A 60,948-nucleotide genomic window follows, 5' to 3' on the forward strand; every position below is an offset into this window, starting at 1 on the left:
AAAGTGTCATAAAGGTGGTACCCTAATTCTGCATAAGACAGGCTTTAAATAGGCTTTGAAATTGCGATGTTGCGCTTAGCGCCAAACTCATGCTTAGCGTGAGTAAGTGAAATTGGGCTTAGCGCCAGTCTCGAGCTTAGCCTAGCTGAAGGCACCTTCTGCGCTTAGCACACTGATCTCGCGCTTAGCGCACAACTTTGATGCTAATGCTCTGCCAGATTCTCCTTTGTGCTAAGCGCGCTGAAGCTGCGCTTAGCGGTGGATATGCGTTTAGCCCAGCTGCTGAGCTTAGCCCAACTGCTACATTTTGCAATTCAAAACTTAGCCTCTTTTTCACCTGAAAATGCATAGATTTCATCATTAAATTCAATGGAAATGTTCTAGAGACAACGTTAACCATAAAACAAGATTTATTTACCAAATTTACTCTAAAATGACCATAAATTGGGGAACTATACAAGCTTTGGAAAATGATTTTTATACAAAAGTTAGTCGTATAAAGCGACTAACAACTCCCCCAAATTTACAGTTTTGCTTGTCCTCAAGCAAAGAAAGAACAGTTCACTTGTCCTCGAGTGACTAATACAGTGACCAATCAAAAGAAAATGGTGTTTGATTCATCAAGGACATCAACCATATGACCTGAATATCATGGAATGCTTAAATCAATCACTTCTCACAAGCATGCAGCTTTTCAAAGATAGGAGCACAAGTATTAGAGTCACAACTAAAATAAGCTAGTAAGCATGACAGAAATCAAGGGAGAATCATCAACCAAAACCTCACAGTCATTGTTTCACTCAACTCAAGTGTTTAGGCTTATTCCATCATAAACAACCAACACAAGTTCCAACCTTTGCATTTCATCTCCTATCATACAGAAATGAACACATAAAAATGAATCCGATGAACTTTCTAGGCTTGTAATGGGGTTAGGCTGCCAACAATTCATGGTTTTTCTAGGATTCAAAAGCTTAGGTTCTAGGAGAGCATTCATCCATAGAATAACCTTCACTTTTTCATTCATTCCTTCCCCATACTTGCCTTTTTTTCTTAGGTACTTAGCTTTCATACCTGAAATTATAGCATACACACTTATTAACTTTATTTATACTTACATTCTTTTTAACACAAAAATAGAAATAGTGTGTATATACTATTTTCTTTACCCATTTCAATCCTTACCCAGTGCCTCCCCCAAATTTGGGACAAATTTACCTTGATAATACCTCCCCCAAATTTGGTACAAATTCGCCTTGAACCATCTTCTGTGGATGATACTCTCCTACAACCTAAAATAAGGTAGCAGAAGATACAACTGAATAGGCTCGAGGTTCAATCAATCAATCAATTCATTCAGCTCAAACTGGGTGCAAGGGATAATTCATTCAATCACAAGGTTAGCTTTTTGGCTAAGTAGCTATTCATAATCAAACATGGCCTTCATCATTCTCAAGTTCATGCATCCAATCCATACTTCAGAGATTCACACAAAAATCAGCACTAAATGATGGTTGTTTCTCTCAAAATTTTAAAGATCACACTCTCACCGGGATACGGTTAATGCATTCCTTCACAATTAATCTGACAACCAACTAACATTTTCAGACATAAATCCAATCATAGGCTCATTCTCTTCTAATGACGACAAACTTGATCAAAACAATCATCCAATCATCCCAGTCCATTCGATTCATACATTTTCTCAATCAAATCATTTCCAAACACTCATTTCATACCAAACAATATCCACTGCATACAATGTTCAATCAATTCACTGTTCAATCAAGCTTTTTGTACAAGCACACAAACAACTATGCTACTGAAATTAAAATGCTGAAATTTAAATGACATAAAGCATAAAATAATTGAAATAAAACTAAAGTGTTCATAATGCAAAAAAAAAAATAAAAATTTAAACGTCCTGCTCCTCCTGTGGCTGGTCTTCATTAAGATCCAGTACTGATGATGGCTGAGTCTCCTCAAGAGCAGGTGTTGTGGGCTCCTTAGTCATAGGCTCCTAGGCTGTGGAGGCCCCACCCTCTCCAGAGGAAGAAGGCTGGTCTCCTGGCCAGGCCACCTGTGCGTTAAACTCCTCTATGCTCATAATAGAGGGTAAACCCAAGCCCTGAAGTCTCTGCATGATGATGGACTGCCTTCTATGGATGCTTTGGAGCATGGAATGAAGCATCTGAGGCATCTGAGGAGTGAAAATAAAATCTACTGGACTTGCAGAAAGAGGAGTTGGTAGTGGTATTTGTGAAGGTGCTGGAGGAATCACTGGAATATCTATGGAGGAAGAAGGAGGATGTGTAGAAGAAGAGGGTGCTGGTGCCTCTGATGGTGCTGTGGAAGGGGCCTCAGATCTCTTCCCTTTGGCCTTCCTGGGTCCTCTGAATGTGATGGTTAGATCATTGAGATTCCAACAGTTCTTCTTAATGTAAGCCAAATTAATGGCAGGACTCAGGCTCTCCAAGGATCTAGAGTCAGACTGAACTCCCCTAGCCTTACATAAAGTTGTAATCAAGGCCGGGAATCCAAATCTGGATGTATCATGCTAAGCAATGAGGGAGATCTAGTGGGAAATGAGGTACCCCACATTCATATCCATCTTCATAATAATGCCATAAATGAGTCTGGCCCTGTCAAGAGTGACATCAGAAGTATGGGAGGTGGGAATCAAGTTAAAGAAGGAAAGAACACTCCATATCTGAGCTAAGGTGGTCATGTTCTTCCTCAAAATCTTCAGGGGCTGCCCATCAGCATTAAGCTCGAATACCCTCCCCTGGATACAGAGCTTAGCAGCCAACTCCTGAGGATCAAGCCTCAAGAGTGCAAATCTGGAATAAGCACAGAGTGATTCCCCCTCTTCCACAATAACAGGGGTCTTCAAGAAAGCATTAAGCGTATCCTCATCAAATTTAATCAGATGACCTCTCACCCTCACCTGCTTAGGTGATTTTTCCTCGGGGTCATAGAGGTTGGCATAGAATTCCTTAACAATGGCAACATCAATGTTGCCATCCCCAAAGTCAGTCAACTCCTCGTCCTAGTGACGTCTTTCTAGTTCCTCCTTGAACTCATTTAACTTTGTATAATAGACCACCACGTTCCTCTCTAGCAAAAGCTTCCTAGGCACAATAATGTCTGTATATCTTTCCCAAGCCTCTTGGGAAGTAAATCTTGATTTGTTAAATCTAACTTGTGTGGGTGTAGATGATGCCTTTCTTTTCCTAGAAGTCATCTGCAAAATATAAGAAAAACACACAAGATTAGCACATGTTTATTCTAAAAAAAAATAGAAAAATAAAATTGAAAATAGGGCTGGGCGCTTAGCGCAGCATGCTGGCGCTTAGCGCACCTTATGAAATTAACACAAGCGCTAAGCGCAGCAAGCTGGCGCTTAGCTCGAAGACACAGAAAACATTTTTTCCTGCAGAATAGGCTTAGCGCACAGGGGCACTTAGCCTAAGTCTACAATTTTTAAAAACAGTAGAGGACTGGGGCTTAGCGCCACATGCTGGCGCTTAGCTCAGGCTCAACAGAGAGACACTGAGCCTTAGCGCACAGGCGTGCTTAGCCTTATTACAAAGGTTAAAGAAACAGAACTTAAGTGGTGCTTAGCTCAGCAAGCTGGGCTTAGCGCTTGAACTACACTGGGTATCTCAGTATACCATTGACGCTTAACGCACTGGCGTTCTTAGCGTTTGCATCGTTTTGGTTCAAGAGCTAAGATGAACGCGCTTATTGCGACATGGTCTGCTTAGCACGATCATCAAAAATCTGAAAAATTTTAACAGTTGCGATGAATCGGCTAAGCGCAGCAGGCGCGCTTAGCGCGTTCATCGTGAATCCCAGAAGATACTCAGGGGTTCCCCCCCCCCCCCCCTTTTTAACCACATTGCCCCTAATGGGCTTCTAAACTACCTAAGGTCCTCAAATACCTAACCCTAACTAAGTAACTTGACCTAACAACAATGCTAACTATCAAAGCATAAATCCTCTATCCCAAGGTGTGAAGAATGAAATACAAAGCAAAAGAAATCAAGAGACTTACTTGGATTGTGTAATGCAGAGTGTGAAGAAGCAAGGGATGCAGAGGGGCTGGTAAGCACACAGTAGAAACAGAAATATGCTCAGAGATGAGAGAGTGCAAAGGTTTGGGTGCCAAGGTAGCAACCCAAGTGCCTCTGCCTCTACTTTTCAAAAACTGAAATTCGTATGGCGCGCTTAGCGTGCCAACGTGACGTTTGAGTTTAAAACACTGGCGCTTAGCCTATCCTCGCGCTAAGCCCAACTTGAAGTTGTAACTTCCAGTAAGCATTTGGGGCTTAGCGCAGCATTGGCGCTTAGCGCTTTCTGCAACACCAAAAATCTTCCCGCAACATGTGCTTAGCCTGAAATGCGAGGCTTAACGTACATCAAGCTTCAACTTACAGTGAGTGATTCAGGCTTAGCGCCACTACCTGCGCTAAGTGCACTTCCAATGACTTTAAAATAGAATGATGTTGGCGCTTAGCGCATCCTTCCCCGCTAAGCCCAGCTTGAAAGCTCAACTTACAAAATGAATCTAGGGCTTAGCACAAGATGGCGCGCTTAGTGCAACTATAATAAATTTTCATAGAGAGAAAGTGCGCTTAGCTGAACCATTTAGCAATTCAATCAGGGGTCTTTGCGCTTTCACTCAAAGATTCATCGGGAAATTGATGAAAAGAAGAGATGGCAGCTTTGCCTTCTGCAGTCTTAAACTCAGGGAAATATTTCTTCAAAAATTTCTCCACTACTTCATCCCATGTCTTAAGACTATTACCTTTGAATGAATGAAGCCACCTCTTGGCTTCTCCTGATAAAGAAAATGAAAACAAGCTCAGACGGATTGCATCTTCAGGCACTCCAGCCAACCTAATAGTATTTCATATTTCTATGTAAGTGGCTAAGTGTGCATATGGGTCTTCATTTGGTAATCCACGAAACAAATTATTTTGAATCAACTGGATCAATGATGGTGGATAAGTAATGGTTTGTGCTTGAACTTCTAGTTGTGCAATGCTAGTGAAAAATTGTGGCACATTAGAACTTGAATAATCTTCCAGAGTAACTCTTCTTGGATCTTCAGCCATGATGTAGTCTTCAATAGGATCTAAATGAGGATGTTCTATAATAGGAAAACTAGAAGATGCCTCAGAAGATTGAGGTTCTTCCTCTGGAATTGTTGCTGCCTCTAAGTCCTGCAAAAATTTGCTAATTCTCTCTTGATTACGCCTTCTACAAGTGGCATTAATCTCCAAATCAATGGGAATCAAATCACCTACAGAAGATCTTCTTCGCATATAAGAGCAGTACAACAATTATCCAGTTCAAAAGAATAATGAATGTACTAAACTACTATGTTAGTCAAAAGAATAAAAAAAATTGAAAATGCAAAATTAAAACAATGTTGCAAACTGAACTAAACTCTATTAACAGTTTAGTTCCCTGGCAACAGTGCCATAAATACTTTGATGCCTCCCCACTGCAGTTACTTTTTGTGCATTTATGTCTCAAGGAAATTTTTAATGGGGAGTTTTCTCACTGGAAAGCGCACCGAGTCGTCAAGTATTTAAAATTAAAACGGATGAATCCGAGTATTGAACACAGGGAACTAATGTTAGCCTAAATTAAGTTCAGAATCAAAGCATTGTTGAGAGAACATGAATAAGCGATAATTTCAAATAGAATTTAAACTAAACTTGTATGCTAAAACCTATAAAATGCAAGGTAAATAAAATGACAGCAGTAGGTAGATATGTTGGGTCTTTCTAACAAACAAGTTGATGCATATAAATATATTTCTCTAATCAATCGTGCTCTTGTTTTCTATGCTGTAGCCTAAATTACTAAACCCTTGGTCCCTCGTCAGACTGAATATCCAAGCTTCGTCCACAGATCCCTCATTTAAGACTACACCTAATTTAGACAGCCCTCTTAGGTTTAGACTAACTTAAACTGAGTTTCATCCGCAGATCCCTCATGTAAGAGTAGACTCAGCTCAAGTAGCTTACTAAAGTTTAGCCTAATTTAGCCTATGCTTCGTCCACAGATCCCTCATGTAAGACTAGGCTTAAACTAAACAACATTATTGTAACAGCATAATTAAAACCAAAACTTAACCCGCAGATCCCTCATGTAAGGCTAAGTTCCAATCCTACTTCAATCAAGTTCTAAGGCAACAGTACATTTTTCGATGCTAAAGTCACCTAACTATGCATATAAATGGGTGATCAGACCAAAAGCATACAAACATTAAGCATTGAAGGAAGCATTGAACACAGAAAACATAATCAATTAGATATTAGGTATTTTCATCAACTGTTCATTTGAAATCCCCAACTAGGGTGTTTAGCCAGCCATTACAAAGAAACCCTAATAATAAATGAGATTAAAAGTAGAGCATGATATTTCCTTACATAAGAAAGGGGATTCCTCCTCCTTTTCTCAGCATCTCACACTCATTCTCTACTCAATAATCTCTCTCAAATGACAAAACCTAGGCTTCAATGCACAAGCTGCTCCTCTTTTCTACTTCTAGGGCTCCTTTCCCCCAAATAGGCCTGTGGCTACTCTGGAATTTTGTGCCCTGGCCGTCTGTAGAAGTTGTCATAAAAGTGTCATAAAGGTGGTACCCTAATTCTGCACAAGACTTGCTTTAAATAGGCTCTAAAATCACGATGTTGCGCTTAGCGCCACCCTCGCGCTCAGCGCACGTAAGTGAAATTGGACTTAGCGCCAGTCTCGAGCTTAGCCCAGCTGCTGAGCTTAGCCCAACTGCTACATTTTGCAATTCAAAAATTAGCCTCTTTTTCACATGAAAATGCACATATTTCACCATAAAACAAGATTTATTTACTAAATTTACTCCAAAATGACCATAAATTGGGGAACTATACATGCTTTGGAAAATGATTTCTATACAAAAGTTAGTCGTATAAAGCAACTAACATTCTACATTAGCCAGCAAAAAAATGAAGAGAAAGCGTCTAACAATGAGAGAGTGGTTCGCTTATAGACTTCAGTCCAGGCCAAATGAAGCACACACTTTATTGATTTCGAGGAAACTATTTCATCAATTCATTGTTGAAGGATATACCATGATTGAATCGGAAAGACTTAGCTACATCAGAAATAATCAAAAGAAACTTAGAGTTGATAAGTATTGCAGCTTACAAAGTTCATTGGATGTTGGAACAAGCAAAGGCTTAACTAAAGGGAAAAGAGTCATTTTACCTTCAACCTTTTTTGGGAGCCCACGCTACATGGATCAACTTTATTTTGATGGTATGACAATATGCAGTCATGTTGGTTTCCCAAATCTTTTTATTACTCTAACATGTAATCCAAATTAGCCTGAAATTCGTAGATTACTTTCACCTTTGAATCTGAAAGCAATAGACAGGCCAGACAAAGTCTCACGAATTTTCAGATTGAAGTACGAACAAATGCTTTCAGACTTAACAAAGGATCACCTGGTTGGAAAATTTGTTGCATGTAAGTTTACTATTATTTTTGTTGTTAAAGTTAGACATCAGTTTATTATTTCCCCACTTTTGCTTATGCTATAATATAAACGTTAAATTTTTATATGTTACTGTTTGTCTAAGGTTGCTATTATTTTTGTTGTTAAACTTACACAATAGTTAACTACTTTCTAGTTTTGCTTATCATGCAATACAAAGTTTAAATATTTATATGTTATTGTTTGGCTATTAATACTATCATTTACCAATGCCAGATATGCATACAATAGAATTTCAAAAGCGAGGACTTGCTCACGTCCATTTATTGTTATTTTTACACCAAGACAATAAATATCCATCTTCAGATGACATTGACCAAATAATATCAGCAGAAATACCTTCCCATGAAGATGACCCAGAACTGTATACATTGGTGCAAAATCATATGGTACATGGCCCATGTGGAATTCTACAATCTCAGTCTCCATGTACGAAAGAAGGCAAGTGCAGTCGTTTTTATCCTAAAATATTTCAGCCTCAGACTCTTTTGGATTCAAATAGTCATCTAGTCTATCGCAGAAGAAATGATGGTCGTACAATTTCAAAAAATGGTGTTATCATTGATAATGGATACATAGTACCTTACAATCCAAAATTACTCAGAAAATATCAAGCACATGTAAATATTGAATGGTGTAACCAAAGCACTTCAATCAAATATTTATTTAAATACATAAACAAAGGGTATGACAAAGTGACTACTGTTATGGTTTATGATGGCAACGATGCAGTTCAGAATCCTAGCATTCAAAATGACGAGCTTAAATAATATGTAGACTGCAAGTAATATTATCTTAACCTGCATAATTCATTTGTTGATTATTACTTTTATTAATCAATCTTTATGCCAAATACATTTCTCCCTGTGAAGTTGCTTGGAGAATCTTTGCTTTTCCAATACATGGGAGAAAACTTGTCGTTGAGAGATTGCATTTCCTTCTTCCAGGCCAACACATTGTTCTTTACGAAGATCATGATGATATAGATGATGTCCTATCGAAGAGAAGCATTTTAGATTCAAAATTTCTAGCTTGGATGAACACCAATAAATGTTTTCACGAAGGCAGAACTCTTACTTATTCACAATTTGTCTCAAGATTTGTATATAATCAAAAAAATAGATCATGGCAGCTCAGAAAAAAAAGGATATACCATTGGAAGACTAATATGGGTCCCAACAACCACAGGAGAATTGTTTTATTTAAGAATGATGCTTAGTACCTGCAAAGGACCTACTTCATTTGAGAATATTAGAACTATTGCAAATATTCAATATGCTACATATAGAGAAGTTTGTTTTGCCATGGGTTTTTTACAAGATGATAGAGAATATGTTGAAGCAATCAAAGAGGCTAAAGGACTAGGGCACCGCTAATTATTTAAGTAAATTATTTGTGTTAATGCTATTAACAAGTGCCATCAGTAAACCTGAAGAAGTTTGGAACCAATGTTGGCATTGGTTAGCTGATGACATTCATATCAATATAGAAAATCAACAATGAACACAGGTTACTTTTAACTATTTTTTATGTTGAATACCATCATTTATAATCATTGTTTAACAACTTCCTTTTTATTTCTAAGAATTACACATTGATGATCATGCTCTTAGGAATTTGACATTGTTTGAAATTGAACAACTATTCCACACAAACCAAAGATCACTAAAAGACTATCCTGCAATGCCATATCTTGAGAATATCAATTTGACATCATGTCTAGCCAACAACTTGATATTACCAGAGCTTGATTACAACAATGATGAAATCATATCAGAATTTGACCATCTTTTTGCGTCCATGACAAGTAATTTACCTATTCATATATTATAAATTCTATCCCTGGCAATAAACTTCTCACTAAAATACATAGAGTATAATCGCCATCTGCTTCTTTCAATCAAGAATTAAATTATTGTTCATTTGTATATAACGGTAACTTATCCATAATTGTAGATGAACAAAGATCAATTTACAACCGAATTATGCAAGCTGTCAACAACAACGAGGGTGGCATGTTTTTCCTATACGGGTTTGGAGGTACAGGAAAAACATTCATATAGAGAACATTGGCTAGTTCATTGAGAGCAAAGAATCAAATTGTTATTATGGTTGCTTCTAGCGGCATAGCTTCTCTATTGCTTCTAGGAGGCAGGACTACACATTCCAAATTTAAGATTCTTGTACCAATTTTTGAAGACTCAACATGCAACATACATCAAGGGAATCAATTAGTAGAATTGCTAAATCAGACAAGTCTAATTATTTGGGATGAAGCACCAATGGCTCACAAATTTTGCTTTGAAGCATTTGATCAAATCTTAAGAGACATTATTACAAATAAATCAAGCTCTAATCAAATCTTTGGAGGTAAAGTTATCGTATTCGGTGGAGATTTCCGATAAATACTACCAGTCATTCCAAGAGGAAGTCGCTCATACATTATAAATGCAACAATCAATTCATCGTATCTATGGCATTCCTGTGAAATATTAAGGCTAACAAGAAACATGCATTTACAAAGCAATGTACAAGCAGTTGATGAACAAGAAACTGCCTAATTTGCTAAATGGATTCTAGACATTGGAGATGGAATTATTGGTCACGAAAATGATGGTTATGCTACAGTTGAAATTCTTAGGCACCTGCTCATAATTGAATATGATGATCCAATCCATGCTATAGTCAACTCAACATTCCCAAACTTATATCAGCACCATAATAATCCTCAATTCTTCAAATTCAGGGCAATATTAGCTTCAACCAATGAAATAGTCGAACAGGTCAATGATTATATACTATCGTTGATTCCAAGTAATCATCCCATCACTTATGTAATTGGCATTACTTCAGTTTAAAGTATGACTGCTCAAATTGTAATTTTACAAATTTACTCTCTATTTAGTATTTCTACTCTTACTAACTGAAAAAAATATCATAGGTGAGCACATGGAATACCTAAGCTCTGATTCTTTTGACAAATCAGAAACCATCGAAGGTTGCTATTTCCAATCAATTACTATTGAATTCCTTAATTCATTGACCACATCTGGTTTGCCAAATCATTCTATAAAACTTAAAATTGGAAGTCCTATAATGCTCTTAAGAAACCTAGACCAAACTCAAGGGCTCTGTAATGGTACTAGATTAGTAGTTACAAGGCTAGAAAAACATGTTATTGCAGCTGAAATTATTTCTGGCAAAAATCCTGGCCACAGTGTTTATATTCCAAGAATGTCAATGTCCCCTTCACAATCACCATGGCCTTTTAAGCTTTTGAGAAGACAATTTCCAATTACGCTCTCTTATGCAATGACAATTAACAAGTCGCAGGGACAATCACTATCTATGGTTGGACTTTATTTGCCAAAACCTATTTTTAGTCATGGTCAATTATATGTTGCATTATAAAGGGTCAACTCAACAAAAGGATTAAAAATTTTGATTCATGATAAATACCAGAAAAATATGACTTCTACTACCAATGTAGTTTTCAAAGAGGTCTTAAAAAATGTAAGAAGGTAAATTTAACTTCTGCAAAAGCCCAATTATTATCATTTATTTGCCGTTTTACTAAACTGATAACTTACTCATATGTATTCAAATATGTATTCTAATATGCAGCTAAATAGAAGATCATATGAGCCACAGTTAAATTTTCTATTGTGAGGTACATAATGTCATTTGCTATATTAAAATCTTCCAATTGAAATTTATAATACTCTCTTGGCCTTATAAATTGCATCTATTTCAGTTGATTTTGGAGGTTAAGATTTGACCAATGATATTCTGATTATCACACTATTAACTGCTTTACAAAAATATCCACAGCTTATGAATGTTTAGCAGTCAATCGCATCTTAATCTACTACTATATGCTTTTTTTGAATATTGTCTGCTTAATCAAATATGACCAACTTCATAAATACCGAAAACTGCTAGTATTCAATTGCCCTGATTTGCATCAAAAGCACAGATTTACCCTATTTTATCTAAAAACACTACCTGAACCCGAGAATAACTATATATTTAGTAGCCCTGTCGCGATAAAATTTCTCTCTATTTCATTCATTGGTTCTTATATAGTAATTATTTTGTTTACCATAGGAAATGTATAATCTCCATTACCCCATTTATCTTAGCTATCTATTCACATAGCAATCCCACAGGTATACCAAAATATGTTACACCTACTCCATCGGACGAAATCCTTGCATTATATGCTATTGTCGTAATATTTTTTTACCAACACATTTGTCATAATGGTATAACTTTATTCAGACATATTTTGGTCATTTTCAGAAGGTAAACAAAAGATAGCAAATAACTTGCTCTAAATTTCCCCAAAATACTCAATTTTAAACCATTGAATCATCGAACATAATTTTCCGGCTGTATGGAAACTGCTCTCCATCCATGTATAGCAAAAACTCAAATTTTGTTTTTTAATCTTTTTGTTACATTCCTTCCCGGCAATTATTTTATACAATGCTCTTACCCTCTATTCACCTTTCCTACACAGGCACACTCCAGCACGTACACAAAACACAATTGGTGTTTATACTTCATCACTCTCCTAGTATAATTAAATTTAATCTACATTTGACATCTATACTTAATAATTTGTTGCCATGTCCAACAAAATAAAAAATTGCATGCTAGTAGCTTACAAATGCAAACGAATAACTTTGCATACCCACAAATATTAAAATTCGAATAAAACAAGTGTCAATTGTGATCTTATACTATGCCAAACCAGTCATTATAAATAACATTGACACCCACAGTAATATATATATATATATATATATATATATATATATATATATATATATATATATATATATATATATATATATATATATATATATATATATATATATATATATGTACTTTTCTAAAATAACTTCAAATATCATGTGATTATTAACAAAATAATCATCAATAAATTCAATTTCCAATTACATTCTTTACATGGAAATTCCACCGAAAAAATTATATTATGCTATTATCCTTTACACTTAATTTTTAACAAAACAATCATCATATTACAATTATAATATTCTATATTGGGTTTCTTATTCCTTTTGCTGTCAAATCACTAATTATACCCTTACTACTTATGAATCTTTTTTTTATCAAACTAATCCATTAACCCAAATAGCTCATGGCAGAAAATTGAGTCATTTGCAGCTGAGAAGATTCCATGCTTTTATTACATTCCTACATCACTTATCATATACACGTGATAATCATCAACCTCTATCACTAAAGTGCAATCATACAAAACATCATAATATTAACCATTCACAAAAAACCTCCCACTTGCTTGCGCACCTATTCATCTTCACAACCACTGATATACCCACTAATTTTGGCGCTTCAGAGGCAACAATTCAGGTTGCAGCATTCCCAACAAGCCATCTTCCGCCACTTACACCATTGGGAACATGCATCAATTAAGTATATGCACCCTACTACTAAAGCATCATGCACCACACTATACCCTACGTTTCCCTGCAAACTTCATTTCACTTTCCTTTCGCCATACCTTCACCTTTAGAGCATCAACAAAATGAGCAGCACATCGTCCACTACCTAAAGTATAGTAAGCCACATCTTGTGCCCTCTCTATAAAAGTTGATTTCTTCCTATCAATCTTTTTTCTCTTACCTTCAACCACAACACTTCATCGTCTAAATTTTTAATGCCTGGCTTACTGTAGATGACATACCCAATTATGAGCCCACCCTTGATCATGCAATTTAAGGCAGCCTTCCACAATGATAAAGTTATATTTTACTATGCTTTCATTTACATATTTTTTCCCTCACTATTACCATACAATATATGACCTACGAGTCTACTGCGATCAACTTCTTTGCCTGCGATCATAACTGCATCTTCGATCTACACTTCATTCCTGCACTAGATCAATAGACATGTGCCTGACCACACCTTACATCGAGGCAACACATCTGGACTATTGAAATAACTCAATGCATACTCGGTGTCCCTCAACCCCTGGTAAGTGACCATTACATAAATTTACATTCTTATTACAATTTTAATTCCATGATTAATTTGTTTTTTTAAATCTGCAAGAAATTCCAACCTTTGTAGCAAGACATATCAATGAATCTGGTAATCATATGACAATTTTAAGGAAATTTGGGCCTCTTTTACAATGGAAGGTCATTACCCTCGACGCTGGCATTGGTGATAGGAGTGTTCTTCAACCATGGTATGACTTTCTCATCGAGAGCGACTTCGATCATGGAGATGAAGTGTCATTCTATTATCGGCGTCATGAAAAAATTTGGGAAATTATGATTAGAAGACAGAAGGACTGGCAGGATAACAATACCGATTAAACTTCATTTTGTATTTTGTGAATTTTGGCCCAGATGTTTTGTTAATTTTGTTGTCTGAACAATTGCTCTCTTATGAATATTAAACTTTATCATGCTTCATGGTTCATCTATGTATTTAATCTTATATGTACATTAAACTTTGCAATCTTTGGTTAAATTTATATGCATATTAACCTTTGCAATAGCGCTTACCAAGCGACCTGGGTCGCAATCTTTGGTTAAATTGTCACTGTTGAGTATTGCTTTTTTAGATGGTTCGAGACTCTTTTTTTTTTCCAAATATTTATCTATATAAGATTGTTTTGTAAGAGATACTTGTGGTCTAAACCCAAAAAATGTATATAGGTCATCTATGGCATACCTATGGATAATCTTCTCTATGTAAATCAAAAGCATGTATATTTACTTCCTCAAATAGGAGGAAGGATATGCTTGCATGCTCATGGGTCATTCATGACCCATAGGATCTTATCATGATATTTTTTAAAAAAAAATTGTAGCTTCATGTTTTAATGCAATTTAAAGATTATGCTTGCATGGTTCAAATATTTGGTGTAGGCTTTATTTTAAATTCTTAAAATTAATGTATGTGAGTATACATAAAATTAAATTGAAAATATGATCATATAGTCAATTTAGAAGGTTATATTAAAAGTTAAAAAATAATCATAATTAATGGATTGAACTGTTAAACAAATATTGTATCATGAATAATATAATAAATAAATAATAAATACTTAAGAATCTAAGTTATATATTTAAAAGGTTAAAAAAAACATTTTATAAAATAATTATTACTAATATAATAGTTATCTATTTTGTAGTCAATATATTAATATTATTAAATAATGTTTGGTCCAAGTTTTTTTTTTGGGTGGAGGATGCTTCTATTTTCTTTAAAAAGAAAACGTAAATCGAAATTCATTTTTTAAAATCTCTTAATATTTAAATTTAATGTATTTAATGTTTATATGAATAATGTTTAATTTTTTATATTAATAAATTCATATTTTTTTTATAACTCGATAGTATAAAATTTATAATTTATAAACTAATATATATTCTATTTATATCACACTAATCCATACTTGTATCCATGTATTGCGAGACTAAAAGAATTTCCATTTGCGATCTCTACCAAAGCTTCTAAAGTAGTGGACTGGTGTATGCAGATCAAGTGGCTATGGCAAAAGAAGATCAAGATGTTGATGATAATGCCAACTTAGTGTACCCATGTGGTCCTCATGAAGAGCTCAACAACATGAAGATTCAAGAATTTCTTGTAGTTTTTAATTCCCTTTCAAAGTAATTGTAATGCAAAATTTAATATTATGTTCATATCTTTAGTATGACTTTTGTTCAAAATGGGCTCACAAGTTACTTTTAGCTTATCACATGAATGAAATGAATTATGCATATTTTAGTTTATTCTTTCTATTTCTAGTCCCTTCTCCCCTAAGTCTTACCTTTTATTTATTTTCTTTTATTTCGTGTTAACGCTAAATTGCAAATCTGAAAATGATCATTTTAAGAATAATAGTGTTAGTATCGCCTGCTACAATTTTGATCATCCTATGTATCAAGCTGACGAGGGTGATGATGATTTAGAAACTCCGCTCGAGTTGAAGAGGTTGGTGGAGAAAGATGACCAAATCATTTAACCCCATGAGGAGGAAATTGAGATGATCAATCTAGGGAATGAAAATTATAAAAAGGAAGTCAAAGTTGGCATTGTCATAAAAGAGGATATAAAGGACCAATTGCTCAAACTCTTGTCTAGCTATATTGACATCTTTGCATGGTCATATCAAGATATGCCTAGGCTAGATCCTAGCATAGTTGAACAAAGACTTCCTTTGAAGCCAGAGTGCCCACCAGTCAAGCAAAAGTTGAGACGAATGAAGCCAGAGGTGTCCTTAAAGGTCAAGGAGGAGGTTAAGAAGCAACTTGATGTAGGATTCCTCGAAGTGGAAAATATAGTACATGTTCCAAAGAAAGATGAAAAGGTCAGAATGTGTGTTGATTATTGTGATCTGAATAAAGTTAGCCTCATGGATGATTTCCCATTGCCTCACATAGATATGTTGGTAGATAACACAACCCATCATTCCTTATTTTCCTTCATGGATGGGTTCTCCATATACAATTAAATTAAGATAGTGCCTGAAGGCATGGAAAAGACCAAATTCGTCACGTTGTGGGGAACTTTTTGCTATAGAGTAGTGTATTTCGGATTGGAAAATGTTAGGGAAACATATTAGAGGGCAATGGTAACTTTATTGCATGACATTATGCATAAGGAGATTGAAGTGTATGTGGATTATATTATCACTAAGTCTAGAACAAAGGTAGACACATGTTGTTGACCTGCGAAAGTTGTTTGATCATTTAAGAAAATACAAGCTTCAATTGAATTCTGCTAAGTGCACCTTCGGCGTAAAGTCAAGCAAACTGTTGGGTCTCAAAGTCAGTGAGAAAGACATAGAGGTTGATCCTGATAAAGTGCAAGCAATCTTGGAGATGCCAACCCCTAGTATAGAAAAGAAAGTTCATGGGTTCTTGGGAAGGTTGAAATACATTGTTAGGTTCATATCCCATTTAACTGCTACTTGGTTTGCTCGTAGGCTCAAGCAATATATGTTGTCTCACACCACTTGGTCTCCAAAATGGATTCAATCAAGTATATATTCGAGAAGCCTACTTTCACCGGTCAAATTGATTGCTGCCAAATGTTACTATTAGAGTATGGTATTGTTTACGTCACCCAAAAAGTTGTAAAAGGTAGCAACCTAGCAGAATACTTGGCTCATCATCCTATAGAAGACTACGAATAGATGCAATTTGAGTTCCCAGAAGAAGACATAATGGCATTATTTGAATACGGAGAACCTGGGGATGGAGAAAAATGGATTATGTTATTTGATGGAATTCCAATGAACTGGGGTAAGAAATTAGGGCAATGTTAATTTCTCTGATGAATCAATTCACATCGTTCGTGGTAGGCTGGGTTTTGATTATACCAATAATGTGGCAGAATATAAAGCTTGTGTGATGGGGGTTAGAGCTACTATTGAATTCAAAGCTAGGATTTTGGAGGTGTTTGGAGACTTAACCTCAGTTATTCATCAACTCAAAGGTGAATGGGAGGTTTGAGATGCAAAATTAATCTCATACCACTCTTACATTAAGGTAATGCTGGAACAGTTCGATGAAATTACTTTCCATCACATCCCTTGTGAGAATAACCAGTTGGCTGATGTTCTAGCTTCTTTATCTTCAATATTCATGATAAGTCAAGAAGAAGAAGTACCACTAATAAATATTCAGAATTGGGTTCAGCCAGTTTACTGCTAAGCAATAAAAGAAGAATTAGACGGGAAGCCATGGTTTTATGATATCAAGCATTATATGAAAGATAAAGAATATCCTCCCAACACTTTAGAAAATGATAAAAAGACCTTAAGGAGATTGACAATGAGATTCTTCTTCAACGATGATGTGCTTTATAAAAGGAATCAGGACATGGTACTGCTCAGATGTGTTGATGTGATCGAGGCCAAAAAATAATGGAAGAAGTCCATGAAGGCTCATTTGGAACACATGCAAACGAACCTATGATGTCAAGAAAGAATCTTAAGGCCGACTACTACTGGTCGAAAATGAAAGTTGATTATTGCAACCATGTGAGGAAATGCCATAAATGTTAGACATATGCTGATAATATCCATGCACCATCAACATCTTTGAATGTCTTGGCTGCACTACGATCATTCTCGATGTGGGGAATAAATATGATTGGTCCAATTGAGCCTAAGGCATCGAATTAGCATCATTTTATCCTAGTTGTCATTGATTATTTCACTAAATGGGTTGAAGCAGCATCATATGCCAATGTAACAAGGAATGTAGTGGTCAAATTCATCAAAAACAATTTAATTGTCAATATGGTTTGCCAAGCCACATTATTACTGGCAATGAGACCAATTTGAATAACAAAATGATGAAAGGGTTGTGATAACTACAAGATTCAACACCATAATTCCTCTTCGTATCGCCCAAAGATGAATGGAGCAGTGGAAGTAGCAAATAAGAATATCAACAAGATTGTCCAAAAGATGGTGGTAACAAAGAAGGATTGGCATGACATGCTCCCTTTTGCATTGCATGGTTATTTACCTCTATCCGCACCTCAATAAGGTCAACTCCTTATTCTTTAATGTATGGAATGGAAGTTGTGCTCCCAATTGAAGTAGAAATCCCTTTGTTGAGAGTGTTAATGGAAACTGGACTTGAGGAGGCTAAATGGGTCCAAGTTTGTTATGACCATGTGAACCTCATTGAAGAAAAAAGATTGATTGCCTTATGCCATGGTCAACTATATCAAAAAAGGATGAAAAGAGCTAATGACAAGAATGTTCATCCTTGAGAATTCCAAGAAGGAGAACTAGTACTCAAGAAGATCTTGCCAACCCAAATTATGAAGGACCTTATGTGATGAGGAAGGCTTTTTTAGGGGGAACATTAATTCTTACCAATATGGATGGCAAAGACCTGTCCCTTCCTATAAACTATAATGCAGTCAAGAAGTATTATACTTGAAAGATAGAGAAATGAATAAAAGAAAAAGAAAAAGCTCGCTAGGCTAAAAACCCAAAAAGGGGACCTCGACAAAAGATAGAGCAAAAGACTTGGGGTCGAGGAAAGTTGTCGTCCAGAGATGAGGAATGATGCGTGCTTCAAAGTACTTAAAAGTGGGTTACACCTTGAAGGTTAAGGCACAAAAAAAACTTGAAAGTATTGGGTTTAACAAAACATTTGATGCCCTTAAAAGCTAATGGATGAGATTCTTAAAGTTGTACACATGGAAATTAACATTGTTATTTTGTTCTATCTGCCACTTCTTTTGATCAGTTTTTTGTTGGATCTATCATTTTGCTCTAGCGAAAATTTGCTTTTGTACTTGCAATTTCATCCCCAAAGAAATAAAATACTTTCATCCTATCTTATTATTCATTGTTTCACCGTAGTATTACATTATGTGATACGTTAAGAATGAAACATGCAATAAAACTTAAAAAAGCATTACAATTATAATGAACACACTAAAAAATATGGAAAGTATGGTGAATCTTTGACCAATTCCTACATGGGTAGTGGCCAATTAATAGTTCAAATGTTGGAAGAAGTTTCCCAATTGTTCTAAAAAATAGGGATTCCTCTATGAATGTTGAGGCACTTAAAGCCTAAAGGGATTAAAGGTTGGAAAAATGGATAAAATAAAATGCACATCAGTAAATAGCATTTCACATTGCATAACATGCATACATGTCATCATCAACATATACCTCCATTTTCTAAGAGCTTGTTTTGGGTCCCTACACCCACTACGTTTTACATTTTAGGTCTCCACACCCGTTGCATTTTACATTTTGGGTTCCCGAATCCACTAGCTTTTACATTGCGGGTCCCCGTGCCCACTGCATTTTACATTTTTGGGTCCCCGAACCCGCTATTTTTACATTTTGGGTCCTCGTGCCCATTACCTTTTACATTTTATGTCCCGATGCCCGTTGCATTTTACATTTTGGGTCCTCAAACCCATTGCTTTTACATATCAAGTCCACGTGCCCATTACCTTTTATATTTTGGGTCCCTACACCCACTGCATTTTACATTTTGGGTCCTCGCGCCCATTATTTTTACATTTCGGGTCCCTGCGCCCATCGCCTTTTACATTTTGGGTCCCCGCGCCCATTGATTTTGCATTTTGGATCCCCGCGCCCATTGATTTTACATTTTGGGTCACCACAACTGATTTTACATTTCAATTCCTCATGTTCACTGCTTTTATATTTTGGGTCCCCATGCCTACAACCTTTTCATTTTGGGTCCCTACGTCCATTTCATATTACATTTTGGGTCCATGCATCCACTAATTTTACATTTCGAGTCCTTGAGCCCACTGCTTTTACATTTTGGGTCCCCATGCCTACTAATTTACATTTCGGATTCTTGTGCCCTTGTATTTTTCATTTCAAGCCCCTGCGCTAATTGTTTCTATTTTTTAGGTCCTCGCACCCATTACTTTTTTTATCTTGAGTCTCTATGTTTGTTGCTCTTAACTCTTGAACAAAATTGGTGTTCATATCTTTACTTATCTTTTACTATGATAATATCGAAACACTATGTCATTCGTTACCTAGTAAAATCTAAGTAAAGAGGGGCAACTATGAACACCCAATTTTGTCTGTCTTTTTATCATTTTATTTTAAAAGCTTCAACTTTCTTGTTTTCTCTCTCTATTTTTCCCTTTCTTTTATCACTTTGTAAATAGACTGGGTAGTTGTCCCAATAACTTAATTTTGTTTTTTTAGCACAATTGATGAAAAGGTAGCAAGTAAAAAAACAAAAAATGATAAAAAAAAAAATGCTACCCTATCAACTCTTAGCCACTCTACTGCATTCGCATGTTCCCCATCTCTTTTTTACAAAATCTCATCTCTTGTTCAAACTAATGATGCAAACCAGTTTGATGGCTTTTGCAATCATCTGAGGCCCTTAATCAAAGATAAAAGAAATAATAGTGCTAATTGCTTCTACAAGTAATCATATTGTTCTAGTGATCTCAAGCAACCTTAAAACATATGAGTCTATAAATACCATGACAACAGACAAGATACGGAGGTATGAAATATAAGAGAAAAAGAGCTAAAAAAAAGGGAAAATTTTTAAAATCTGAAACTAGAGTGAAGGAGAGAGTTGGCAGCCAGAGAGAAGAAGTCAATGCTAGAGGCAAAGAAAATCAAAGCAATTGAGACTCCATAATTTGGTATATAATTTTTGCTCTTCTATTATTTGATTTCTTTGGGGTGTATGCTTAACCATCTAGTACCCGGATCTGCTTACACATCAAACAGAAAACAAAGCAACAAATACTATCACTAAAAGAAATAAAATAAAACAACATAAAAAAGGAAAAGAAAGCTCTGCACCACAATATTTTGTTGCACACAACCATCGGAGATGAATCTCGGTGGCAGCATCTCCCTTTGTTATTCTTCCTTCTTTCTCTCTCATCTTCTCCCCGCTTCTCTCCAATTTTTGGTCGTACCGTGAACCTCCATCACATGCGCTAATCTGACCAATACGACATCAGAGGCATCTCTCTTGGCCATATCATTCGTTATCGGTGTTGGCTTGAGCGTCACCTTTGTTGGTGTAAGCATCATTGTCATCGTCGTGTTCTTCCCCTGCCCTCATGATTTCCCTTTTTGCAGTGAATAAGGGTAAGAAACAAAAATTAGGCTCGAGCGTTGTTGTCATTGGTGTAAACGCCAGTTAAGTGATGACATGTTTGTTAAATATTTCATAACGTGATTTGTGGTGGCTTAAAAACCGCCAATATTTGTTTCAAAATAAAATTTAAATTTTCTAGTGATTAAAAACCGCTAGAATCAATTAAAGTAAAATAAATAAATAAATCAAGCAATAAGAACCCTCTTTCAAGTCATTCACTAACCCTTCATCTACCTTTTTCTCCCTTTCAACCTTCATGTTCCAAAACCGATCTCAATTTTTTTTATAAAAAAAATAGATCTCGAAGGAACATCAACAATAAACCTAGCCTAATTTAAATACTATCATGCAAACAAACCTTAATTTCCATGGAGGAACATGTCAAGCTACACCATCATAGGGTGAGGGATTTTCCAAGGCATGAAGAGAGGGTCCAAAATCTGTAGAATCTCGAAGGATTCCCCCACTACTGTCGACCTCATCAGTGATCTCGAGAATGGGGTTCAAAAACCTTAACCGGTCAACAATTTCCATGGTTTGTGCTTTGAGGATGTTTTCGCGGCTTCCATCTCAACATACGCTTCCTCATTCACTGATTTGATCTTCGAGCATCTTTTTCTTCTTCATTCACAATTGCCATGCGAACTTGCAGTTCGACTCCATCCACTTCCTCTTTCTCTTGTTCATCGCCATCAGATCTCCTCTTCCCTCCAACGATCCCAGACTTGCTTGATCTCTAGCTTCTGCTTTGAATTTTTGGGTTTTGTTAGGGTTAGAGAAATTAGGATTTTGCATATCTTATTAATTAAAAAATGGGGAAATTGAAGGGGTTAGGTAGGGGATTGAGAGGGAGTTAGTTCATGAGAAGACGTAGAACCAGTAGAGGAAGACAATGGAGAAGGAATGAAGGAGACATATTTGTTTTAAATTTGGTTAAGGAGTGGAGGAGACGACAGAGAGAGGCGAAAAAGAAGGGGGAATAGAAGAGAGAAAGAAATTTATTTTAAATTTGATTTTGAAACAAATACTGGTGGTTTTTGAGCCGCCACAAATCGCGTTATCAAATATTTAATAGACATGTCATCACTTAACTGGTGACAGGGATCTAAAACAAAACTTTTCAAATATGAGGAAGTAGATGCGAAGGAAAAATTTCTCAGAGATCAAACACAAAAGTCGAGTATATATCAGGGATAAAAAATATATTTAAGTCTTCCAATAATAAGGATATTAGAATGAAACAATGAGTAAAATATCAAATAATAATAATAGATAAATGATGAAAGATGACTAGAAAATAAGTTAAGCTCCATTTTGTTAGTTAATTATCTTATAATAGTTAATTATTTTGTAACTATAGTAATTAAAAAAATATATTTTCTTAAGAAGAATAATAATAGTTTTAATAATAACTACTTTGGATGTGCTTCGGACTTGGTTGTTATTAGAGCTATAAAAGTTTAATGGTAATCACTTTGGATGTACTTCTAATTTGATTATCATGAAAGTTTTTTTTAATATATAAAAAACTAAAAAGAACTAAAACAATAAAAATATTAGCATGCAAATGTTTCCTACCAAAGAACTACGTAACTTTGATTCTCCATTGCACTTGGAGATACATAGGAGCAAGAAATCACTATTGTTGAGCTAAAAAAAATATAAATTTAGAAAAATAAAATACAATAATAATCCTCTTTTTCATAAAATTAATTTTATTTTAATAATAAAAATTCTCATAAAAAAATTGAATATCTAAAAATATTCTTCTTTTGTTTTGAGGGATAAAATAAATAAATTTAAAGTTATAATAATTTTTCACATTTAATTAAAGGTAATTGTCGTTATGACAGACATCATAAGGTGCTAATACTTTCCGTATATGTAATCGACCCCATACTCAAATTTGGTTCCAAAGACTACACTTTTGTTAAAAAAGGTTTTTCTGATGTTTTCCTTAATAAATATTGGTGACAACTTCTTAGTTTTTTAAACATCTTACTTTTTTCACCGTCCCACCGTGACCCTAGTTGCAACAAAGATTATGTAAAAATTTCATGATTTTTCCTAATTTTAGACATGGTAGATGATAAAACTAGATCTTGTGGTCAACATCGAAGTTGTAGATTGTCTTAGCTTTTAAACAAGATAAAGACCAACTTGATTGGGTTAGTATAACTCTAGATAATATTATTACACTCAAATAAGGACATATTACATAAGGAAAATATGCCAATATGTAATAGAAATCATAATGGTTATGTATGATCTAAATTGTCAATATATATACATACATACATATATATATATATATATATATATATATATATATATATATATATATATGTATGTATGTATGCATGCATGCATGTATTATGCGTGTGTGTGTATATGTGTTAAGACTTGTTATAATTTATGGTATGCAAATATGATGAATGATCCATGTGACCATTCAAATACTATAATAAAATGTTGTAAGTGTCAATCATGGAAACTTGTGTTATGGATTTAAGATTCCCATGAAGCATGATGCCTAGGAGTATGAGATATGGATAAAGTGATGTCATGGTACATAAGTAAGATTTGAAATGTTAAGCGAACCTAGTCCATGAGGGATAGGATTTTGCAAGTAATGTGTTAGGTAAAGCAATGTGCATCCTATGTGACCACATTTCATGAATATACATATGTGTTTTTCTCGAAGGATGTTATTGAGCTTAATTGGGGAGGCAATAAATGAGTTGAAGTATGACTTTGGTCTTAGGGTGTTATCTAGTTTAGAATCTTCGTGTAACTCATGTTAATCTAATGGGTTGGAGTATCCTAACAAGACTGGGTAACTCTAGCGCACTATCATTAGTCTCATCTCGATTGAGAGTGTTAGTGTCAAATTAAGTGAGTTCATTAATTGCATGCCCTCCCAAGCTTCTTTCATGAATATTTTGAATATTACCACATGCATACGAGAATAGCAGTTAGACAATATTACATTATTCCTTGTTGTGAATATGTTTGACCCAAATGGTTGTGATGACAATGCTACATGGCTATGTGTGTATGTGTATTCCATTAACGACTGATGTTTTGCTATATCTAAATGCAAGCGCTGATATTGTGATATTAATGTTAATGATGTGTGGACGGTTACACTTAGAACAATGTTATGTGATCAATCCCAGATAGGAAGAGTGTAAATGTGAGGATTATTATATTAAGAAATGTGAGTTAACAAGATGAAGTATTGACAAGGGTAGTAAAATGAGAACAAGATCCTTAGATAATAAACAAAGTAATTAGCATTAATGATGTTGTGGGTTCACCCTACTCTTCTGCTTGGTTCAGTGGATCTCTAGATTACACTCCATCCTTTCCAATTCTCACTCAACAATGGGGATATCTTTTGCTTATGGACATTTACAACAATGATAAGGAAAAGGTTAGGTTAAGGTATTAAGAACTACTCTATCAGGCCATGGGTTGAAACAATTGATGTTCATGTTGGTAGTTATCTCTTGATGTATTTATTTCATTTTTGCGTATTTTTGTTTCAATTGTAATCATTTCAGATGTGATGTACGAATGCTATGTTTCTTTGTTGTTGAAGTCTAAATTAATTCCACTTTTTGTTATTGATGTTATTGCACAACAAATTTCATAGGTTTTCATAAACAAAGTTAAATGAAGAATTTTATTAAAATTAAAATCAAAGGTGTTTTACATATTAATTGGGACAATATAATGAGGGGTGTTATAAGGAGAGCTAAAAACAAATGTGAAGAGAGCTAAATGTGATTCTACACAGGATGACAAATGCAACATATGTAGTCAATAACCTAAAAGTCAAATCCACCTCCTAACAAACTGCCATTTTGCTAGATTAATTTGGGATTTGCTATTAGATACACAAAAACATGACTTCTTTCAATTAAGAACTCTCTATTCTTAGTTACTGACAAATTCGAAGCCTCATAATAAAGTTAGCCAACATAACTCTTAGCATATTAAGTATGTTATTGTCCTATGGCTTTTATGGAAGAACATGAATCTTTTGGTTTTTGAAAATGTGACAACCACTCTGCAAGGAATTGTGGCTCAAGTTAGGAATTTAATGTAAGAGTTGACTCAGCCAAAATTCTTTACAAATTCACCAGAGAAGGAGTTTTCAACTTTTTGGCTTTTGGTTGGTCTCCACCACCGTTAGGGTGGTTAAAGCTTAATGTTGATGGATTTGTTCATCTTGGAGGGTATACAACTTTGTGGGGGATGCGGGAGTATTCCAAAATGATCACGGATATTGGGTTGGGTTGGTGGTTTCTCTATGAAAATTTGAGCTTGCAATGGGCTAATGGAAAAATTATGGGATATTCTATTAGCATTAGAGATTTATTTTTAGAGAAATGTATCAAGCAATAATGTGTTGAAAGTGACTCAAAGTTTTTGTTCAACTTTTTTCTAGACAATTTGACCATAATCATCGATATCCAACTAGTATTAGAAGGATACAACAATTGTTGTCAAGAGATTGGCAAGTTTGCATAACTCATACATATCGTGAGGGCAATGTTTTAACAGATTGGCTGGCTGTGATGGGCCATGACCTACCTGTGTGTTTGGTTTGGTTTGACCTACCACATTAAGGTTGTTGGAACCTATTATGGAGAGATTTTGTTGGGGTTTCATTCTTTAAAAGAGTTAGTATCTAGTTGTTGTTAAATCTCCCTTTGATAAAAAAAAAAGTGGAAAAAAGAGATATGTACAAAAAATGACACAAATATCCTAAAAAAAAGAAAACAGAACAAATTAAATATGTTTTTCTTTTAGAGTTTTTCGTATAGTTCCATAACTAAAAGTTATCGGTCTTGGTACTTAATTTATTCTTCCATTTAGTTTTCATCTTTATCATGATGCATCTCTATTAAACAACAATGTGACACTAGTTTTATTATTGTTTAATTACATTTTAAGGTAGTGAGACATAATGTCTCAATGAGTGCTCTAAGACTGTATGGCTGGGTTAAACTCTTATACCCAAACAATTCATCTATTGGTCGGGTTTCCTATGGATTTTCCCTCACTAGGTCTCTATCAAAATCTATCATTACTATAGTTGGGTCTACATCCATCAATCATAAACACTTTTTTCTAACACATCTCTCGTGCTTACTCTACTATGATGGTTCCCCTTTATCAATATCATAGGATTTATCCTTTAACTAGCAAGTTACTTCCATTACTCTCTCTAGCATTAACTTCATTTTTCATACTTGCATTCTACTCTTTAACACTCACTTTGCATCAATCTATTTCTCAATAAAATACATCATAGCCTATACTAACATAATGTCATTTTAGGTATACCTCTCTCTACGCCCTTTAAGAGTCATACCCCACCCCATTACTAGCCACCACAACAATTTAATATTTAGAAACATATATATTCACAAACATACTACCACTAGGGATATAATCATTAACACATCACATAAGTACAACACAAGGCATACATGACATCCACAACATAAGCCACACAAGGCAAACAAACTCATAATAATGCACTATGCAATTCGATGTTCCTTTCTTTTTTCTCACATATATATGGTACTAGTAAAATATTTGCACAAGAAGCTCGGAAGGATATGTAATAACGAACCCACATGATTCCTTTACCACACTATCCCCAAGATGAGACTATTGGCGATGCGTCAGGGTTACCTAATCTTGCAAGAATACTCCAACCTATAGAATTAGCATGAGTCACATGAAGATTCCAAATTGGATAACACCTCCAAGTACAACATCATACTTCAACTCATTCATGTCCTCCTTGGTTCAGCTCAACCACCTCCTACGTCTTAAAAACATATGCACATTTATGATGCATGTCTCTAACATTCATATACAAGTGGTTCCATTGAACCTTACATCAAACTAGTGAGCCTATTCTCGCCCCATATAGGTTAGGTCACTAGTCTCAATGGCATATTAACATGTAACCACAACTTATCATAACATGGTGGTCTCTGTTCCACATGACCTTGGGCCACATGTAAATCTTTTCAAAACATTGCCATGAAATCACTGTATTCACCAATGTACACATGAACATCATACATTGCAATTCACACTTAGAGATAATGTAAAACATTCAATGAATCCACTACACTCTAATCATCATTCAATCAATCATGTACCTAAAATACATCTTAACTCTATGCCACACATCAATTATAGCATCTACCCACTTTTTATTATGATTGGTATTACATAAATTATAGCATCTTAATCATCTTAGAAAGGATAAGGGAAAGCACACACCAAGGAAAGCATGGAGACAAGCTCTGACCAACCCTTATGAACCTTGTGGTGTCATCCACCATGACCCCTACAACAACTCTTACTATGGTTAAAACTTGGTGTGATTTAAAACATGATCCCTAAGCCCTGAGTTTGGAAACTCTAAGGGGAAGATAAAAATATTAACTATTAGGTTTTATGCGCTAGGGGTGGAAATAGGCCGAGTAGAGCTAGGCTTTGCTCGACCTGTACCTAGCTTGGGTTAAAAGCATATGGCATGAGCCTGACTTGTTTACTCGTAGAGGCTTTTTTAAGGGTTTGAGCTTGGCCTGGCCTACAAGTCTATTTTGAGGCCTAGTTTGTGATAATTTAGCACTATGATAGAGGTAAAAATATGTATGTGAAACTTTACAATAATCAAATCTAATTTATTTATATGATATAAGCATATTTTAAGGTTTAATATAGCATTCATGATCTTACTTAAAAATATATTTTGTAATAATACATTTAAATGACAAATTTATTTTTTTAATAAACTTATTTATACACTTTAACTTGACATTTTATGTAAACCAACATGATTAACATTTAAAAAGACAAATAAATGTAAGATTTTAATGAATTATAACATTTTAGTACAATAATAATACTAATAATGAATGATTATTTATGAATTTTTAAATAGGACAACTTGTTAGACCTAAAAGGCTTTTTGAATGGCGTAGGGCCTCACATGTTTACCTAAATAGGCTTTACTAAAAGCCTTGGCCTAGTCTAGTTTCTGAAAAGGCCTAGCCTGGTCTGGGCCTAATGTACGCTAGGCCATAAGCTTTTGTTGAGCAGCTTGGTCTATTTTCGTCCTACTCTACACATAACTATAAGTCCACTCTATTATTTTGTACTTCTAAAACTTGTAGGTCTCTTCTCTCTATATATAGGAAGGAAGAGATTTATGAGATTATTTTGTCCAATGTGAAACTTAAAGTGTTTTTCATGATCAAGTAGTCTACTTCATAGTCAATTTTCTCTATGATAGAAGCCTATTTTGGTTTCTATGATGTAGGGATGAAAAACCAAATAAAAGAATAGATTAGGAACCAAGACTAGTCAAATATAAGTTAAGGGATTAAAAACAAAAAACCGTAAAAGTTGAAGAATGATAAAAAATCAAACAAAACATTGATTAAAGATTAAGACTGATTAAATTATATTTTTTTGTGTTGACTCTATGTTTCATCACAGGAAAAAAATTCTAATTAAATTTTAATTTAAGGACTAAAAATTAAAACCTCTAAAAGTTGAAGGATTACAAACATATTTTGCACAAGAAAATATGTAATAAATAAGATTTTTTTTCTTATTTTCTTTTTCTCTAAATTGATAAGAAATATTTGAGTGAGTTCCACCATATTTTTTCTTTCCTCGTCTTTTTTTTTTTCATATCAAATGTGGGAAAACTTCACATTGATTCTTTCCCTTTTTCTTTCTCTTGTTTTCCTTCATTATCCAGAAATAAGACACTAATGTATCCCATTTACTATTGCTATTTATTATAGGTAGAAAAAAAATTAAAGGTGTTTTTGAAAAAACTAGTTAAATTTATCTTATTTAGGTGAAAGAATTTGTATTTGATGATTCTGATAAAAAATAGTTAAACTTATCATATTTTTTTATATATTTAAAGACCACATTTATTTTTTTATTCTTTCACGAAAATTCATCACTTATCATAATTTTGAAGAGGAATTTGATTATTGTTTTTTTAAAAAAGTAAAAAGCCCAAACTTTTATGCCTTTCCCTTGTCATCATTTTTGAAGGAGAAAAAAACAAATAAAAGAAGAAGAAAAAAAAAAGATACTGCGAGGTAAAACAGCAAGGAAGCAACGGAAGTGTGCATGACAGCCTTTGCCTTTGTGTGATTGTGACCCCGTTCGTTCCTCTTTCCCTCCGTCACCATCCCCCAAACCCCATACGGCGCCGTTTCCCTCTCTTCTGTCGTTTCTTTCGCCTCTTCCCTCCGATGCGCTTCTCCATCTCATTCCTCGTTGTCGTTTTCGTCGCGCTTTGCGATTCTTCGAGTCAACGCTCCCGTTTCGCTTCTCTTAATTGTCGTTTTGTCGATTCATCCGCATAAAAAAGCACCTTCTTCACACGCTTTCTTCGTCATTCTCTGAGTCTCAGGCACTCCCTTTCATTCCGAATTTCCTTTATCTCAATTCAAAGAAACCACAACTGCCACGTGGTGACGCGAAATCGTACACTGCTACTTATTTCGTTGAAGAAAAAAAAAACACGTATTCGATTTTATTTTATTTTTCTTTCTATTTTTAAATTGTTTAGGTTTTCAATTTTATCGCCGTGAAACGATTGTTATTATTATTTTCTTGTTCTGCAGGTTTTAATCGGTGTTTTTTTTATGCCTAAAAGTCACTTGCGGAAATTAGGTTAGGTAATGTTCCTTTCTCGCTTTCCACGCTACTGTATGCATTTTGTTTTGAGCAATTTGTTTAAAATTGCTTATAAAAAGAAAAAGGAAACAATTTTGTTGAAGATTTAAATTTAAATTGTTAACATATTGATACATATAGTGCAAGATGAGAACTATGTATGGTTTTGGAAGTAAATGTTGTTTTTTTAACAGAATACCAATGGAAGTAGCTGATTTTTCAGCATCCTGGTTTTGCTAGTGCTAAGGAATAGAGTTTATTTTCAGTCAATTTGTATTTAAAGGGGGTGTAAATATGTCTCTGTGTGTGTTTTTCTGGGTTAATCTTATGATCCCTTGGTGGTGGAGTTAGATGGATGTTATTGTTGTCTCACTCAATCTATGTCTTGAAGGTTCGAGCGGCACTTTGCCATTGTTGATGGAGCGGTCCGGGAGCTTAAACAGCAGTCAGCATGTTATAGAAATAGCTGGGAGCGCCGATGCTTCCACATCGTCTGCATCACATCATGATAGACATTTTAATGGCACAAATGTGACGCAGCATGAAGAAAGAATTAGCGGTGCAAGGATGCCTCTTTCTCAGCCTTCAGTTTCAGCAACTAGTGTATCTAATGGGTCAAATAGTCGAAACTCATCGTTCATAAGACGAGGGGATACTCGGCGGAATAGGAGTCCTGTGCATTCAGGGTTATGGATATCTATTGAGCTGGTCCTACTCCTGAGCCAGATTGTTGCATCTATAATTGTTTTGTCTTTGTCAAGGCATGAACATCCGCGTACCCCGTTGTTTCAATGGATCATTGGTTATGCTTCTGGATGTGCTGCTACCCTCCCTCTACTTTATTGGCGGTATTATCATCATAACCATATGCAAGAGCAAGAGTCATCTCAATCTAGGCAGACTTCTCCTCGGATTAATGATCCTTCAGGGACACTTCTTTTCAGTTCTAGAACTAATGGTGGAGAAGATGGTCAGTCTGCCGTTGCATCTTCCAGAAGCAATCAACCTTCATTATTGATGAATAGAAGGTAGTGAATTAGTTACTATTGTCAATTTTTTTTATACATTGTTAGAATGGCACCTTTTTTCTTTACTGTGAATTCATGAAAGTTCTGTTGTGAATTCCTCACAGGAGCTTAATATTTCTTTAACTGTTGTTGAAAATTGGTTTCAAAGCCTAGGGTGTAACCAGAAATTTGAAAATTGAGCATAAAATATATTAAGAAATTTGAAAATTTTAGTCTTCAAACTCTAGCTTTTAATCTTAAAGGGTTTTTGTTTGGACATTATTTCCTTCCCTTGTTCTTCCAATAACCAAACCAAAGCAATTAAAAAGTAGGGCTAGTTAAGGTTTTGATCTCTATAAAATCTCAGATTTTGGGCTTTTCTCCCATTAAACTTCTCAGTTTTAGTCATCAATATTAGTCTCTGTTGGGTAAATTTTTTCCCTTCTGTTGCCCATTTTTAGTCCCTAAGATTACTAAAAATAGAAACTTAAAATGGGCAAATTTTTTTATGGAGACTAAAACAAATTATTAAATTGACAAACTTTAGATACATGTGTTTTTTTATGTTTTTCTCTAATTAAAATTGGAGCTTTATCTTGGTAATCTATGCTGATCTTTAATGCAAATTTTTATTAGACGGATTGCCATGGTTAATCTATTGTTTTTATTGCAAAACAACACACAAGCATGTGAGGAATCATGCTTTTGTAGTAATGGTGGTCGTGCCGCCTTTCGCGGCCAAAACATGTAAAATCGTGCTGTTTTGTGAGTATCGCAGTTGCGATCTGCACTTTAGGGTTGGGGGAAAGAGTAGACCCAAATGTTGTCATTTTTGGCTTTTAGAGACTTACTAAAGGGTAAAACCATAAAAAAATAATAATATATATATATATATATAGAGAGAGAGAGAGAGCGAGAGGTAGAGAGAGAAAGAGAGAGGGTGAGTGTGGGGAGGGGGGGGGGGGTGAGAGAAACACAGAGTGGTTGACTATAGGATTCCGACGACAACCTAGTAGAGATGGGTATGGCCAGAAATGCGATATTAGGAGAAACTGGAGGGATGCATCATGCATCTGACATAATCTCGTTCTATTTCACAAGATTTCCTGAAGACATGAATGAAACTGAGCTGTGGTACGTATTTAAAAAATGGGGGGATGTTCGAGAAGTATTCATCGCAAGAAATCGTAATAAGTGGGGAAAGAGATATGGCTTTGTTCGGTTTAAGGGGGTGAAGGATGCCACGACATTGGAGAGAAATCTGGACAGCTTGGTAGTAGGAGGACTAAAGATGCATGTTAATGTACCAAAGCATGGCAGAGAGAGGATTGTACGCGGAGGAGACAGCAGGAAAAGTCGAAACTACCACAAGATAAGAACGAGGCAGCCTCGTATGCGCAGGTCCTCATGATGGAAAGTAAGAAACCGGTCACAAGGTGGACTCAACCAGCTCTGAGTTCAGTTGGATCTGCATCCCACTCATCGGTGCACCTGAGTATACTTGTAGACAAAAACACATGGCTAAACAGGACATGGGTGGGAAGATTGAGGAAGCTCACATTGTTTGACAGGATAGAAGATGATCTTACGTGGAGTGGGTACGACAGCATAACACCAAAATATATCGAAGATGATATGGTAATGCTAATGGGCCTTACAGAGACTAATGCTGCACAAATAGCGGTGGAAGTAAACGCACAACGCTCGGCAATATTCTACTCCCTGGAAAAGTGGTCACCTCAACTAAAGACTGGACACCGTCTGGTTTGGCTATCATACTGGGGTAGACCATTCCATGCCTAGGATATGGAACACATTAAGCAGATTGCAACGGCGGTGGGAGAAGTGGTGGAGGTGGATGACGACATGGATGAACTCCACAGGCTGGACAGGGGGAGGATATTGGTTAAGACATCACGACCACCATTAATCCAACATAAGGTCGGACTATGGATTAACGGAGTAGAGTACAACGTCCATATGGTTTAAGAAACCTGCTATAACTAGGATAGATGCAAGTGCTGGGGGAGAAGAGGTACTGGGTCATCGGAGGAAATAACTTCCGTCGATAGTGATAGCGAAGCAGGGACACAAATGACGAGTGGAGATGTGTTTTCTGATACAGAAATGTCGTCAGAGGATCATCGGCCAAGAATGGTGGGATGCGAGAAGGACCAAGGAGACACGATGATACAACAGACTGAAGGACAACACCAGCCTGTTAGTCCGCAGGTCAATAACCAGCGGTCACTGTTGACTACAAATGAGTGGGCCATACTACAGACCTGCAATGGTCAAAGAGGAACTGATCGAAGCAACCTTAGGTCTGATAAAAGCAAAATAATTCAGGCACAAGGAACTGCTGAGGTGTCAAATCGTACCCCTAACAGCCAGCTAGGGAAGGAGGATAAGGCAAATGAAGACAAAAAGGAGGAGGAGGTGCTTAAGGAAGGAGGAATGGTGGCAGCAGAAATTCCAGAAAGAGAACTTTCACGGGAATCACAAAACTGCAAGGAGGACAATGGGAAAAAGGTGGGCCTAGTGGCATCAGTAAATTTTGAATTTGAGGCACAAGGAACTGCTGAGGTGTCAATTCGTACCCGTAACAGCTAGCTAGGGAAGGAGGATAAGACAAATGAAGACAAAAAGGAGGAGGAGATGCTTAAGGAAGGAGGAAAGATGGCAGCAGAAATTCCAGAAACAGAACTTTCATGGGAATCACAAAATTGCAAGGAGGACAGTGGGAAAAAGGTGGGCCCAGTGGCGTCAGTAAATTTTGAATTTGAGGACACAACTCTGTGCTGGTTTACTAAATATGGAGGATAGTGGGCTTTCAATGGGCCTCTCAACAGAGTATCTATGTGATAAAATAGGGGGTGCAGAAAGAAATATCCATAATGAACAGACAGGCTGAAGACATGTGGGAAAGGTGTACTCAAGAAGTAAAGGGTGTAGAAAGAAACTGGACCAAGGGTATACTGCTGGGCTGTTAAGAAAAACAGATAACAACGCCCAAAATGAAGCCAGTAATGTAATTGAGAACCAGGAGATATTCACAACAAGAACTAGAGGTAGGTGATCGGAAGAAAAGGCTGTGTTAACAACACCAGACCAAGCGCAGCCTGCAACTCAGGCTCCATTGCAAAAAGATAGTCATCAGACATGTGATCAGCTAATGGAAGCATCAACACAATGGGAGATGACACAAAACTTGGGAGTTACATGCGAAGGAAGAGATGCAACAATAATCACCAAATTTATGAAGATGGAGGTGAGGGACAAGGAGGACGCTGACAAGTTGGGTAGCAGGAGGTCTGAATAATGAAGATCATCACATACAACATTAGGGGACCTCCTGCTACCCAACTTGTTGGATCATTGCCCAATTTTGCTGAAATCAGAAAGTGTTGATTGGGGACCTCGTCCGTTCCGGATTTTAAACTGTTGGTTCCATGATAAATCTTTTCGAAGGGTGGTTCAAGAATCTTGGTCGAACAATCAAGTAAGGGGATGGAGGGGTTTTGTGCTCAAAGAAAAAATAAAAGGAATTAAGGCTACCCTGAGAGCATGGAATAAGGATCAATTCGAAGACACCCGACACAAGTTACTAACTATTGAGAAGGAGCTAAATAAAATAGAAGCGGAAGGTGATGTAAGACAGCTATCTGCCCATGAACTAATGTGTAGGAAAAAACTCCAGGAGGAGTTATGGTTAGTAGCCCAATCGGATGAGTCCTTGGTGAGGCAGAAAGCAAGGTCATGATGGATTATAGAGGGGGACATTAATTCTAAGTTCTTTCATAGATTTGAAAACTCAAAATACATATTTAGTACTTTGAGAGGACTGGTTGTAAACGGTGTATGGGTTGACGAACGGGGAAGGGTGAAGGAGGAGATATACTCGTTTTATAATAGATTTTAGGAGGTTGCATAGGTGAGACCCAAACTTGATGGGGTCAGGTTTAAAGAAATTGGACAGCAGCACATTGTTAGGCTGTTGGGGCCATTCACTGAAAAAGAAATTAAGGATGCGATTTGGGAGTGTGGAAGTGATAAGACTCCTGGTCCATATGGTATAAACTTTAGATTTATTAAGGAATTCTGGGAAGTTCTCAAGGTTGACGTGCTGCGGTTCATGGACGAGTTCTATGTACATGGATCTTTCCCGAAGGGGTGTAATGCATTCTTCATAACCCTTGTCCCTAAGGTCAAGGACCCGCAGAACCTTCATAAATTCAGACCTATTTCTCTTATAGGTTGCATATATAAAATGGTGTCCAAGGTGCTAGCAAGGAGGTTGAAGGGGGTGATGCCACTATTAATAGATGAGACACAGTCAGCATTCATAGAGGGTACTCACTTGCTGCACAGTGCTATCATTGCAAATGAAGTCATACAGGAAGCAAAGATAAGGAACAAGCCATGCCTGGTATTCAAAGTAGATTATAAAATGGCCTATGATTCAGTATCTTGGGAGTTTGTACTATATTTGTTGAAGAGGATGGGTTTTTGTGACAGGTGGGTAACTTGGATTGAAGGCTGCCTAAAGTCTGCTTCCATATCCATATTGGTTAACGGAAGTCCTACACCTGAGTTTATTCCCCAAAGAGGCCTAAGACAAGGAGACCCTCTATCCCCGTTCCTGTTTAACATTCTTGTGGAAGGACCAAACGCGCTGGTGAAAGAAGCAATGGATAAAAACCTGTTTCAAGGTTTCAATGTGGGCAGAAATGAAGTCAAAGTCAGCATATTGCAGTATGCAGACGACACACTTTTCCTTGGGAAAGTATCCATGGAAAATGTGAAAGCCATTAAGGTGATCTTGAGAAGCTTTGAACTAGCTTCAGGCTTCAAAATTAACTTTTCAAAGAGTAGATTTGGGGTGATCGGGATGTCAGATAGTTGGGAGGCGTCTACTGCTAGTTATCTAAATTGTGAGCTTGTGGACATACCTTTTCTCTATCTGGGTATCCCGATTGGTTCATACCCAAGGGGCTCAGAGCTGTGGGATCCTATTGTCAAAAAATGTGAGAGGAAATTGGTGAAATGAAAACAAAAATTATCTTTTGGGGGAAGGGTAACACTCATAAATGCTGTCCTAAATACTATTCCTATATACTTCTTTTCCTTTTTCAGGGTTCCAAAAAGCATTCTGGATAAACTGGTCTGGTTGCAGGGGTGGTTTTTGTGGGGTGGAGGGGCAGAGCATAAGAAGATAGCGTGGGTGAAATGCGAGTCGGTATGTTTACCAAAGGATAAAGGAGGAATCGGTATTAAGGATCTTAGGAAGTTTAATCATGCTCTGCTTGGAAAGTGGAAATGGAACCTGTTCCATAATCAAGGAGATTTGTGGGCTAGAATACTAAATTCAAAATACGGTGTTTGTGGTAACTTGGAGGGGGTACGTCGAGGTGGTAGAGTATCAGCTTGGTGGAAGGATATAAACAACATACTCTTTGATGGTGAGGAAGGCAGATGTTTAGCTAATGGCATACAATGGAAAGTGGGGTGCGGAGTAAAAGTCAAATTCTGGGAGGATGGATGGAAGGAGGATGGAGTACCATTTAAGCAGAAATACCCTACTCTTTTCTCAATCTTGAAGCAGCAAAATTAGGTTATCCAGTGTATGGGCAGATCTTCAGACATAGGGTGGGAATGGGATTTCAAATGGAGACGCCAATTTTTTGACACCGAGTTAGATTTGGCTGTGAGGTTCCTAGAAGACCTAGAAGGTACCAACATTCATTCGGAACGACTAGACAAGTGGATTTGGAAGGAGGATGGCTCGGGATTATACACGGCTAGGAACAGGTATAGGCTGCTCCTGTCAGACCAGATTAATGACAATCAGGATGGTGCATTTATAGAGCTGTGGAAGGTCAAGGTCCCCAGTAAAGTCACATTCTTTGCGTGGAGACTAATCAAGGACAGATTACCAACTAAAAGCAATTTGCGCAGGAGGAATGTGGAAATACATGATCCTACTTGCCCATTTTGCAAAAATAAAGAAGAGGATGCCACACATCTCTTCTTTAGCTGCAACAAAATCATGCCGCTCTGGTGGGAATCATTAATGTGGACAAATACTTCAAAACCACTTCCAGAGAATCCTCGCATGCACTTCCTCCAGCATGTGGTTGGAAATGGAAATCATACTAGTTCTCAAAATTGGCAGTGCTGGTGGATTTTCCTGACATGGAGTACTTGGCAACATAGGAATAAGATTGTTTTTGAAGAGGAAAGGTTTAATGGTACTAAGATCTTTGAGGATGCCATATTCCTATGCTGGACTTGGCTAAAATTTTTTGTTAAAGGTTTTGATATGCCTTTTTATCATTGGTCCAGCAATATGAAAGAGGCCTTCATGGGATGAGGGGGGATATAAATAGGAGTGGGGGTAATAGTGTATTTAGCATACTGTAGGTACTATGGTATCTTAATTCATGTTGCTACATATGTATTAGGACTCCATAGTCTACCTAAAATGGACCCTCTATAATCATTCAGTACAACTTGTGCTGTTATATATATATAATACAATTCTACTTTTGCTGATTAAAAAAAAACCCATAAAAACAGGTTTTACTCGATTAATCAACATTTTCACCCTTCCCTTGTTTCGATCCTGCATCTGAGAGCCTCCAACTCAAAACCTATTCGCGGCAACCCCAGCCTTTGTGAACCTTTTTTTTTTCATCAAAAGTATATATATATATATATATATATATATTATATAGAATATTAAAATCAGTACAAGCAGTAGTGTTGTATATACATCCTAGCATTTGCAAGGTGCAGAACTATGGTGACCTAATACATGCTAATCAGCATGAATTAGGAAACCAAAGATCTGGCTAACCGCTAGGTACCCAACTAGCCAAAATTTGATTCTTTAAGCCAGCTCCCCTCCTCAGACAAATTCCAAACAAAACTAAGATCCCGCCACCAGAGAGATTCTTTGATGGACCTCCTTGTCGCATCCAAATTCCTCCAACTCCTATACTTTGATTCCAGAACTTGTGCCCCCAACTCCCCGTGATGGTGAAATAGGTTCCAGCGCCATTTCCCGAGTAAAGCAAAGTTAAACTTTCCCAAATCCCTGATACCCAAGCCCCCTTTCTCCTTTGGCAGACAAACTATACCTCAATTCACCCAAGCAATCTTCTTCTGGTTTACCTCTGCAGCCCCACCAGCCTATCCACCACTTTCTTCGGCACCCTGAAAAAGGAGAAAAAAAAAGATAGGGATCGAGTTTAGGACTATATTAATGTTACCCTTCCCCCAAAAGAGAGATATTTTTGTTTCCACTTTGATAGTTTTCTGTCACATTTTTTGATTACTGAATCCTATGTCTCGCTACGCCTTGGGTTTGCCCCAATAGGGATACCCAAATAAGAAAAGGGTACTGGCCACATTTTGCAGTTTAAGTACGTAGCAGCATCAAGTATGCATTGCTCAGTTGCCCCAATCGCACCAAATCTGCTTTTGGCAAAGTTTATCTTCAGTCCCGACACCAGCTCGAAGCTCCTCAACATCACCTTGATTGGTCTAACATTTTCCAGGGTTGCTCAAATTTTATCTTCTGTGAATCCTAACCGTGTCTGTTCTTTCTCTGTTCAGCTTTGTTTGTTTTCTCTTTTATTTTTCTGTTTTGGACATATTGATTGGTTGTTATTTTTCTGTTTTGGACATCGAGATTGGCTGCTATTTGCTGTTTTTGATTGAATCTATATTGATCATCAAAGTTAATGAGCATATGTTTGTAATTTTAGGTGGTGGTCTTTATTTTTTCGCATATATATATATATATCTACTTAGCGATCAAAATAGAACTCATCCTGTCACTGCTACTCTGCACTAAAACTCATTTCACTCCTTGTGTGTGTGTGTGTAAGGTTAGGTTAGGTTTTGACAAGAAATTTGAAGTCTCAAAGAATGTAGCTGTTTTTACTCTAATTTGTGATGAAAGTGTGATACTGATTACTGGCTAAAAGAATTGAGATTGATCTTACCTGTAATAGTTAAGTAAGAAGTTAAAGGTTTGTGTTATGAAAACTGATATGAAGGAAACACCCAATTCTAATTTAAATATTTTTTTTGCCTATGTCATGCTTGTTGCCATGTTCCTCCACTCACTCCAATTTCACTGTTTATTCAATTAGATTTGATATTTTAATGTATTGTTTCATGGTTATAACTTCCAAGTATTGGTATTTGTAATAACTTATGAAGCTGCTAAGCCCTTGTTCTTGTTGCACCACAGAATGAAGACACTAGTGGAGTACTTCAAAATATCTTTAGATTGCTTTTTTGCTGTATGGTTTGTTGTTGGAAATGTATGGATCTTTGGGGGACATTCATCTGCCAATGAAGCTCCTAATTTGTACAGGTAGCCTTTTATTCATTCTTGCATTTAATCTTCTGATTTTCAGATCCTGAAATTATATCTGCTTCATATCTCTTGGCAGGTTATGTATAGTGTTTCTTGCATTTAGCTGCATTGGTTATGCTATGCCCTTCATTTTCTGTTCAACAATCTGCTGTTGTCTCCCTTGTATAATTTCTATCCTTGGGGTTAGAGAGGATATGTCACAAAACAGAGGGGCAACTTCTGAATCTATTAATGCTTTGCCGATTTACAAGTTCAAGATGAAGAAAAATAAAAGAAATGGCAATGGCAACTCAGCTGCTGCCGAAGGTGGAGTTGTGGCTGCAGGAACTGAAAAAGAGCATGTGATATCTGGAGAAGATGCGGTAAGCACCATCAGATCTTTAGATATAAATTCAGCATACTTCATTAAAACTTTAGATAGTAAATTACACTTTCCTTTGAGAAATGCATAATAACGCCGCCGCCCCCCCTGTCTCTATTTTTTAAAATAACATTCCCTTTCCTTAACCCATCATTTGGTCACGAGGAAAGACAGGGAAGGAATGGGAGAGGATAGATGAGAAAAGAAATAGAGAAGAAATATAGGTGATTTGGTTGAAGAGAAATAGAGTAGAAATAGAATGATTAGATTTATGAAAAAACCCTTTTACCCTTACAAGATTAATGTTTTTTTTTCTTTTTAACTGTGGATCCAATAGCTGTTGGCAAGTGGAACTATCCCACTGAGGCCATCCTGGAGAAGCTTTTGATAGACTCCACTTAGGGGTCTTTATCTTTTTATTTTTGTTTGTTATTTGTTCCCTTCTTTGTATTTGTATTCAACCAAAAAAAGAAGCCATAACTGATTGTGCTTCTCTAAAAAAAATTAACATTCTCATCAAAACAATAGTGTTAGGAGAGAACAAAGTAGAACCTAAAAAACACAACACCAAACAAAAAAACAGATCTCAGCAAGTCAGACCAGATCTGTAATGGCGTTGGAATGTAAAAGCAATTTGAATTTTCAACACGGATTCTGCCATGAAATCCGTCGTTGTGGTGGATCTCGACGTGGAGGAGGACTCGCACGATTTGATGGCGTTCGACAGAGGTAAGGTGGATCTTGACGAAGAGGAAGAGTCACTGTGTAGACGAACATTCTCACCACTTCCAGAGAGACCTACATGGACGGAGATGGGGATGATGAAAGAAAGTGAGGGAGAGAGAGAAAGAGGGCAGTAAAGTAAAATACCGAATTTCTTTGCTAATCTTCTCATCGGAGAGTGGGTCCCACACAATTCAAAAAAATTTCTTGCCTATCTTTGCACAACCAAACCTGGGAAGTCTGTACCTTTTTCTTCTCTTCCTATCTTTTCTTATGTATTTTGGTGCAACCAAACGATGGGTAAGGGATGAAAATGTGCTAAAGTGTATTTCTGGTTAAATAGAGGTGAAGAATAAAACCAGTTAGTGCAGTCAAGTAGTTAGGGACGTCTAACTGAATTAGTTGGGAAAAGTAGAGAAATAAGGAAATGAAAAAGATGTGGAGAGTGCATGATATGGCAGAGTATGAGAAAAAGGAGGGGGGGGGGGGCAGACTTATATTGTAACTCTCACCTGAACTCTCTAGGATCAAAACCAGAGGCGAGAGAATTGCAATAAAATTCCATTCTTTACTTGTTTCACTCTCATCATTATAAGAGGTTCCAAATCCTGGGGGTTCTCTCATGGTTCACTCAAGAGTGGAAGCATGACTGTACTATGTGGAAAGAACCTTCAAAATATTGATTAGAAAAAAAGATTGAAAATAGTATGGTAGTGAGAAGTGCAAGAATCAAGTCTCCAGAAATTGGAAGAGATTCTTGAAAGATTATTGCAGAAACCAAATGGTGAGTTGAATTGAGTGAACTCATAATTGGAACAGATTCATAAAAGATTATTGCAAAACCTGATGATGGTGAGTGTAATCAGTGAACAAATAAGGAGAAACCTGATGATGGTGAGTGCATTATTCCTACTTTGGACTTGGCTTAGAAACTTGGAGAAGGACTTCACAATTCACTACAATCAGTGATCTAGTAGTATTCGACAAGGTTTTTTGCATAACTAGAGGATAGAACAAGTAGGATAACAGTAACTACATACTACAACAGCAGCTCTTGAATGTTTCCCTTGCAGATTTTATTTGTCTGCTCAAGGATCCATTTGTAGGGTTGTAAATACATATGTACCTTAGTACCTCTGGTACTTTTTATTATATATATAAAATTACTTTTGCTGATCAAAAAAAAAAAAAAAGGAGGAAGTCGCATGGTGGAAGGGGATGCAAGAAATGAAGGGAGCAAAGAGTGAAGGAGGGAAGTGAAAATTCCATTGTTAATGGGAGATGATGGATGAGAGTGGGTCAATCTGGTTGAGTGATATTTCGACCTCATGGGGTGGCTGATAGTGATAGTGCAGACTATGACAGTGGTTGTGGAGGGTAGAGTCTTGTCGTGTTCTGATGGAGGGTCTATGCTTGCAGAAACTAGCGTGGATGGTCTTTGGGATGCAGGATTTGAAGGTAATGAAAATTTAACTTATGGTCAAATACATAATTTGGTAGTGGATACAGGACACAGGTTTGTACTGATTTCAAATTACAAAATAAAATTCGAAAAGAAAAGGTGACCAGTAAGCAAGAGGTGGGAACCTTTTGTCAACAATATGGGATAGAAACTATTAGAGCTCCCAGTGCTATACAGAAAAGAAAAATTAGAAAACAATCTAAACCAATAAATGCTTATAGAAAACCTTACCAAAATAGTAGATAAAAAGGACATAAAAAAACTGCATCAACAAGTAAATTACTCTAATACCATGTTAGAAACGATGTCAAAACAATTAACAAGAATAGAAAATAAAAATTGTATGGATATGCCAAGTTCCTCAAAATTTAACGGACCAATAAAATCTCCTAACCAACCAATTTATAAATTAAATAATGTACCTCAAGAATCTAGAAGCTATTAGATTTAAGAGTCATGTGGAAGTAAATATAGAGGATATAGAAAGGACACGAACAGATACTATGGCTTTACAATTATCAGCGAAGTAACTGAATCCTAGAGCATTAGGCTTTGAGTGGCGCCCATCATCACTAAGACTCGCTGTTGGTAAGGAGCAAGAGGTAAAGATGGTTAGAGAGAGAAACAGAGTGAGAGAGAGAGAAAGAGAGGGAGAGAGATACAGAGATAGCGAGAGACAGAGATTCAGAGAGGGAGAGAGTGTGAGACCTTACGATAGGTACAGTGCGAGAGTGTGGGATAGAGAAAGGGTGAGAAAGAGAGAGGGTAGACCGAGGGAGAGAGTATACACACAGAGAGCCGTAGATGACAGGAACTTTCTCCATCGACGTGAGCTTAGGAGCAACACAGTGCGCTCTTATCGGGCTGATGAAGACTTCATACGACCAAAAAGACGATCATCCTCACGCATTGCATACGTTGACCAGGAGGATTAGAGTCTTGATGATGACAATCATGGTACCTGGGTTGAAGTAACGCGTAAGAAGAAACTGAAAGAGATGACCAATAGAGGTGGAACGGGTCGTGGCAGCCATCAACAGGTAGGACAGAAGGCGACATGGAGAGATAAGGCTGATATCACAACCTTCTACTTCTCTAGATTCCCCGAAGGGATGATGGAGAAGGGCATGTGGCGCATCTTCCAGAAGTGGGGAAAGGTGTGGGAAGTCTTTATCCCCAGAACCAAGAATAAGTTGGGTCACAGGTTTGGTTTTGTGAGGTTTAAAGAAGTGATGGATGAGCAAAGACTGGAGAGGCAGCTTGATAACAACATTTTCATTGATGGGGTGAAAGTCTTCGTTAATAGACCAAAGTTCGAAAGAGGGAAGGTGGTAAACTCCTGGGAAAAAGGGACTTCTAGTCATGGTGAGGGGGATATTCCCCAGATATACAAAGATGGTAATGGGGTTAAAGTTGCTCAGGTGGAAAACAATATCCGTGTTAAACATCGATCATATGCTAAGGTTGTGAAGGAACCTGCACATGGTGCAACGGAACCTATGTACCCGTTGGTAGGTATGCCGGGGTCCGACAAGACGAAATACAGCCCAGTCATCCTGCAATCAACCAAGGCGTCCTCTGAGTGGATTTCTAAGGCCTGGACAGCAAGACTAAAGAACAGGGGTATGTTTGAGAGGTTGGAGGAGGAGTTGAAATGGGTGGTTGAAGACGATATTAATCCTTGCTATTGGGTGGATGACTGGGTCATCTTCCCGGACATGGATGAATCAAAGGCTGCCCGCCTCATAGACCAGGAGAAGGAGCACGGGTCTACCCCTATATCGGAGCTCCAGAAATGGTCTCCGGAGATAAGACCCACACATAGACTCACCTGGGTTCTTCTCTGGGGTCTTCCGCTGACAGTGTGGGATGAGGAGCTCATGACGAAGGTGCTGGCGGAGGTGGGGGAGGTGGTTGAAGTAGATGAATACGTGGAGGCTAGGCGGCGTCTGGATGTGGCGCGTATTCTCGTACGGACGCAGAAGGAACCTTCGTTCCAGGCGAGTATTCCGGTCATCATTGATGGGGTCGAGTACGTTCTCCAAGTCGTGGAGGACATGACGAGCTTGGGTAGGTCGAAGAAGCACCCTTGCCATGTATCCTGGTTTCCCCCTTCCCCATACTCGACCCAGCCAAACACCCCGGCAACAGGGGAGGAGCCCCACCCAAGAGTCTTCTCCGACGCCGATTTCCCCGATGGTGTTTCCGACGACAACCTAGGTGGAGATTTCGACGACAGGGGAGGACATGATGACGCCGATTTCCCCGACGCTATCCTTCCGCCTAATCCGCGCAGAGACCACTAGGTAAAGACCCTGGCTCATAGCTGCAGGGACCGGTCCTTCACCATTGATGACGTGGAACCATTTCAGAAGGGCAAAGTTCAAATTATGAACGGTATAGGGGCAGAGGTGGCGTTGACATCTTCCAACGGCCAACTTTCCCGAAATGGGGCAGCCTTAAATGAAGAAGCTGAAAGGGATATGCAGGGTATCATGTTAAAGGCAAAGCATACTGTCAAAGACAGCCTTTTAGACCAGGCCCATTTGACTTACACTCTTGTGGATACCCAACATAGGTCAGAAAAAGGTTCCGCAGAGGACAAAGAGGAAGCTTTGCCCCTTGCGGCAAACATACCTTACGAAGCTCAAGTCATGGATAAGGACAAGGGTACTGCTACCCATCTTCCCTCTGAGTTGGTAGCTGAGGAATTGGGCCAGCTTATAGGCCCAACCTCTTCAGTTAATAAAGTGTATGTGAGAAGAAAAGAGATGATGAAAAGTAAATCTAAAGCCCATCAGGTGGAGGACCCTTTTGAGGTTTGCAATTCAGAGCCTCACGCTGAGTTTATGTCTCCTTTACAACACAAGCCAGATTTAATTGCAGGCCCTATGGTTGATGTTCTGACCCATATACCGAAGGACTCTTTTCACACGCAATGTGCCCTTCTAAAGGAAATGGGATTATCCTGTGAGAATCAAGACAGCAAGGTAGAGGAGTTGTTATTATCCATGGAGAACAGAGATGCTTTGATGGCAGGAGAGAGGGGAATAAAAAAAACACAATCATGATTATACTCTCTTATAATTCAAGAGGTTTGGGGAGGGGGGTCAAGTGGACTGCTATAAGAAGAATTATTTCAAAACACAAGGTGGACCTTGTGTGCATCCAAGAGACTAAAAGGGGGATTTTTAATAAGTATATTTGTCAGGCCATTTGGGGGGATCCTACTGCTCAATGGGATTATGTTCCCTCAGTGCAAGCTGCTGGGGGGTTGTTATGTATGTGGAATAATTCCACCTTGGAGGTTGTAAGGAGGGTGAAAAGTAGGAGCTTCTTAATGCTTGAAGGGAGATGCATTCCCAATGATCAGAGGCTGGTGATTGTAAACGTTTATGCTCCATGTGACCTTGAAGGGAAGAAAGCTTTATGGGATGAGTTAAGGCAGTTGAAAGCCTCTAACCCAGGGGGCCTGTGGTGTGTTCTTGGGGTCTTTAACAGCATTAGAAGTGCAGAGGAAAGAGTCAGCTTATCCCAAAGAAGGATAGACCCCCATGATATCTCAGCCTTTAATCAGTGGATTTCTGATTTGGATCTTCAGGAAATTAAATCTGTTGGGCCTAACTATACCTGGATTAGGCCTAATGGTTATGTGAAAAGTAGGCTTGATAGGTTCTTGGTCTCGGATCAATGGTTGTCTTTGTGGCCTGACTGCTGTCAACATGTTCTGCAAAGGGACTTATCAGATCATTGTCCAATCATTCTGCAAACTAACATGGTGGACTGGGGCCCTAAACCCTTTAGGGTCTTTGATTGGTGGCTGCAACAGAAGCAATATCAGAAACTGGTGACAGACACCTGGAATAATGACCAGCAGGGTGGTTGGGGGAGTATTGCTTTAAAAAATAAGTTGAAAAACTTGAAAGTTGTCTTAAAGCAGTGGAGTAAGGGGGAGGGGAATGTTGATGTTAACAAAATATCCATCATCCAGAAGAAACTTAATGAGATGGAGGACTTAACTTCTAATCGTATTCTGTCTGACCAAGAGATCCAAATTAGAAATTCCCTTCAGCAGGACCTTTGGAATGCTTCAATTGCATTGGAATCTTTGTTGAGACAAAAGTCTAGGATATCGTGGTTGAAAGAGGGGGACTGCAATTCTGGGTATTTCCACAGAATGATAAATTATCGGAGAGCCTACAATGCTATTCCAGGAATTTATATTGAAGGAGTGTGGGTTCAGCAACCTAATTCAGTGAAGAAGGCAGCTGTTAATTACTTTCAGTCCAGATTTACAGAACTGAATTACTCAAGGCCGCAATTGGATGGGGTCCCTTTTAGATCTATATCTCAAGAGCAACGAGAGCATCTGACTTTTCCCTTCTCTGACCAAGAGATCAAAGAAGCAGTGTGGAGTTGTGGAGGTGACAAATGCCCCGGGCCAGATGGCCTTAATTTCAACTTTATCAAAAAAATTTGGGATATCTTGAGACCAGATTTTAGAAGATTTGTGGATGAGTTCTATGCTCATGCCAGCTTTCCTAGAGGCACCAATGCTTCCTTTGTGGCTCTAATTCCTAAGATGAATCATCCTCAATCCTTCAATGATTACAGGCCTATTTCCTTGATAGGCTGTATGTATAAGGTTATAGCTAAGTTGCTGTCTAACAGACTGAGATCTGTCATGGATGGGCTAATTGATGAAAGGCAGTCAGCCTTTATTAAAGGAAGACACATCCTTCATGGTATTCTGATCCTTAATGAAGTGGTTGAGGAAGCAAGGAGAAATAAGAAACCTGTGATGATTCTTAAGGTGGACTTTGAAAAGGCCTACGATTCAGTTTCTTGGTCTTTTCTGGATTACATGCTGTGCAGAATGGGTTTTTGTCCAAAATGGAGATCTTGGATATCAGCTTGCCTCCACTCAGCATCGATATCAATTTTGATAAATGGTAGCCCTTCTAAGGAGTTTAATCCTTCTAGGGGTTTGAGGCAAGGGGATCCCCTAGCTCCCTTGCTTTTCAATATTGTGGGTGAAGGTATTACTGGAATGATGAGACAAGCAGTCCATAAGAACCTTTATAGAAGCTTCTTGGTTGGGAAGAAGAAGGAACCTGTAAATATATTGCAGTATGCTGATGATACTGTTTTTGTAGGGGAGGCTGTGTGGGAGAACATTCAAGTTTTAAAGGCCTTATTAAGAGGTTATGAGCTAGTTTCTGGGTTAAGGATTAATTTTGCCAAAAGTCAGTTTGGGATTATAGGTGGTAGAGTTAATTGGGCTTTGGAAGCAGCTAATATCCTACATTGCAGACAGCTGGAGTATCCTTTCATCTATTTAGGCATACCTATTGGAGCTAATCCTTCAAGTCAGCTGGTGTGGGAGCCTCTCATCAATAAATTCAAGTCCAAACTAGCCAAATGGGCTCAAAGAGATATATCCATGGCTGGGAAGATCACTCTTATAAATTCTGTCCTTAATGCCCTTCCAACTTATCTTCTCTCCTTTTTTAGAATTCCTCAGAAGGTAGCCACAAAGTTGATCTCCCTCCAAAGGAATTTTCTGTGGGGTGGAGATAATGACCACAAAAAAATTCCTTGGGTAAAATGGGATGATATCTGTTTGCCTAAGAATGATGGAGGCTTGGGGATAAAGGATATCTCCAAATTCAACATAGCTCTGATGGGTAGATGGATATGGGGCTTTGCGTCTGATCAGCAGCAGCCCTGGGTCAGAATTTTAACTTCAAAATATGGTGGTTGGTCTGAATTCCTGAATGGCTCTGACAAAAGGGGCTTTTCCCATTGGTGGAAAGATATTAGAAAGCTGTATCACCAAGAAGACTGTAGTATTTTTAAAGACAATTTGTCTTGGAAGGTTGGATGTGGGGAAAGTATCAAATTCTGGACTGATACTTGGTTAGGGGATCAATACAATCTGCAGCAGAAGTATCATCAGTTATTCCTTATAAGCAGACAGCAAAAGGATCATATTTCCCATATGGGCCATTTCAATCATAATATCTGGAATTGGGACCTGAGGTGGAGGAGGAATCTCTTTGATCATGAAAGTCTCTTGGCTGCTCAGTTTATGGAGGAGATCAGCTCTGTTCCTATTCAAAGACAGGTGAAAGATAACATGTTGTGGCTGGCTGAATCTAATGGTCAGTATTCTACTAGGTCTGCTTATAGCTTATGCATGAACACCACTTCAGCAAACCCTGATGGCAACATTTTTAAGGCAATATGGCAGCTGAATATCCCCCCCTGGGTGGCAATCTTCTGTTGGAGACTTCTTAGAAATAGGCTTCCTACCAAGGCTAACCTCCTAAGAAGAAGGGTCAGTATTCAGGAAGACACCTGTTCTTTATGTGGCTGTGCGCAAGAGGATGTGGGGCACTTGTTCTTCAACTGTAAAATGACAAATGTTCTATGGTGGGAATCTATGAGATGGGTTCGGGTAGTTGGTCCCCTTTCCATTAACCCAATTCATCATTTATACCAATTCTGTGAGGGGTTTGGATCGAATGTGAATTATAGTTCAAGATGTGGGTGGTGGATAGCCTTAACCATTTCTATATGGCAGCATAGGAATCAATTGATTTTCCAAGGAAAACCTTTTGATCCCTGTAAAGTCATGGATCATGCTATTTACTTAGCTTGGTCATGGTTAAAGGCTTATGATAAAGATTTCAGCATTAATTTCCATCACTGGTCTTCTAATATATCTACTTTTGTTGATTAGATGGGTTTGGGTCTGAATTTTTTTGTTGAGTTTGTGTGTTGTTTTGGAGGGTAGCACTCTGGTGCCTTGTAATTCTGCTCTTTGGTACCTCTGGTACTGGTTTACCTATTAATGATATATATATATTTGCAGCCTTCCAAAAAAAAAAACTGAATCCTAAATTCATTACTGTAACTTTTGCGGATAGATAACCTACCTTCTTTTTGTAAAGAAGTATTTTACAGAAATAGACTTGGCAAACTACAGGTTCTCTTGATGTAGTTCCCTTTTGTTATGTGTTTTTCTTGATGTCCCCCGTGTTTCGTTGTTTTTTTTTTCTTTTTTTCTGATTAATATAAATTCCAGGTGATCTTATGATGGCTCAGGTAGGGGGTCCCAACATAGTTGTGATGTCCTACCTCGCTGCCATTCTTTAGTTCACCTTTAAAAAAAAAGTTCATTACTGTAACAATTGGCTTCACAGCCGCACAGGTTCACCCAAAATCCTAATTTCATCTCATAAACTCCTACAGTCAATACCAGGGATTTAAACTAGCTGTTGGTGACGCTGAGTTGCAGAATAAAATTGCTCCTAAGAGACTCATTCCCATTAACATAGACTAGAAGTTTAGCACACATTAATTTCTTTGGGGAGGGGATTGTAATTTTTCAAAATAGAGGGGAGTGTAATATAGTTTAATCGTCTCTTAGAAGAGGATGTAATTCACCCAACTTCATAGCATCCTGACATTGTCTAGTTACACTTTGTCCTGTTATGTGAAAGATTTTGGTATTATAGCACTTTTATTTAATCAAACTTCTGTCTCTTTGGGCTATGGAGGAACAGATTTAGGCTTTTCGACTTGGTACATTAGCTCTTATTTTGTTGCTTTAGTCTAAGAAACATTTTTAAGCCATAGTATCTTAAAATTTTATTCGTAAATGTATCATCCATGACATCAGGTAAAAGAAGTTTGATTTGGTGTGTTTGTGTTGAATTAGATTAGACTATTATTTCATTTATTCTACTGAATCCATTATAGTGTAAAGTGTTAAAAAGACCCTGTAGCACCGTATGCCTTTCTCATTTTAACCAGGTCCAGGATATTGTTTTTTTGTCTGCTGCTTATGATTGAGAATGCTGTTGTCGACAGGTTTGCTGCATCTGCCTGGCAAAGTATGAGAATAATGATGAGCTGAGAGAATTGCCTTGTTCTCATCTTTTCCACAAAGACTGCGTCGATAAATGGTTGAAGATAAATGCATTATGCCCTCTTTGCAAGAGTGATGTTGGTGAGAACTTAACAGGATCGGTCTCTGGAGAAGATGCCAGCCAACAACAGGGTGAGAGCAGGGTTGAGAATGGCCTCACGAATACCTCAGTCTAGTTGAGTTATATAGAAATATACAATTTGGATCCTCTCATTTTCCCCTTAGAACTGGAGAATCTCCTCTGGCAAGTTACGACGAGAGAGAAAGAACCAATCACCTATTTAGAAAAGCTGGTGAACCCTGCACAGGTAGTGGTGGGTAAACTAATCACATATTTATGAAACCGGTGGATCTTGCACAGGAAATGGTAGGTTCCTATGCAATAAACTGTATTTTTCTCTCTCATGACAAGAAGCTCGTCTTCTCAACGATAAGGAAATAATCTGAAGCCCCTTTTATGCATATGCACACTTTGTGCTGTTGTAAAGGTTTTTTTCAATGCACTACACTCTTTGGAAGGATGTTTGATTGAGGTCATCCATAGCATTTTTGTTGATGTGTTTTTCTTTTCTTGTTGGAACTTAAGGTGGCCGATACAAGGCATCACCTTCTGTAGTCTGGTGATGCAGCTGTTTGTTCAAGGGACGCTCATCATGGCCGTGTAATCTGTGGTATTGACAATGGGAATTAAAGCGTATGATTTCATCTAAATGGGTCACAGGAATATATATATATATATATAACGTGAAAGGTAGCGCCTTTTTCATCATTTGGCAATTGTCATGTATTTTTAAATGTATTTGTTTTAATTCTCGAGGATTATTTATAGGCATTTTACTAGAGGCTACAATTTATTATGGCCTCCTTCATTTGTTTTCAGTATTATTTGAATAATAAAAATTCCATAACAGAGTAGTTAACGAATTTAGTCTTGAAACATAGTACAGTACGTTGTTATTTTATTTTTTTGATAGTCATATTATTTGTAGGGAGTACTCACTGTTGATTAGTTTTTATCAGAGAGAACTTGGTTGATCATTTTTAATGGAATTTTTATTTAATTATGTTTTTTTATTCACAGACTTTGCTTAAAGAGATTGTGTTTGGTATTCTCATACTAATAACTTATTAGTATATATATTCTATTCCTATAAAAAAAGTATCTATTCTATTATTTAATATAAAAAAATAGGTTATGCATTAATAATGTAATAATTTTAAGATAAATATATTGATTTTATAATAGTTAATATATATCAACACACACACAAAGCAATTATAAATTGATACTAATCAAGATACATATGCATTATTCATCTTGCGGAGGTAAGGTTGTGTTCGTTTACTTTTTGTACTATTACGTGGGGGTTCTTATGCATTGGGGTGTATGTTTGTTTTTGTGGTAAAAATGATCAATCAAAAGGATAACTTCAGATAAAGGATAGTCTATTGTGGGTGTTCTTAGAAAAGCAATCAGAAAAAACTCTTATTTGAGACTATTAGAACGTCACCGAGCACCTGTTGTTGAAGCTTTTGTTACTCTTCAAACATACTTGATCTCACGTCAATCAATGACTATTATTTAATTGTATATGTTGTTTTGTTAAACAACATTAGAAAAATAGAGGCATATAAGTGTGAGATATGTTATAAGTACATTTAAGAAACCGCTTTTATAGTTGTTTAGGTAGAGAGAAGTTGATTGAGTTTTTAAAGTAATAAAAATGATGTGACATATAGAGATATCTGAAAATTTATATAAAATTATTTTTAGAAAGACATTAAAGTTGTTTACTTGTCCTTGTAGTTACATTAAAAAGTTATACTTCTAACATAGGGATGAAATGGAATCAACTTTCCCTGTTTAATAAAAATATGATAGCAACAAATAGAATCAATAGAGACTGATTCTATGATGTAGTGTTGCTTCATATGGTCTATGGCACACCATTTATATATTATAATAACTTAGATTAAAATTCTTCCTTCGTTGTCGGATGGTGATGCTGTTTTGTTTCTATTTTGCTTCTTTTCTCTTTGCCAACACAATTGCCCAATAAAAAAGATAAAGTAACTATTGAAAAAATACCCAAGTCCCATATTGACTAGAGGTAGTCTTAAGATAAAGTTTATAAGGTGAGGGCAACCCTCATCTTATGAACTAATTTTTGGAGTTGAGTTAGGTCTCTCACATTATTCATTCTAAGAGTTTCTATCAAACTAAAGTTTTTACTTCTCTAGCACATGAATCAACAATTCCTTTCACAATATTATCATGTCAACGTTGCTCATCCCTAAAAGTGAAGTAACCATTACATTCCCTCTTTGTAATTGCACAAAGAAAAGAGACTTTGTAATTAAAGGAAGAAAAAAAACTTATGTAATACCACTATCAAAATGTGCCGTTGTGGTCGCAAACCAGATCTTGGAGATTTTGGTTGACGACGTGAAAAGAGTTGAGTTTGGTGTCAATGGTGTCGCCAGAGGTGGCAAAGAGGTAAAAGAAGCAACAAAAAAAAAGAACGGATCAACGCTTCAAGAAATTGCTTCTGAGGGTGTCACGCGGCATAGACTAAGACCGGTGAAGGATCACATGCGGAGAGTGCAAAAGTGTGCAATTTAGCAATACACATTTGCAACACGTCTCCGTCTTCTTTATTTCTTTATGGATATTAGAATCGTTTATTTCATCCACTTTACCCCTACTATTTTAGGATTAATATGTGACTTAACGGAGTGAATAATGATCATTTGGTTTTAACAAAAATATTCAAAATTAAAATACCTGACTTACACAATATTTTTAGAATATCATATAATTTTTTTTAAAAAAAAACAATGAAGTAGTTGGGACTTTTTATTTTTCACCTAATTAATTTTCCTCATTATGATGATTCATTTTGAAATGAAGTAATACCTTCAATTAAGAGTGTTTGTAATGTAGTTTGATTTAATTTTTAAACAAAATCCTTCCACAAATATTCATTAAGTTCCATTTGGCTCATCTTTAATATAACATCAAATCAGAAATTTATTATTGTTGTTTGATTTGATTCAATTTGAAGATTTTTTAAAGCAACAAAAAAAAAAAGAACGGCTTCAAGAAATTGCTTCTGAGGTGCCAAGCGGCATAGACTAAGACCGGTGAAGGATCACATGTGGAGAGTGCAAAAGTGTGCAGTTTAGCAATACACATTTGCAACACGTCTCCGTCTTCTTTATTTGTTTATGGATGTCAGAATCGTTTATTTCATCCACTTTACCCCTACTATTTTAGGATTAATATGTGACTTAACGGAGTAAATAATGATCATTTGGTTTTAACAAAAATATTCAAAATTAAAATACCTGACTTACACAATATTTTTTTTTTTAAAAAAAAACAATGAAGTAGCTGGGACTTTTTATTTTTCACCTAATTAATTTTCCTCTCTCATTATGATGATTCATTTTGAAATGAAGTAATACCTTCAATTAAGAGTGTTTGTAATGTAGTTTGATTTAATTTTTAAACAAAATCATTCCACAAATATTCATTAAGTTCAATTTGGTTCATCTTTAATATAACATCAAATCAGAAATTTATTATTGTTGTTTGATTTGATTCAATTTGAAGATTTTTTAATTTTTTTTTATCATAATTTAAAATCTATCAACTAAGTTATGTTATATTATTTTAAAAATGATTTTTTTATTAAATTTTGTTTAAAATATTTTAGTTGAAAATTATCATTTTTCCTTCTATTTAGTATTATTATAAAATGGTATTACTATTTCTTTTTGTAAATATGAAAATAAAATATGTATCTTGATTACAAAGCAATTAAAATGTGATAAATTGATACTTATTATTAATTACCACAACAAAAATCACATATTATAAACTTATTATATAAAGAAACACACTATAAATCAAATATAACCATTATAAATTTAGGGGGTTGTATTAGAGTAGAATTTTGAAGGATTTAAAAAAATATATAAAAAAAGTCTTGAGATATTTAATCAAGATTTTTAAATAATATAAATAAGTCTTGTTGTATTTAGTTAGGATTATTAAGATTTTTAAGGAGTACAACAAGATCTAATGATATTCAATTAATATTTTTTACAACTTAAAAAAAGTCCTATGGTATTAAAAAATGAAAAGATTTTGATGAATTCTTTTTCAGTATGGATTTTGATTAATTTCATATAACTTTTCAATAGAAAATATATATCAACCAATCCCACAAAAAATCTTGAGACTTTTTGTAAAGACAAATATCATAAGAAGAGATGTTGAATTGTGATTTTTACTAAATTTAAATCCATTTCAAAAACAACAAAGTTATCGTCTAATGAAATAAGACTTAAGAAAACATATCTCAGATTTTTGCAAAACAAATTAGACGATAGTTTCAAGTCTTTGTAAAACAAATAGAGTTTTTCAAAACTAAAGATCAAATTCAAACCCTAGGTCAATTCAAATAACATAAGAGAACATAAAAAGAATAAGACATAGGAAATTTATAGTGGTTCGTCTCAACTACTACTGAGACTATTTCTAATTCTCGGTAAACCACTAAGTTTCACTAGCTTTAACAGGTTACAAGTTACAAGTATTTGTCACTGTCACTTTTGGTTCCTTAACTCAACTTTACGCCAAACTTGTTACAACTAGTATTCTTTGTCCTACCAAGCCATTGTTAACTCTAACAAAAATAAGAAGATTTGTTGGTTTGATGGCACAATGACTAACACTCTGTTGTCTTACCGACGAATAAACAATTTTAGCACTTTGTCTTTTCTCTCAATATAAACAAAGTATTTTGAGAGCTTTGTTAAACTTTACAAGAATTTACACAGAGAACTTCTTACAAAAAGAATTTGAATAATTAGCATTTCAATTCATACTTATGTCTTAAAAGCTTTTGGTATTTATAAGTCCCCTTCAATCAAGTATTTGTTGTCTCTAAACGGGCATATTTCCTCTCTTAAGTTTGCATCTGAAAAATTTGGTCCTTGGTTCATTAAATGCACGCACTTCCTCATGCTAGGAAACTACTCTTTGTTGCTAGTGTTTTGAACACCATAGCAGGAAACCACTTCCTTTTTGTATCAAAGCATGTCTATGCAGCATAACTTTTCTTTTGATGGCAACTGAGGAATTGCATAGCTTGACTTCATTTATTCTTCATAAGATTCGAGAGATCCTAAGAGAATGTTTCTGCAAAATAGATCTCAGACACAGTATTTAATGAAATTTTAAATGTTATCTCTAATGTTGTATCATATCAGGATTTCATCTTTCTACCATCTGAAACATCAAACACAAACTTTGTGGAACATGTTTTGATATCTCATAAGACACAACTTTTAAGCTTTATATTTGCTTACATCTAATCTTAATAATTAGGGGGCTTGATTTATCTCTTTTGACTTAACACTTTGCTGAATTTTTTTTCTTTTTCTCTCAATACTCATAATTCTCTCTCTGAATTTTTTTTCTTTTTCTCTCAATACTCATCTCTCTCTCTCTCTCTCTCTCTCTCTCTCTCTCTCTCTCTCTCTCTCTCTCTCTCTCTCTCTCCTCTCTCTCTCTCTCTCTCTCTCTCTCTCTTCTCTCTCTCTCTCTCTCTCTCTCTCTCTCTTCTCTCTCTCTCTCTCCTCTCTCTCTCTCTCTCTCTCTCTCTCTCTCTCTCTTCTCTCTCTCTCTCTCTCTCTCTCTCTCTCTCTAGCAATATAAACATTCATATACAATACTTCATAACAATTTACCACTGTCATGTACAAGTTACTTCTCCTTTCTCTTGCTTCTTTGTAACAACTTTTTGTTATTAAAATACAAATACAATCATTTGATATGTATTATGAGCACGTAGACATTTTGGCCCATGGGAGCTCTATCTTTTTGTATTTGCAATTGTTTACGGAAATTTGCGGCTTATTTAACTTTTCATTATTAATACAAATATAATCTTAGTTGTATACTCAAATGGATATTTGCTTCAATACTAAAAAGATCCGCAAACTAAGATACATTTTTTGGTATGCAAACATGTTGGAAATTTGGTGATGAGGAACAATATCATTTTTAACAATGGTAGGCTAAGTTGTCTAAACTCATCTCATCTATTAAAACTTATGGAAGTGATTATTGTACAAAGATGAGACTCAACCAAGAACATTCTATTTCTCATGATGCACCTGTCCTAGAGCATGTCTTTTCTCATGATTTGTGGATGTTTTTTTATAACCAGTACTATATTTTGCTTTTGCCTTAAAAAAACAATAATTTGTTGTGAAAAAACTTGCAATAACAAAAACTTAATTTACTAGCTTCAATTGTCAATTGAGCAAGAGTTACTATGCTCAAAAGTTGAATCGAATACGATAAAAAAGGATCATGTGACTCACTCATTTAATTTTTCATGGAAAAATTAACGGTATTGACGTTGAGTTTTTGAGTGGAGGAAGGATTAACGATTATCAATTATTTTTTATAGACTTTTATAATTTTAAATCTTATCTAAAAATTTATGGAGTACTTTAAAATCTTGTAAATTCATAAAATCATTCCAAATCTTACGAATTTATATTTTATAAATTCATTAAAATGTAAACTACAAAATTCAAATCATAAAAAGTCTTTAATAATTCTCACAAAGTCTTTTAAAATTTACATAATTTTTTTATACTAAAAAAATCTTTTACAATCATAATCCAATACATCCGAAACAATACTAAGTACATAATGTTAAATATCCATAAAATAAAATAAATATACTTATAATATGTGATTTAATTTGATTTCTATAATAAGATCCAAAAATAAAATCACAAAAAATATATAATATTTTAAATTTTCTGTTTTTGTGATTTTCAATACGATTTTTTTTTATCTATTTTGATCAATTTGATGATTTTTAAACGATTTGATTCAATTTTAAACATTCCTCTAATTCTCGAATCATGTGTGCCAACAAGTTTTTGTATCATAAGTTTTATTCAAGTAATAATGTAACTTGAAGATTTTTTTAATTTGATCATCCACATGTAATTATACGACCCAAATTTGCGTATTTCATTCTCATGTAAAAATGATTTTAAAAAATAATTTTAAAATGTTATTATATATATATATATATATATATATATATATATATATATATATATATATATATATATAATATTCAGTTATTTTAGGAGTAAATAGTCTAATTCCATTTAATAACTTTTAAATTTATATAATTAAAAAATCATTTTATATTAATTATTTTTATTTTAATATATATGTTTTAAGAAATATATGTAATGTTTAATTTATTTCAAATTTGACATTAACAACCATTACACCACTAAACAGAATAAAAAAGAAAATAAATATGTTGTATTATATCTATAGCAGTAAAAGATTCAAGCTAGCTCACCACGGCACAATCCAGCGAGCAAGTCAACAAGATTATCAATCCCAAGAGAAAATCACCTTCATTTATGTGTTGTTTTTCTTTTACCTTTCTCCCCCATTCTGGACACTTCCAATTCATGCAATTGAAAGGGGGTCCCAATTGTACAAGCAACTCATCAAAAGAAAACAGACCACCAAAACAAGACAATGTATAGAACTATACAAACCATAAAATCGATGATAGAGACATCTCCACCTAAGGTAAATTTTTTTATTTTTACACATATATCCAACCAAAACAATTGTGAATGACAAACCAATTCACAAGACATTGGCTGATGCCATGTGACTAGATGAAGTGTTGGTTTCCTCTGCTACATTCTTCTGTTTTAGTGAAGCAGAATCAGCTGGCAATCCGGACTCTGAAACGTCACCAATATCCAGTGTCTCTGGAAGAATTCCAGAAGTTTCATCTCCCTCCAACTGTAAGATCAAAACAAAAAATCCTCAAAACTTGACTTACAACTTAATGTGTTCCAGAAGTGATCCATTAACACTTGACATGATTACTCAAAGTATTTTCTCCTATCGCTAAGCAATGTTTGGCAATTGACATGATTAATTCAACTATGATAATTCGATCAATTCGTTATATCCAGATAATGGCACAGCAGGTTTTAGACAATCTGATAATCTTTAGATCTGCAAATATAACAGAGAACAGAATATTAGTTTATTTCCTTTAAACCAGTTTCCAATCAGTGATGTGCAATATTTCAACATTTGTGCTCCCGAATTGGGGGGGGGGGGGGGGGGGGGGGGTGGGGCGGGGGTGAAATCAAGAAATCAAACTTGTGGCAATCTCAGATCACTTTAGCTTCAACAACGATAAGATGGAAACGTTTTCTTCTATCCAACCCAATGTCATCTGTAGAGACAATCTTCAGGAAAGAAGGGAATGGAAACAGAAAGGGGAATCAATTTACTCTTTTTCATCACGATTTTATTACACATTTACCCGAAATTTCCAGTCAAATGTGATAGCAATTTACACAGAATAGAAGCTAGTATTTAACTACACTTGAGTATATGAAGACAGAAAAAGTTGTCACTTAATCAATTGGAAGAATAAAAATGCGGCAATAGATAAATAAATTTAAACCTCCAAAACTAATAAATTAAAAACTATACCTCAAGTTGGCTGAGCATGTCAATAGCAGCATCCAAGTCACCACTGTTTACATTATAGACATCTACAAGGGACTGATAAGATATACCAGGAAAATTCATCCTAAGATACTCCAAATCCATATCAACTTCTTCATCTAGCAACTGATTATCCGATAACTCTGCCACATTCTGTGATGAAGTGTAGCCTGTGTAGGAACTAGAAGCAGGCTGGCCTTTTGCCAGAAAAGATTCGGATTTCGAGAGCCTTTCCAAGCTAGTGTTGATAAGTTGTGGATCATTTGTGGCACCCTGATGAGTCTGAAACCATACTGTCCCATTATAAGTCTTGGAATCTTTTTCAGTCGAAGGTGTTCTACCATCTACCCCCCTTTTAGAGAGAGGAACATATGACGTTGCATATGGATTCAAAGACGATGATTGTGGCTTCATGGACTTGAATCAGATGTAGATAAACAATTCTTCTTCTTGATATTCCTTTTCCTTTCCCACACATACAAGAGAAAGAATCCGTCAACATGATGCTAAAGTCAATTAAAAATTAAATTCCTTTCTTGGGGAAGCTAAAAAATACAAGGAATTCACAGCTTCAAACCCCAAGAATCTACAAATGCAAAAACTAAAAAAAAAAAAGATTGACAGAGAGAGTAGAGTATGATTGAACAAACTCTGAATCAGTAAAGAACAGAGCCAAAACACAAGATATAAATGATGATTCAATCATCAAACTTTCTTGTAACCCTTTTAACAACTGCATGCGTAAGTAACTAGGTTCAATCATATATATTAGTATCACTCCTTGATGGAGCACTCATATGGCAAAATAAACAAATAAATAAAAACATCAGATCAAGAATTTTTCTGAAAAGATCAAGAAACACTAGTAAAACCAAAAACAAAGCTTTAAAATTTGACTTTTCAGTGATCCCTTTTGAAACACCAGCACAATCAAGCAGAACAAAAACTTAAATCAAATTTTAAAACAATTTCAAAAAAATGAAATTTGCAGCGATACATCGATCCAAAAAAATATTGATTGGAACCCAATAACACCAAATGATAATTTGATCGTCGCTTTTTCATCTGCAACGATTAGTGAATAACAAAATTGTGTTTCGAATTGCACAAAAAACAAAAGAACAAACGAAAAAAAAGGAGATTAAAATAAAATGGGAACAAACCAGTGAGACAGAAATCACGAAACGAAACCCTAACTGGAGATCGCTGGGATTGGAAGGGAGAGAAAACTATAATGAAATGATTGAGACAGAGAAGTTAAATTATTTTCTCCTCTGCGCAACTGTTATTTGGTTAGAAATCAATCAGCATGTATATTTATAATAATAACTCTATATGTAATAAGTGTATAAAAATAATAATTTGTTGAAAATAAATATGAAGAAAATTTGATGTGAATTTTAACTTACAGTCTTGTCTATTTACGGTACAGGTTGAGACTATAGGTGAAAGTAGTTCGGGTGGTCTGCAGGAGACTTATGACTCAGTCCGTTTAAACCTTGCCTGTGCTTGACTCGTTTTTCAGCATGATTAGGCTCACACATTTTACCAAACCTTTTTAGTTAAATAAATAGGACAAAACATAAAACTTAAAAAGAAAACCAATTAATCACATCGGATTGAACTATTTGATAATAATATTTTTAAATAAAAATATTATTATTAATAATATATAATAAAGACTTAAATATATTTTTTATTTCTGATATATATCTGAATTTTGTGTTTGATTTGTGATAAATTTGTTATTTACATCTGCTCTTTAATATATGAAAAGTTTTGTTTTAGATCTCTGCTGTCAGTTAAGTGATGACGTGTCTATTATATATTTGATAACACGATTTGTGACCCTGCTAAAAAATTGCCAATATTTATTTCAAAATTAAATTTAAATTTTCTAGCGGTAAAAAAATACCAGAATCAATTAAAGTAATAAATAAATAAATCAAACATTGAGAACTCTCTTCCGAGTCATCCACCAGCCCTTCACCTACATTCTTCTCCCTTCAACCTTCATCTTCCAAAACAAATCTCTATTTCGGAAAACATTCCTCTTCCCAATCTTTCTCAACTTCATCGCTTTTCCTCTTCCCAATCGCTTCTGAACCCACATTAAGGTCTTTTCCTTTGTTGGAATCGCATTTCATCTTCTTCTTTGATTTCTCTGAAGCTTTGATTACAGAAACAACAATATCTATGGTTCGGACTCGGGTTTTGTCCTTGTTCATCTTTCACTTCTTTTCCTCGCCGAAATTGGTGTTCACGGGGTGGTCACTGTCGTTAGGGTTCTGAGTGGGTTTGTTAAGTCAGAAAATGGAGTGGGTTTTCTTTGAAAGGGGTTGTCATCGGAAAATAGAGAGGCGGCGACCATTGTGGTAGTCTTTTTAGCGTGTTGGTGAAGAGCTTGCTGAAAATGTTGGAAGGGTTGAAATAGTGTCAGTTCCGGAGGATTGTTGTAAGTCATTTTGTTTCTTACCCATTTTGTGAATTGGATTGGGATGAAG

General features: G+C 36.1%; 2 protein-coding genes and 1 pseudogene across 6 annotated transcripts; 1 reads left to right on the plus strand and 2 right to left on the minus strand.

The window, feature by feature from the left end:
- Positions 1–21,566: 21,566 nt before the first annotated feature.
- LOC112999338 (bZIP transcription factor 53-like) lies at positions 21,567–22,017 on the minus strand (annotated as a pseudogene).
- A 7,348-nt stretch (positions 22,018–29,365) lies between these two features.
- On the plus strand, positions 29,366–50,772 carry LOC100778728 (E3 ubiquitin-protein ligase At1g63170). 3 transcript variants are annotated; one of them, XR_005888348.1, is made up of 7 exons: positions 29,366–29,814; positions 29,916–29,964; positions 30,359–30,995; positions 39,238–39,363; positions 39,443–39,728; positions 49,791–50,336; positions 50,435–50,772. XR_005888348.1 is itself a non-coding variant. In XM_003545459.5 (6 exons), the coding sequence occupies exons 2-6, from the start codon at positions 29,937–29,939 to the stop codon at positions 50,022–50,024; spliced, it is 1,311 nt and encodes a 436-aa protein (XP_003545507.2). In that variant the 5' UTR covers positions 29,366–29,814; positions 29,916–29,936; the 3' UTR covers positions 50,025–50,772. The 3 variants fall into 3 exon arrangements, 2 of the variants coding, with proteins under 2 accessions (XP_003545507.2, XP_006596122.1); XM_003545459.5 differs by having other exon boundaries at positions 49,791–50,772; XM_006596059.4 differs by having other exon boundaries at positions 29,367–29,814; positions 29,916–29,969; positions 49,791–50,772.
- Positions 50,773–57,292: 6,520 nt separating this feature from the next.
- LOC100781938 (ubiquitin-associated (UBA) domain-like superfamily protein) lies at positions 57,293–59,975 on the minus strand. 3 transcript variants are annotated; one of them, XM_026125274.2, is made up of 3 exons: positions 59,854–59,975; positions 58,430–58,909; positions 57,293–57,721 (listed from the first exon to the last, which is right to left on the minus strand). In XM_026125274.2, exons 2-3 carry the CDS (start codon positions 58,856–58,858, stop codon positions 57,560–57,562), a joined length of 591 nt encoding a protein of 196 aa, XP_025981059.1. In that variant the 5' UTR covers positions 58,859–58,909; positions 59,854–59,975; the 3' UTR covers positions 57,293–57,559. The 3 variants fall into 3 exon arrangements, with proteins under 3 accessions (XP_025981059.1, XP_025981058.1, NP_001242337.2); XM_026125273.2 differs by lacking the exon at positions 59,854–59,975 and adding an exon at positions 59,608–59,765; NM_001255408.2 differs by lacking the exon at positions 59,854–59,975 and adding an exon at positions 59,642–59,735 and having other exon boundaries at positions 57,298–57,721.
- Positions 59,976–60,948: the final 973 nt, after the last annotated feature.

Source organism: Glycine max, chromosome 14 (genome assembly GCF_000004515.6).
Source record: "Glycine max cultivar Williams 82 chromosome 14, Glycine_max_v4.0, whole genome shotgun sequence".
In the NCBI taxonomy this organism is placed as follows: domain Eukaryota; kingdom Viridiplantae; phylum Streptophyta; class Magnoliopsida; order Fabales; family Fabaceae; genus Glycine; species Glycine max.

What these genes read in the sequence shown, in the direction of transcription:
- LOC100778728 (XM_003545459.5), top strand. Translation starts at nt 29,937, where the DNA reads ATGCCTAAAAGTCACTTGCGGAAATTAG. An exon ending in AAGTCACTTGCGGAAATTAG is followed by an intron (nt 29,965 to 30,358) that starts GTTAGGTAATGT and finishes TATGTCTTGAAG; the next exon opens with GTTCGAGCGGCACTTTGCCA. An exon ending in TGATATCTGGAGAAGATGCG is followed by an intron (nt 39,729 to 49,790) that starts GTAAGCACCATC and finishes TGTTGTCGACAG; the next exon opens with GTTTGCTGCATCTGCCTGGC.
- LOC100781938 (XM_026125274.2), bottom strand. Translation starts at nt 58,858, where the DNA reads ATGAAGCCACAATCATCGTCTTTGAATCCATATGCAACGTCATATGTT. An exon ending in ACATGCTCAGCCAACTTGAG is followed by an intron (nt 57,722 to 58,429) that starts GTATAGTTTTTA and finishes TTGATCTTACAG; the next exon opens with TTGGAGGGAGATGAAACTTC.